Genomic DNA, 72,089 nt, shown 5'->3' on the forward strand with positions numbered 1-72,089 from the left:
CTGCAAGATTACACTAAAGCAGTCAAACTTATATATACCCAAAGGACTTAAAAATGGCATACTATAGTGATACAGCCACATAAATGTTTATAGCAGCTCAACTCATAAGAGTGGAACTATGGAACCGACCTACGTTCAATAGATGAATGGGTAAAGAAATATGGTATATATACACAATAGAATATTACTCAGCCTTAAAGAAGAATGAAATCATGGCATTTGCCAGTAAATGGATGGAACTAGAGACTATCATTCTAAGAGAAATAAGCCAATCTCCAAGATCCAAAGGTGGAATGTTCTCTCTGATATGTGGATGCTAACACACAGTAAAGGGAGATGGGGTAAGAAAACAAGCACATTGGATTAGAAAAAGTGTAATGAAGGGAAGGGATGCATTTGGGAATATAAAAGACAGTAGAATAAACTGGACATAACTTTCCTATGTTAATAAATGAATATATAATCAGTGTAACTCCACATCATGTTCAACCACAAGAATGGGATCAAATTAGAGTAAGTTATACTCCATGTATTATGTTAGATATACTGTCATGTATATCTAAAAAGAACAATTTTTTTAAAAAAAGGTAAAACAGAATGGCAATGGCTGGGAACAGCAGTGGGGAAAAGGGAAATTTTTATAGAATTTCAAGTTACAATTATACCAAGTGAATAAGTTCCACATTAATGCTATAAAACAGAGCCAATAGTTAACAATACATTTTTGTGTATTGAGAAATTTACTAAAAGGGATGATCTCATATTACATATTCTTCTAAGAAAGGCAGAGGAACAAATGGAAACTTTTGGAGGTGAAAGATGTATTTATTACATATTGTGATTATGTTTTATTATACATTGTACTTGTGCTATTGATATCACGGGTGTACATTTATACCTCAAATTATTAAATTACATGATTTAAATATATACAGCTTTACCAAATATACAAATAATAATACCTCAATAAAGCTATAAAATATCAGTGTATCTTAGGCAGAATTATTATCATAGACTATTTTAACTTTCTTGTAAAAAAATAAGATAAAAAAAGAAAAGACAGAAAAACAGGGTGTGTGTATGTATGAGCTTAAATTGATATGAGCAGAATGCAGAAGAGACATATTTAAACCTTTCTACCTCCCAATCACTCTCTCAAGTTTAAGGACCTAAAATTATTTTATGATGTGGATGGTTTTATAATTTAATATAAGGATTTGATACATGTGTTAAATTTATTGTTTCTCTCTGTTAATTTCATTTGTTAATGACAAATGTTAGAATTTGTGTTATATGTGTTTTTTCCCCATGGGTTTCAAACTTCCCTTTAAATAAATCATTTAATATTCCTATTTAAAAGCTATCAGAACTTTGTGTTTCTTGCTTTTTTAAACATTACCTTGTAAAAAAGCTAAACTATTATTTAAGAGACTAACAACAACATGAATAAGATGATGTGGCTGTTGATGAATTTGTAATTCAGTAATTAAATGTTGGCTTAATTGTCAAAATATAGAAAGTCTTAGATGTACAATACATTTTTAAAAACAGTTGGTGGTCAGAATAATTTAAAGCTGCCATATTTCTTTATTATCCAATTACATTGAAGTAAACCAATATTAATATTAAAATCTTCATATTTCCCTTTATAATAAGAATGTGATAGATGAAACAGACCAGGAGGAAGGAGGAAGGGAGGGAAAGAGAATAACTAGAGAATGACTTTGGCCAAATTTTACTGTTATATTTTTGTGTATGTACAAATATATAACAACAATTTTTCCATTATGCACCACTATAAATCACAATAAAAATATGAAAGAAATGTGAATGTGAAAGAAACCTAATGACATATAAGAATACTTCATTTTATGTTATTCTGGATCCATTGTTGCTGAAAGTATAGTCTAATTTTGGTATAAGGTATAGGCAAAGCAAGAAGTACTAGAAGAACAAAAGGAGAGTAGTTTATCCTCCAACTATAGCTATCAGTCCGGAAACAGAAATAGCACATTTCCGTATATTAAAGGTACAGAATGTTGCAGTAAGCCCCTTGCTGAGAGAGAGAGAGAGAGAGAGAGAGAGAGAGAGAGAGAGAGAGAGCACGCGCGCGCGAGAGATAGATTGATTCTAGTCACATGCATTGTAATATTAACTGCATTCTATATGAATGAGTTTCCTATTCTGAAACTTAACAGATCACAAAGACAATGACTTTTTTAAAGGGGAAAAAATAATTCTGATAATTCTGTATATTTTCTTGGTTATTTTCTTTTTCAATTAATGGAGCACTGCAAAAGATTTATAGGTTTTAAGGATAGTGGATTTGGTGTCAAATTAGCTTTTGTGATTTATTACAAATATGAGGAGGGACTTGAATCATGCAAGGCCATAATAGTTTATGTGCCACTACTCCACTCACTGACCTTTCTCTCTTAGGGATTTAAACCATTTTGTGGAATGCATGAGGGCACTGTGAACCCAAACCACTGCTGCAATCATCGACTTTAGCTTTTCTATTTTGTTGCCCTTTCCCTTAGTTATTCACACAAAACCATGATAGAAACAGTTGATGGAAGCATTCCTTAGATGGACTTCAATCAAACAAAACATTTTACAATAAAATATTGAGTCTCATTAGTATGACATACTTTATTAAATAATGGTTGTAGTTAACACACAACCTTTATTGCCAATTCTGCCAAGAGAAGGAGTGAAGGAATTAACTGGAAGACAGACTTGAAGAAGAAAGAAAACAGCTACTGTCTAGGGTCATTGCAAACAACAAAGTGAGTATTCATAGGGATAAACAATTCATTGAATTGAAAAGTAACAATCTGGAATTGTTAAACTAGTTGTTTAATATCATGTTGATGCAAAATATATTTCATTGAATTTTTTTTTTTCATGTATCAATAGCCAAAGATGACTGGGAACAGAACTGTAGTTGAAAACAACTGACTTATGCCAATTTGGGTGGAGAAAAATTTACAAGTGAACCACAGTGCATGCTAGTGGGATGACATTCAAGGGAACTTGCTGTAGGGTGAGTGTCTTGAGGTGATTTGGAGGAGGGTTTAAGGAAGCAAGTCTTTGATTTTGATTAAAAGTGGGACTATTACGATTAGATGTAGTAATAAATCATATCTGGAAAAGGGGAAACTAAACCCAGGCTAAAATGTTTGAGAATCAAATTAGTTAATGGATGCAAAGGGACTGGTTAGTACAAATCTTACACAAAATGATTTGTTTATAATAATAATATAATAATAATTACTATCACTATTTGCTTTATCAATCTGAGAATGTTTGACAGTTATGTTTCTATAACTTACTTTTGATATTATTTCTACCTGCCAGTAAATGGATAAAATGTACTAACTCTTAATAATTTTATATATCACCCTTGAGGACTATTTCATAGAAGGTGTTTCAGGTTTTCCTAGGAATGGCAGTGTGTGAATTGACAAAAATGATTGAAATTGGCCCTGCTTTCTCTCCATATTCTGTATAATGTGCAACATATCAAAAGCATATTTGTCATTCTAGGTGTGAAAAATAAATTTAGACTCTAAAATATATCTCAGAGGAGTTTTATGGAGATAACATATATTGTTCTTTATTAGTGAAAGAATGACTTTCAAGCCAGCAGTTCTGGAATTTTAGTTGTGCCATTACTAAGGTTGAGTCCTTGAATGAGTTTTTTCACTCACTAAGTTTCAATTTCTGGCCTATAAAATGACATTTGTAACTTCTACTTTTTAGCTATTTTTAAAGGAATATATGAAATGCAGTATGTATTTATTATACCTGACACACACTATTGATTTAATGAGAACTACTATTTTGTTAATTAATACTTTAAATCAGCTTTTCATAAAGGTAAAGTGGTGTAGGAAGAGGACTGAAGATAAGTTTGTGATTTTCTGTTTCCTGGTGTACAGGGATTTTTCTTTTGCATGATTACTCCATTCTGGAGAAGGAAGAAATGTGTCCTCAGACTTCCCCTCAAAGCCACACTATATAACCAAAGTTCCAGGATTTCAGGTTTAAGTTCTGTGATATTTCACCAGAACTGAAATCAGAAATAGAATCCTATAAAGAAAAGTAACACATGAGATCTCACCTTGAAGACTTCCAAACTAAGGACAGCATATACATACAAAAGTGCCACAATTTGTAAGTAAATCAGTCAGGGTCACTCCAGGTGAATTGGGCTGGTACTAAATAACCACACAGACATAGAAAGCACCTTTTTCTTGGGCTTCAGTGACAGCTCCTCTGCACCTGCTCCCACATGGGAGGCAAGAGAGGCAGGCAAAAGAGAGGGAGACCACTCCTGAAACTCTATTTATTGGGGGAAAGACCTAAGAAAGTTCCACTCAAATGAGGCAAGGGATTGGGTTTCAGGGGGGTGTAGTCCAGTCCTATTGGGTGACTATCAATCCCAGAGCAGTAATTCCTTGCACAGCGAAGGTGATGTCTACCTGCTTTCCTCATTGCTCAAGGCTAAGAGTATACGCTCAGCTCCTATGGGCTCAACTCCTTTTCATGGCGCCCCCTGACACAATGGCTTTGTAGAAGTAGCTCAATAATGTATCTTTAAGTATAGTATTGATTAATGAATTTCCCATCCTAATACTAAAGTGGCAGAAGAAGAACAAACAGCATAAAAATTCAGTATGTTATTTATCATTTGGACTTGGACTAAAATCTGGGATACATAATTTGAAATACTTTTATAAACAAAGCATGTCTTCCTTTCTCTATTTTAGTATTCCTTTATGATGTCTAAATATTAGGTATCCCCCCAAAGCTCATGTATGAAACAATGCAGGAAAGTTTTTAGGTGAAATGATTGGTTGTGAGAAGCTTAACCTAATCAGTGTATTACCTCCCCACCATACGGATTAATTGAATAGTGACTATAGGCAGAGAAGGTATGCCTGAAGGAGGCAGGTCATTTGGGGGCATGCCTTTGAGGAATGTATTTCATCTAGGTTGAGCAAGAGCTCTCTCTGCTTTCTGATCCTCTTGTCTTAAGCCACTTACCTCCTTCATACCCTTTTACATGATGTTAAGCCTCACCTTGAGCCCTGAAGAATGAACCCGGCTGTTTGTCTGTGGGCTAAGACCCACAGTGAGCACCAAAATAAACTTTTCCTCCTGTAATTGTTCTTGTCAGGTCTTTTACTCACAATAACAAAAAGGCTGACTAAAACGCTTCATTTATTTATGTATGCATTCGATAAATAGGTTTGAATATATATTATGTATTAGGAGCTAATCTAGGAGTTTTACTGAAACAAAAATTATGAAACTTGCATGGAGCTCTCATTTTATGGCCTATAACCTTAATCAGTAACACTGAGGAAAAAATATTTTATGATAAAGTGACTGACTTACTCATGATTGAAAAAAAATGGAATATAGAGAAAATAATTTAAAGACATTATAATATCATTTATGACTAAAAGAACAAATATGTATAATGTATGTATATCTCATATATACACATGTGCATACACATACATACATATGTGCATTTAAATTTAGCTGCACATAATTACTATTCTGGGCATTCCCTTTCTGTGTTGTCATAGACATGTATTGTACAGACTTGCAGATATAGAACAACAGCAGTTTTTTTCTATTTAAATTTATAACCATCATCCAAAACACTTACATGAAATATTACATAAAATTCTTTGAGCACACAATTTCACAGACCTCTGTCTTAGAGAACACCTTCCTCTTTTCTTATCTGTCATACTACAACAATCTTCAAGCCAGTGTCTCCATGCCATCTACTTGGTTCATCCCCTTCCAATCAATTATTTAATGAAAAAACTCAAGTCTGAACAATATCATAATTCGGTCAGCTCTTCCATAAAACTCTATATTGGCTATCTTGAATCTTCTGAAAGAATCAAACATTCCCACACTTGGCTTTTGTCTTGTCATTTTCCAGTAAGACTCAAATACTTAAGAGATTCCAGATCAAGTATTTCTCATTTATCCTTAGCTGACCCTCCACACTGAATATTTGTTCTCACTAAATCCATTAGTTTAGCAAACTTAGCCTCGGCATCCAGGATGCTTTCCCCACTTGCATGGGGACTAAGGCTAAGGTAAGGACTTTCTAACCCTCACATTGTTCCCTTCTATATAGTAGTTGCCATAGTTAAATGCTGTTCTGTTCATATGTATGTATGTGTATATAAAATATATATTCCCTTTAGCCTGGAAGTTGTTTGAGAGCTGTTTTTAGTGCCTAGATCATTTGTTAGAACACGGTCACAGTATATGTTTACTGAATTGTTGAATGAATAAGTGAGAAAACAATGTAAAATTCAACTAGTATGACATATGTTCATAATTCTTTGTCTAAGACATTTAGAACCAGAAGCATTTCCAATTACAGAACTATTTAGTTGGGCAATATATTCAGAAAGGTAAAATAGTATAAATACTACAGATTGCATAATAATCCAGTAGACTATAGAATAATAGTAGTAAAAACCAGTCAATATTTTTTGCAGCAGCAAAACACATGCTTGTTCCTGAAATTAACAACTGAAAACAAATAAAGGACAGAAATAAAAATATCTGGTTTATAGACCTTTCTGGATTTCCATATTGTGGGCAGAAATTATGGATTTTTGTATTTATAAAATTAGCCACAACCCAGTAATAGTAACTTTTACTGTTTTCAATATGTTTGTTTTCCAAGTATAAGGCATCTTATAGTTTCTCACTTAGTGTATAATCTAAAAAAAAGAAACATATTTCTCTTATAGTATCACCTGAATTTATTCTTTTGCGGGTTATGCAATAAAGAGTTTATGTTTTAATCACTTTTCATATAAAACATAACTGTTTTTAAGTGTTTCTTCTTTAATTTTATAGTTATTTTAACATTTAAAGTAAATCCTTTAATAAGAAGGATTTTTTTTCAGTACTGGGGATAGAAGCTAGGGCCTTGCATATGCTGGGCAAGTGCTTTACCAGTGAGCTACACACCTAGCTCTTTTTAAAAAATTTTATTTTGAGACAGGGTCTCATAAAATTGCCCAGGCTGGCCTCAAACTTGTGATCCTCCTGCCTCAGCCTCCCCAGTATCTGGGATTGTAGGTGGGATTATAGCCACCATGTCTTATATTTAAAACTGTCTTTTAAAGTTATTTGTGCCATAAATGTGTAGAAGAAGTTTATCTTTCTATTATTCTGAGGCCAATATTTCAAAATCAGCATCTTAAATTCTTTTTGGGATAGATCCTCAATTTTCTGTAAAATACATTACTTCTTAGTCTTCTTTCTTTCATTCACTTACTCAATGTATTAAATGTAATGTAATTTATTGGACACACTAATGCTTCTGACAGATTCCACTTGGTTGGAGCAGTTCTTCTTATATGTTATATTCTCTGTGCTATGATGGACCATTTTTCTATCTCCATTATTATTCAAGTTGAATTTGGCCACTAGAACCCAGGTAGTTGATTTACAGAGAGATCAGATTTTGTGGGTCTATGATTTTATAGTTTACCTCACTACTATCATCACATGATCTTTAAAACTTTTTACTATAAAGATATGAGAACTTGTCTTAATGTAAAAGAGATTACAGTCCATATAAAATCCCCCTCTATAAGAGATTAAAGGGAAAAACTTAAGAGGATGCTGCTTTCCCCCCAAAATGTGGTTGCAGACCACTAGTCTTGCAGCTTAGCTTTGTACATATTGCAATTTGATATAGTAGTTGAAAAGCAGCCAACTAGCAGGGAATTGCAGTAATCAAGTTGTTGAAAAAAAATCAATGTACTGAACAGACTTTCAATCTTATTATAAGACCAACACAAGTAAAGGCAAGCAATGGTTCTTCCCTGCCAGCTTCTATGTGGATAGGGAGGAGGGGAAAAAAAGAAAAAATGATTTCATAGTGCTAAAGAAAAAGTGTCATACAAAAGACCAGTAGGAGTCTAAATAAATCCTAAAATTATACAAATTGAAACTTATCCAAAGCCATTTCTATCAAATGTAAAGGAAATGACTGTTAATTATGAAACCACTTATATGAATTAATAGACATTTTTATTATTTGTGTGAGTTATAACAAATTTGACTGTAACCAGAGTTACAACATTTTATATAACACAGGAAAATTGGCATAGTATACTGATGTTTAAATATAAGTAGAATCTAATGACTTACCATAAATGTATTAGTTATAGAAACCTTTTTAATGTAAGTATTTAGAATAGTTTATATATTAAAATTAAACCAAGTCAGATTTGGGGACTTTCTTTTATTCAGTGGCATATTTTGTTTTTAGTAGTAAAAAGGAAGAAAAATTAGATGAGAGAGGATAATAAGAGAAAGAAAAATAGGAGAGGGAAAGGAAAAAAAATACACAAAACAGTGTGGACTAATCTCTTGGGGGCAGCTAAGGCCTGAGGTTGCTCTTGAAATGCAGGCGTACGTTTCCAAGCATTATATTAAAATTTCATGATCAATAACGCTGAAAGCTGCAGAACATACAAGCAAAATAAGTGCTGACAATTCACTAGCATATGAATTTAATAAAATGTCATCTTCTGGCCTCAGTGGCGGTGCCAGGAGGAGATGACCATCCTGATTAGAATCCGTCAAATGAATCTCCATTTGTCAGGTAATAATAAAGTCAGGCTAGTACCTTTTGTTCCAGGTTGTGTTTGCACTCCAAAATACAGAAGACTATTCATATTCTAGCATAATTCTACTGTTTTCAACACTGAGTCAACAAATCAAAGACTTTTTCAAAAACAGGGAGCAAATCAAATATTACTTGCCCACTTTACTTCTATGTATAGAAAACATCTTGGAGCAAGGTTTATTTCTCTCCTGGTAACAGAGTTTAATCCAGGGTCTCTGAGTATGTATTCATACACCACTCATCTATTGTTCAATATGGTTTACCACCTGGGAGTATTACTTGCTATTTGTTAAGGACATTGAAAATGTTTCCTTTCACACTTAATGAAAAAGTATATAGGATTTTATTTAAAATATTTTATGCATGGGAAGAGACACAAAGAGGTAAATATTTACAAAAGTAATCAATTTGGGCTTAAAGAACCACCTATCCCCTTGAAGAATCATTCATAATGCCAGGATAAAGCTGCAAAGACCATGATGATCGAGGAAAGAATGTACCTGGGTGAATGACTGGCCAGAAAAATGATTTAGTCTGTCTTTAATCTTATTGCATCAATGACTTAAGAAAAGACTAGAAAGAGCTTTTGGTGGACTTTTAAGAAAGCATTTTCTGGTGAGGAGATAGAGAGTAGCATAGGCATAGGATGAACAAGTCTAGAGATCTAATATTCAACATGAGAACTGCCAGTGATTGAATTGTGCTATGAATGCTCTTCATGTTAAATGAGTAGATTTCATGCACTTTTGTCACAATAACAACAAAACCAAAAATGGGTAACTGTGAGTAGATGGATATGATTTACTCCACTATAACATTTACTGTCTGTGTATCCCATAAACTATATCATATACCTTAAATGTGCATTATAAAATATTTTAAAGTATTTTCTTAACAGATATACTGTATCAGAATATTCTTTTTACTTATTCCTAAATAACACTGTAATTTTATAATGGCTATTAAAGCAGACACTGGATTAGGCTTGAGAGTTGTTTTTATTTGGTCTCCCAACAATTCAACATCTTGTCCCCAAAGTATCTTTCAATTCAAGGATTCTACTCAGGGACTGATTCAGTTACTCATTGGCTTATTTTGTTCATATTAATGTTTCAACTGTGCAATTTACTAGGTACAGGTTTTATATCTCATATCTGTATTTACTACTGGTGAAGATTGCTCTATCCCTATAGATTTAAATGACACTTTAACTTACACATTTTTGTTTTCTTATCTGTCCATTTTTTTTTCATTCACTATGGTTAAATTTATGTTGGGGAAATAAATTTCTGCATTTGAAAATTTATACAAGTGTTTATGGTGATCTAGAATAGATCACAGCAAGTGGTTGAATATTATAAAGAAAACATTCAACATTGAAAACTGGCTTTATCAAAGAGTTTTATTTAGTAATGAATGTATTTTTTAATTGGAATACAGGGTTAGAATTATTTGTTCTCAGACAATGGTGCATTATTTTTTAATGCTTGATTTAATCTCCATGACTAGAAGACGTGTTATAATTTTTTAAAAACAATTTCTAAAAAAAGTGAGACTTTCTGTGGAGCCATTATTGGAATTGTTTGACGTATGAGGCATTGGAAAATGCTGCTTGGAAAATTTACTAAGAATATACAAGTGAAAGGAAATGGAAGGATGTCATAAATAAAAAAATAGAGAAATAAAGTAGGAAAAAAGTCATTAAAATATAGTCAGAGTTAACTTATTTCTTTTATTTACCAAAATATTTTCCATTACATTAAAAAGTATTTCAAATATGGCATTTTGACTTTTCCTTCCATGGAGTATAACTAAGTCATAATTAAGGAAACATATTAGAAAATAAACTTCACTTTTATTTTATCAGAGCATTGTTGGAAGTTATGCTGATTAAGAAAGTTTTAATATGAATGAAAATCTATTTCTTCTTCATAGTCTTCTAAGCATGTTGAACTGTTATGATGGTATTAGGTTTTGAAACACGTGAAATATATAATAAACCCATTATGCACATATTTCCACATTTTTGCTTGTAATACAAATAGTAAACCACAAAGTATATGAATTGAAATGCTAACAATAAAAATACTCCTTGCTACCTATTACTTTTCATCACTTATCATCCCCACTCTTCACAAAATCTCATATGTACTGCTTCTTAGTCAGAATGACTGTAATTAATGACTAAAAGTATAGAATAATGATAAAACTCTTCATTAACTCCTACAATAAACGTCCCTCTACAAATTAATTGGCTACAAAGTAGAAGACTTGCTGCTAAAATGTACATTTCACTTTCCTGATTTCAAATAATTTACCAAGAATTTGAGTATTAGTATTCTAGAATCCTGGAATTTAAAAACATTAAGATTTTAGAAGGGGTTGGCTTTATAACTCGGTGGTAGAGTGACTGGGTTTGATCCTCAGCACTACATAAAAATAAATAAAGTAAAGATATTGTTTCCATCTTTAAAAAAAGATCTTTTAAAAAAGATTTTAGCAACTTAGCTTGTTTGTAATCAAAGGGAAGTCCACTTATATTTATATGGTGCTCACTTTCTATGTTTAGACAATGGAAATAAAATAGCATTGGCAGGTCATTTCTGTTTATAAAACAATTCTTTTTTTTCTGTTTCTGTTTCTTATTCTTATCTTCCACATCATTGTAAATTGGTATGGTTTAATTATACCGCACCTTTCTGTTTTTTTTCCTATCTGTAGCAATATTTATACAACATTGTCCGCCATTTTTAGTATTTCTTCAGAGAGCAGAACAGTTATATTAGCAATGTAGTCTGCAAATATAGGTGATAAAATTCATACAGTTTTGTTGAGTTCATTAACTTTTCAGTTATGACTCTGAGCCCAGATGTATGGGATATACTCTTCTGGATTTATATGAAAGTATTCTCCTTGTCCATATTCTATTTAATTAATAATTCTCCCACATCACTTGAATTTATCGATGTGAAAATCTGTTACTTGAGACTCTAGAGTCTAAATTTAATTTTTTTAGTATACTCTCCATTTAAAACCAAACTTATGTGTAGGCAGAAGTACAGAATGCCTTTCTAAAATGTGGAGTGCATTTTCATGTTGCCCAATGGAATTATCAGTTTCTAAAAGATACACAGATTGTCAAACCAAAATTTTATTTTCTTAACAAAAAATAGCTGTATATATGGGCATGTTTGTTGATCCCCAAACATCTAAAGTCAAAGCATAATTACTGACAGATATGCCAGAGATAGTGGAAAACATGGATATTAAAACAATCAACCTTTAGAAAGTACATGCTTTACTAAAAGAGTTTATAAAAGGACTCACAGAATGGTTAGGCTTCAGTAAAATACAAAATAATTAGAAGTGGAAATAGATTCATATCTTCAGCTTAAAAAAAATCCCTTAAACTCAAAACTGAAATGGAGAGTCATTTTAATTCTTTTTATGGTTTCCATCTGTGCATTTTGCTTCTCATAGTCTTAATTCATTTGTTAATTGTGTAATGGAATCATTTTGCTCAAAATATATGTCTCCTTTCCACTATTCCATTCATTTACAAATGTTCCAGGTTTTACCTTTAATCTTCAGTTTGCAGAGTTATTTTTTATGTATTATCTTTGTGAGGAGAAACACTCATTTGGAAAAACATTTTGTATGGCATAAATTTTAGCAATATGTTCCATGTATTGTTTCTGTGCTTTTCTCTTTTTTATTTCTTAATTAATTTTTTATTACTGTGTTATCTTTGCAACAATGTCAGGACATTTCCTGTAAATCTGACATGGGCAGCTCTCTCTGGGTCTCATTTTTTGCATAAGTATAGCATGTACATTTTTCTTTGACTTCCTTCCCTCTTAATGTTAGCCTTGCCTATATCTTACCTTTGTGACTTCAGTTTAAGCCTAGTAATGCACACCTTGTTTTTGATCTGCTTTTCTAGTGCCTTTGAGATAATAGAATATGAAGTTATAATTGAAAGGTTTTCTTTTTCTCTGTTCTCAAGTACTTTTGCAGAATATGCCTGGAGTGAATTTTTCATACTTAGGACTGTGTGGTTTCCCTAAAAGAATTTTCTCTCAGTTTTGTGAGTTACTTTTTTCTGAATCCATGCAGAAAAAAGTAAGTCCTAGTTGTAGAGATAGGATGGGGAGGGGCGATGACACTCATGGGGTGCAAATCATTTACAATCACAGTCATGAGAAGTTAAAATGGAGACTATTAGTCACTTCTTCCTTCCCTGATCATGACCTTGGGCATATTTGTCTTGTTTTTGTTTTCCTTTTTCTTCATCTTCTGAAATATCCACAAATGCTATTAGAACATTCACCTTTAGTATTTCTTCCTGTTTCAACCAGAGACAATTTAGAGAATGGGCTACTTATACAATTTGAATGTAGTACATTTGGGCTATTTATAGTTGTATTTTTTTTTTCAGTTTTAAGGGGGAGTAGCCTCTGTGTTCTTGATTTTAGTCTTTCTTCTTTCTCCAATATAGGTGATTTCAAAGCATACAACCAGCCATTGTTTTCCCTGGAAGCCTAAAGTGACTGATGACGTTAAGTGGCATTGTGGAGAATAACTAATGGCTGTGAAAGGGTGGTTAATGCCCTCTTGATATGTAATCAGGATTTGACATTGAGCTACTGCACATTTACCGTCATTGTCATATGGCTATTATTAAATTTGTCTGCTCAGACACCATATTATGTGACTGAATTCCAATCACTGGCTCAAGAAAGGTGACAAATATATTATTCCATGTCTTACAAACCATTGACTGCCTGTAAGTGTGAGTTGGCACTTCTGGTTTCTGGCCTGGCACATAAGGCATGTGGAAACCATCACTACACCTAGAACTCAGAACACTGCAGCACAAACTGAAAATCAACAGGCTATGAGATCTACTGAAGAAGTTCAGTGGAGGGAAATAAAAGCATGAGCTATGTGGGTATGAGTTTTATTTAAATAAACACCCATGTTAATGGAAATTCTGAGGGCAGAAACAGATGCACACTATGAAGGCTGATTTTGACTTGATTTTTAAAAAGCAAAATAAGTGAAAAGTTAAGAAAATGATACAGCTAATTATATGTGCCAATTTGATTCCACTATGGTGTCCAGAACTTTGATCAAACATTGTTTTAGGTATTTCTAGAAAAGATGCTTTTTAGATGCAATTAACATTTAAATCAGTATAATTTAAGTAGATTATATTCCATAATGTTGATGGGCCTCTTCTAAACAGTTGAAAACCTTTATAGAATAACACTGGTCTTCCTGAAGAAAAGAAGAAATTCTGTTGGCATACATCTTTGGATTTGAGGTGTACTTTTTACTTTACATGTCCAGTCAATCATTATACTTTGCTAATTTGGAATTGCCAAACCTCCAATCACCCTAAAATATCTTTCTTCCTCTTCTTTCTCTCCCTCTCTGTCTCTGAATACTTATATATACATACATAATTCTATGTATATATTCTTTCTGATATATGTAGATGGACATACATATATAGATATAGATATAAATATATATATATCCTCTTAGTCGTGTTTCTTTGGAGAATGTTAACTAATACATTAAGGAACCACCTTCGGTTAAATTTGCCATATCTGTCTACTTTCCTCTAGTGGATATATCCTTAGATTAAGGAAATCTGGGCTGGGGATGTGGCTCAAGCGGTAGCGCACTCGCCTGGCATGTGTGCGGCCCTGGTTCGATCCCTAGCACCACATACAAACAAAGATGTTGTGTTCACCGAAAACTAGAAAATAAATATTAAAAAATTCTCTCTCTCTCTGCAGGGCTGGGGTTGTAGCTCAGTGGCAGAGCACTTGCCTAGTATATGTGAGGCACTGGCTTTGATCCTCAGCACCACAAAAAATAAATAAATAAAAAAGCACCACATAAAATAAATAAATAAAATAAAGGTATTTAAAAAAAAGAAAATCTTTTAGAATAAAAATATCATAATTTGTTAATGAGCATATGCATAAAAGGAAAACAAATGTCAGGTTTTACCACCCTGTTTTCAACACATTTTTCTCTATTATTTTTGCAGAACCTTTTTCTTTTGCTCTTTAGATGCACACATTTTAATTATCTCAATTAACTGGTTCTAATAAAGATTCTTTAAAAATTTTTAAGACAAAAGTAAAATCAAGAACTCAGTTGTAAATTATACTGAAATTTACATCACCCTAATAATAATCAATATTTCCAGAAATAATAATCAGTATTTCCAGAAATGCCAACTATGTTTTTTTTGAATACTAACAGATATTTCTTATTTATTTAGTTACCTACTTAACTTTTATAGCTGAATTCAAGTAAAATATTATACTTTCTAATTTTTTCCATCATCAACTGAACACAAATTATTGCCTATATGTAATTATAGAATCCTGAATTTTATGAGATAATGTGGGCTAGAACAAATTAATTTAATGTGTTTATATATCTCATTATTAAATTTATTTATTAAAATGATCATTCATTTAACAAGTATTTATTTAACTAATATGCTCAGTGCCAGAAATCCAATTAAAAGTAAGAAAGGAACATTTCTGTCTTCTATTGGTTGTGGTATTATAGGAAAAAAAAGATATGGAAGCAATTGCAGAATAGATAATAAGCAATATGAAGGCCAAGCGCATCATTCTCTAGAGACTCTGAGGAGAGCCTGCCACAGTCTTGCACAGGAGTCAATGACCATCTACTTGGACTAATATGATTTGGATATGCTATAGATGAGGAATAGGAGACATAGGAGAAGAAAGCAGAGTAATAGTACTGTATGAAGAAGTAAAAATATTCAAATACCAAAAGATCTACTTAGATGGATAAACTAACATTTAGAAAATATAACAAATGATTGGAAGAGCCAGAATATTCATTTAGAACTGTTACGTTCTGCATAACAGTTTATTTAGGGGTAACTAAACTGGTTAATGAGGAGATGGAGAAAAGACAAACAGACACAAAAGTGGAGAAAAAGTCAGGAGTTAGTGGTTCAGTCTACTTCTGATGGAGGATGACCGACCATGAGCAAGCTGGGCATGTTTATTACATAGATTTCAACATCAAAAAGATTTATTGTGAGAAAGGTTCTTCAAGATAAACAGAGCTGAAGCTGAGGGTAAAAGCAGCCCAATTAGGGCTTATCAGCTTTTGCCTATAATTGTGTAACTCCAGGAAGCAGTTATATGAACCCAAGGCAATGAACTAATAAATTCCATGGCTGGCACAGAATCTCTCTTTGGACAGAGTATCACTGTTTCAAGTAGGCAAGCTTTGACCAGCACCTTTGCACCAAGGAATTCCCAACAGAGGTGTTGCCTCTGTCTTTGGACAGTTCAAAGACCTATAATTCATTTGCCACTCCCGACAGAGGACAATTTGAAAAGCTTTTGGGGGATTATGTAATAATAAAGCATATCAACTTCCAAAATATTTGGTTGTGCAGATATTGGTAATATTTTTAAAAATGGTCACATACAATTCCATCGTTATCTGACTTTTTATATGGTGCAATAGATTGCAATATTTTGTGTTTGTGGTTAAGACTAAATATTCTGAATCTTGTGGTTAAAAAGATAGGAGTTTAGTAGAATAATTAACACATAGAATCTAGTACCAAACTGAGTTACCACTTCCTTGATTGGAGAAATTTGTGTAAATGTTATGGGCTTCAGTATTACTTCAGTAAATAATAATGATAATGAAGATAGATCCTATTTCATGAGTTTATGGTGAAGATAAAGTTATTATTTATACCTGAGTTCAATTCATAATATTTATCATCCAAATGTTTAACTTGTGCTTTATTTGGGCAAAAATATATGATCATAGGCCTATAATACCTTTTCTTTTCACAGAGTATCTGTGTCTTAATTTATTAAGATATTAATCAACATTTTTAGGAGGATTGGATGGCAGGAGAGGAGATTACACAATACAGAAGGAACTCAGAGACCAAGGAAAAAACCCTCCCAAAACACTATGTGTTAGCTGAAGGTTTATAATTGTATGGGTTATTTGTGAAGCAAGAAAAAGAAAGAAACAGGAAAGAAAAGTCAAAACAATAGAACGCAGGTGTAAGTTAAACCTGAAGACCTATGAAGATGCCAGTTCCTTGAGAGTTTACCTGTCCATGTTGCTAAAATTGCTCATCATATATAATTTGATTATGCAAATTGTCCATGATTCTAAAAAAAATAGTACATGGTCTAACATGTACTCTAGTGCTATATAATGGAAGGTATTTACAGTTTCCTATTTTCATCTGACTTTTTTATGAAGTTCAAATAATATTAAATTTTAGTGAATAGAAAACTACTCACACACTTGTTTTCCACTGCCTTATCTATAACACAGAAGAAGTTGGGTAAAAACTAATTTGAGAAGGTAGAAATATGCATAGGAGGCAATGATACATTGAAAATTGAAATACATGTTTTTAAATTTTTACTTCTGCATTTTTTTTACACAGACTGGTATTCAAAGAGAAAAAAATAATTCAATATATCTGCCAAAACATAAAAGATTAAATTGGAAAAACCACTAGTGTCTTAAATAAGAAAGTTAACCATTTATAGTAAAAACATAGATAACAAATATTGTATGCAAATTCTATTTTACAAATTAAGGGTCAAATATACCAAAATTGAATAACAGATAATAAGTTTCTGGAGTTCTTTAAATTGTGAGGAAGCAGGTAAATCATAAAATATCTAAAATTAACATTAATTAATTTAGTGTTTGGAGAAGGAAGAAGGAAAGACATCTGAGAAAAAAATAAACCTGGAACTAGCAGAATGGATGGTATTATCTAGATACCTGTCCAGAGGTGTTGCTAAGACTGTTCTGAAGCAGGATAGATATATTCTAGTTACATTTATTTGAAACAGAAAAGTAAGCTAAGTGTGTATAGAATTACCACTTCTTGGCTGTGTAATACAGCAAAAGCATATGCTTTGCCAATGCAAAGGACAAGAACAATCTTTACCCTCTGAACATTCAATATATTAATATGGTTCAAAGTTGAATTAAAACATGTCTAAAGTATAGTTTTGTATTAGATGATACTTAATATCAAACAAAAAGATTGATCAATTACTCAATATCTAATAATTTACTGAAAATTGATAAAATAATTGAAGGAAATATTATGGAAATGAGAATTTGTGAATTTATTTGAGGGCAAATAAATAACCTTATCAGATAATATGACTACAGAAAAAATACCAGTGTTTTGTGAATTATTGATCTTCTCAGAGCGAAATTTGACATATATATGAATGAATAAAAGTAAATTTTATAACTATATCCAAATGAGCTTTAGTGGGACATTTAAAACTACTCTGAATATGGATAAAAACTTCATATTATAGCAGATTATAATGAGTCCTGGGATGATTCTTTTCTTTCAAGCTATCTAAGATATTTCAAAGTAGTTACTAGAAAATACTGCAGCCTCTCTGTCCTTCCAACTAAGGGAAATATTTGCCCAGGGCTATTGATAAAATCATTCAGTCTCTGCTTTTTTATTGAGGAAGGATATCATTATTTTCTCACAAGTAGTGTACAAGTAATACAGGACTACAACACTTCCAAGGTTTTTGCTCTCTCTTGTATTGGGGACTGAGTCAATGTTCAAGGAAATGGTCTAAGGTGGGCAGTGGAAGTTGTATGGACCATTACTGTGGCTTTAGCTGTCTAATAGGAATAATGGGTAGCTTGATATCAGTTATAGTTTTACAGTTGTAATTTATAAAAGCTATGGTTATCATTTAAATTTGTTGCTAATTTAGATTAGTTTTGGTGGTTTATATTCAAAGTTAAACAATAAAAAGAAACATTGTAGTACTTCTTAACAAATTTTCACTGTATCTATTATTAAATAGTATTTAATATGCCTCCTCCCTTTTTGTCCTGAATTTACATAATCAGATTAACTTGGAAATATATTTATTTCTTTCACTAACACTATGTTATAAACAACATTGCTTTTACCATTTGAGATTGCCAGCTATTATTTCCAACAAAAGCAGAGGGAATATTTTATATTATTCTGTAAATGAGGGCTACAAGTATTGCTCAGTGGTAGTGCTTTTACCTAGAATGCACCAGGCCCTGGGTTTGATCCTAATAATACAAAAGAAGCAAGCAACAGCACTATGTATGGGGAGCACTAAGTGATAGAGTAAATTTAAGTCTGACAGATAGGTCAAAATGAAAACAACCTGTGCTTTTCTAAAATAGAAAAATTAGATATAAAAATAAGGGGAAAATCAGGACCAGAATTGTTTTCACATTGCTCTGTGAAAAATTGTCCAAGGTTTTAAAACAAATATCTTAGAACCCTCAAGTCTTCTATTACTTCTATACATTTCTGTGTAGAAACTTGAGAAAGAACAATATTCTTAAGTTGCTTCATATAAAATGTATCCTCTCTAATCTAACTCTAAACATTTTCTATTAGAATGTAGGTACACTGAATAAAGCAGATTTAATATATTTACTTTTATAATATTGAATGAATTTGGCAAAAAAGAACAAAATATATCTCACAGCTCATATAGATGTTTATAAATAGAAATATGGGCAAAAGTCACACTAGAAATCTGGAGCCAGTTTGATTAGGCTCTAGTTATATCTCTATTACTTTTAGCTATGGGAACTTGGGCAAGGTATATAACCTTCAACAAGCCAATTTCCTCATTTGTAAAATGGGTAGGCTCCTGTGGAGTATCTTAGTTAACTTTCTGTTTCTAACAAAATACATGAAACCAAGTAATTTATAAAGTAAAAAAAAAAAAGTTTATTTACCTCTCTGTTTTCAAGAATGAAATGAAGAAGGAAAAGGGCAAACAGGCATGTGTAGAAGTAAATCATGTGGCACCATCTCACTTTTAGATAACTCGTTGTCATGATAAACAAGATTTCCATAAGAACAAATTCACTCCTATGTGAGTGTACTTACCCCTTATACACTCTTAAGTTTCTTATACCCCTGTACACTATTATACTGGGGAGCAAATATGTTTTGGAGGGTACTAACCCCATAGCAAAAATTCATGCTAATACTGCATGACTTAACAAATTTGCAAAAAACAATTTATTGAATATAGTAAGACCCCAGGTAAGTATTAGCTGTTATTTGCCAAAAAAGGAAGTAATATGTAAATTTTTAAATATAAAGGCACTTCAGTGATTTACACAATGCACAAATTAGCATTTTATCTTTGGTTGCAATATGAACATTTTGTATAGGTGAAACTTTCTACAAAGGTGATAAATAAAGTGACTGAAACTACATGGAAAAGTATGGACAATATTTGGCAGGTTTGTGTGTAAGTATAAAGATATTTATTTAGTCTAAGCTTCTTCTTTACTACACAGATACATTCAGATATCAATTTCTGAACTCAGTATTATGCACCAATAGAATCTGCTTGCCCTTTCAGAAGTACATCTATAACTATCATCACGCAAAAGGCACTTAACTACAATTTTACTTACTTTCTGGGAATGGTTTATAAAAAATAATCTTTATCCCTATAGTATGCTCTTTTAAGGTCCTCAGGGAATAGACCGAGAAGGGCGATAACTGGGTCAAATGGTGGTTCCATTCCCAGCTTTCCTAGGAATCTCCATACTGCTTTCCATATTGGCCGCACCAATTTGCAGTCCCACCAGCAATGTACGAGTGTACCTTTTTCCCCACATCCTCGCCAGCACTTATTGTTACTTGACTTCATAATGGCTGCCAATCTTACTGGAGTGAGATGGTATCTTAGGGTGGTTTTGATTTGCATTTCTCTGACTGCTAGAGATGGTGAGCATTTTTTCGTATACTTATTGATAGATTGTATGTCCTCCTCTGAGAAGTGTCTGTTCAGGTCCTTGGCCCATTTGTTGATAGGGTTGTTTGTTATCTTATTGTTTAATTTTTTGAGTTCTTTGTATATTCTGGATATTAGTGCTCTATCTGAAGTGTGAGGAGTAAAAATTTGTTCCCAGGATGTAGGTTCCCTGTTTACCTCTCTTATTGTTTCTCTTGCTTGGGCTATGGACGTCCTATTAAGGAATTTGGAGCCCGACCCCACAATCTGTAGATCGGAGCCAACTTTTTCTTCTATCAGGCGCAGAGTCTCTAATTTGATATCTAGCTCCTTGATCCATTTTGAATTAACTTTTGTGCATGGTGAGAGAAAGGGGTTCAGCTTCATCTTGTTGCATATGGATTTCCAGTTTTCCCAGCACCATTTGTTGAAGATGCTATCCTTTCTCCATTGCATGCTTTTAGCGCCTTTATCAAATATAAGAAAGTTGTAATTTTGTGGATTGGTCTCTGTGTCCTCTATTCTGTACCATTGGTCCACCTGCCTGTTTTGGTACCAGTACTATGCTGTTTTTGTTACTATTGCTCTGTAATATAGTTTGAAATCTGGTATCGCTATACCGCCTGATTCACACTTCCTGCTTAGAATTGCTTTTGCTATTCTGGGTCTTTTGTTTTTCCATATGAATTTCATGATAGCTTTGTCTATTTCTACAAGAAATGCCGTTTGGATTTTGATTGGCATTGCATTGAACTTGTAGAGAACTTTGGGTAATATTGCCATTTTGATGATGTTGGTTCTGCCTATCCATGAACAGGGTACATTGTTCCATCTTCTAAGATCTTCTTCTATCTCTCTCTTTAGGGTTCTGTAGTTTTCATTGTATAAATCTTTCACCTCTTTTGTTAGGTTGATTCCCAAGTATTTTAGCAGCACAATTCACAATAGCTAGACTTTGGAATCAACCTAGATGCCCTTCAATAGATGAATGGATTAAAAAACTGTGGCATTTATACACAATGGAATATTATGCAGCACTAAAAAATGACAAAACCATGGATTTTGCAGGGAAATGGATGGCATTAGAGCAGATAATGCTAAGTGAAGCTACCAATCCTTAAAAAAAAAACAATGCCAAATGTCTTCTTTGATATAAAGAGAGCAACTAAGATCAGAACATGGAAGAAGAGCATGAGGAAAAGACTAACATTAAACAGAGACGAGTGGGGTGGGAGAAAGGGAGAGAGAAGGGAAACTGTATGGAAATGAAGGGGACCCTAATTGTTACACAAAATTACATATAAGAGTTTGTGAGGGGAAAGGGGAAAAAAAAACAAGGGAGAGAATTAAACAACAGCAGATGGGGTAGAGAGGGAAAATGAGAGGGAAGGGGAGGGGGGATAGTAGGGGATAGGAAAGGTAGCAAAATACAACAGTCATTAATATGGTATTATGTAAAAATGTGGATGTGTAACCGATGTGATTCTGCAACTTGTATTTGGGGTAAAAAATGGGAGTTCATAACCCACTTGAATCAAATGTATGGAAGGTGATATGTCATGAGCTTTGTAATGTTTTGAAAAACCAATAAAAAAAATAGAAAAAAAATAATCTTTAGAAATGCTAGTATTCCCTCCATGCTGATTACTTGAAACAAAGAGTAAATAATAGTTTGAAATCTGGTATCTGATAGTGTACACAAATGCCACTGAATACTTACAAGGAGTGCTAAGAGCCAAATGATTGCTAATCAGATCTCAGAGGATCACTGAAAACTCTGAAGAAACACACATTAACTATGTCTTATATTTTGATACACAGTGGTTTCTTCTTACAGTAACCATTTCAGACAGAGGTGATTTGTGACCAATAATTATGCAATTGAATATAAATCAAGCTCTTTTTCCCAAAGGTAAAGGTTTAATTTCCAGATATTCAATAGTTGTTGACTGTTGTATTTATGATTTGAACTGACTGCTCACCAATAACTGTGCTATTTTTGTGGTGAAAAAAAAATAACTTGCACTAGAGAAAGAAATCAACCAATCACTGTCTCTCAAAAAAAATTGCAAAAACTTGAAGAGGTGAGAAAAGTAAACTCCTTAAAGTAGTTGATATTTGTAAATCATCACTTACCAAAAGCACTCATAAGAACTGTATCATTTTGTGTAGTCTAGGCTGAGGTAACTAATAAACATCAAAATCTCAGTGAAGCAAAATAATAGAGTAGCTGTGTAACTATGCAGTCATTAGGGTTTTTCTACTAGCTAAACCTTCTGGCATTCCATTTGCAAGACATTTTTTCCATCTTTGGTATTGATTTCAACACCAATCTGCTCTTAACTTTATAGACAAGTCCAGGGTGTCACCTCCAGTTTCCCACAAGAAGAAGAGAAAAAGAGTAAGGATGAGAGTGTGTGGGAATATTTATGTTCCCCTGTGGAAGTAGCCTCTATTGTTTCTTCTGAAACACATCACCCAGGATTCAATCACAAGGGTCCGTCTGCAATGGGGAATGATAAATTCTTATGACTGTGCAAGCTGCAAGAATAAGACATAGGTTTTGGTGATATTTTAGAAATCTCTGCTGGAGAATATATTTATACAAATATGTCCATGAAAGCAAGGGACTTATATAACATGTTTATGGAAATAGCCAAATAAATTCAAGTAAAAAATAAACCAGAACTAAATGTGATTACACAAAGACAAACTCACTCTCATCACTTGAATGTACTTCAACCTGGAAGGGTGTATGTGTATAAGTATCAACATACATCTTAAATGCCACTGCTTTTCTTCTATTTTGAAACTTCACTAAAATGATGAAAACTGGAAAAAGGAGAACAAATGTCTATATTAGTCTGCTTTTTTTGTAACTATAACAAAATATCTGAGGCAGTAAGTTTTATAAAGAAAAGAGTTTTATTTAGCAGTGCTAAATTTGCTATAAATGCAATCTCTGATTTTGAATTTATTCCTCTGTTGGGTATAAGTTCAACCTAGACCCTTACCTTTGTACTTTGGTTTATATTCTCTAAATTAAGAAATAATAAGTATTTAGTGAGTAACATGAATAACATAATTTGGGGAAATGTATTAATATGACCTCTCATGTAAAAATGAAGCCAGATCATGTATCTATGGAAGGGAGGCTCCAGAGGGGAAAATGACTTTTATTATTAGTTATCATAGGAAGATATTGATATATGTTTGGGAATTGAGAATTTGAATGCTTTCCTTAGAAAATCTGAGGTTAATAACAATGGTGAGAGAACAAGGAACTCAAATAAGAAGATACTACCAAAAACAGTGAGGCAGAGGAAGCCGAGGAGTAGCCATTAGCAAGTGGCACTGTCAGTGGACAGAGGAAATTATAGTGGAAGAAGTAAAGAATATGATTTTGGGAAAATACATGGAAAATTTGAGGAATGTAAACGTGCAGATAGAAGGAAAGAGATGTCTGGTAATGATGTCCAAGGGGAACTAGTGCTATGGCATTTATTCATAGGTAGAATTTCCTAAATATGATAGCAGATAATTTAGGAAAATTAATCAATAAGCAGAAAGTCATTCCCCAAATAGTATTTCAATTAGTAACATGATGTCCTAACATATATTTAAACAAATAGCAATATAAAAGTGATTTCTAAAAATATTTTGGAGTTCTTTTAACCTATTTAAAATGGATTGAGCATATGATGATTTGTTTCTGAAGTGGATATATTTATTATGTAAAAACTAATATAAAACAAGATATCTACATTTTAAGATGTACAGGAACTCTCAGAACTGTGAAGAAAATATATCATAAAACAATGTAATATTTTCAGTTGTATATAATACCTTAGATTTATACTTGTAGGTGTGAATGAACTGTATGCCTTAGTTTCATAATAAGTGACACTGCCTATGTATGATAATTATGAACATCTAATATTGGTAGAGAATACCATTGAGGTCTATTCTCATTAAATATGGGACTAGATCACCTAATTATCATAATATTGCTTTAATTTTGTTTAAGGACTTGCATTTTAGTTTTGTACAAGACTCTAGTAATTATTACATATATACGTGAGTGTGTGTGTGTGTGTGTGTGTGTGTATATATATATATATATATATATATATATATATATATATAACTTTGTTGATTTTTACAGTAACTTGTATAATTATCAAGTTGATATTACCACAAAAATAACAGTTTATATGTGAAGGAAACAGAAATTAGCTGATAATGTCACACACACACACACACACACGTAAACCCACACACACAAAACAAACACATAACAGCAAAAACCCAAACATGAGTAGCAGAACAAAGGATAACAAGAGTAATAAAACAAATGAGCAAGTGTTCTGATATACATGTCAGCTTTCTTTTCAGTGGATGTTGGAGAATCATAATCTAGTAAGTTAGTCCTACCCTGCTTGAACATTTTACAGGGTCGCAAAACTCAGTGATAGCTCATAATTGAGATCTTATTTAAGCTCTTTTTAAAAATATTTGTTTGTTTTAGTTGTCAATAGAGCTTTATTTTATTTATTTATATGTGGTGTGGTGCTGAGAATTGAACCCACAGCATCACACATGCTAGGCAAGTGCTCTACCACTGAGCCACAATCCCAGTCCTCCTTATTTAAACTCTTTAACTTTTGTCTCTACTTTACCTCTGATTCCATTCATTTATCCACCCAAAGCACTCATTTTGATCCAGACTTGTAAATCATTCTATCAATCAGCCATAAAACCATCTACTTCTACACATAAAGGGCTTCTCAAGAGGATATTTTTGCAATTTATTATAATAAATAAGAGCTAGTGAGTTGCAGTGATGGGATAAATGAGAATGGTGAAGTCAATACATATCACATTCTTTGCATCTCCAAGGAAAAGTAAAAGGGGAGAAAAATGCTTAAAGTGCACCAAATATGTAATATCCAAAATAAGGTGTAATTCCCAAAATAAGATAGGTCTAAGAATGAAATTATGGACTTGCACAGGTGTCCTCAATCTGCAAAAAAAAAATAAACAAATAAAATAAAAATGTTTCTACTGACTCATGCCAGGGGCTCATGGGAGGTAGGACATAGGCAGAACTTGAGATAAGTTTTCTATTCATCAGGTGTCTGTGTCTAAAATTTTCAATATTGGCATGGAATAGGGGTAGCAAGTCTTCAATTTAAGAGAAAGAAAAGTCAAGATGGAAACTGATGATTCACAATCACAAGCTGTAGTAGGTAGGAGTGAGTAGAAAGAAGAAACTAAAAAATGTGCTGAGTGTACAAACTAAAATTCTAAAATATGTGAAGAATGATAAGCAACAAAATTAAGAGCATTCTCAAGGACAAAAATAATGGCACAATTAGAAATTGGGTAAATGATAAGAATCAATTCAAAATTAGTTTCTTGCCACCATAATTTTTATTATTCCTATATTTTATAATTATAGATTTATGGACTAGACAACTTATGACTTTTGGGGAGTAGTTGATATATCCTTCCTTGGATACATTAACTGGTTTTTTTTTTCTTTGTCACTTTGAGTATTCTCTTTATTATATCAGAGAAAAAGTTAACCTGTTAACCTTTTTTTCCCCCCACTCTGACCCCCAATCCTAGATAACTTTCCTTTATATTGCTAAGAGTTGCTGCTCAGGATTCTTTTGCTCAGTTCAGATACACATCAATAATAGGCAAAGCACAGCTCTCTCAGTGTTAGCAACTTTGAAGGCCAGAGTCTCTTTAGCAATTAATGTCTCTGTCTTGAATGTCAGCAGGTCTCAATTCTCTGGTACTTTTCCAGCAGTTGAACCAACAGCTCCAGAGAGCTCTCTCTTGATTCCCATTGTTCTTTAACTGCTAGCTTCCCTCAATGTTACCAGGCCTGGCTGCTGGCCACTGTTAGTGAAAGCAGCCTTAGTGTTTCTAGCTTTTAGTTTGACTAGCTCAACCCGCTCTACTCAAGAGAGAAATTCTTAATAGGCTAAGTGTAACCATTCCAAATAGGATTTATTAGGACTTACATTGCAGTATAAGAGGAAGCAGCAGACATAGTGCTCCAAGGGGAAGAGGAAGGCAACTTATATTGAAAGAAAGGCAGGCTATAACATGTGTAGTATCATACCATATATCTTCAGACTTTCTGCTGGGTCATGAAAAGAAGAGGGGCTCTGTAACAACCTGATTGTGAATAGCTGAAGCAACTGCAGAGTGATGGAGACAACCAGAGAGGATGTGGGGTAGAGTCTTCTGGAATGGAAACTTGACTGAACCTTGGCAAAAGCAAAATGTCTGAGTAGCTATGGAACATAAGACATAGCAACAGATAATGTGAGGTGCAGTATCTGATGCACATGATATAGGAGAATAAATATACTTCTTGGGAAGGGTCTAGGCTCTTATATTTTGTACCAACTGTTACTACTCTAGAGGTAAGTATCATACGTAATATTAGAAAATTTACTATTGAATATGCAATTCATCATAGTTGTATTTCCTTTTTAATGACATTAAGTAAAAATTACAATCAGAGAATGAAACATGTTAAATGCCAATTGCTGTTTAGGTTTGCAGTGTTAATCTACATGTTTCATATATAGGATATTGAAAAGTAAAATATAGGATAATAGGATATTGAAAATAGGATATTGAAAATAGGATATTGAAAAGTAAATATGATAATAGGATATTGAAAAGTAAAATATGCATAAATTTGAACATTCAGCAAATCTGGCTTCCAATATTAGTTCTATCACTTAATCATGTGACTCCAAATAAATGATAAAACTTATTATGTATCAGTCAGGTTTTTGTCACTGTGACTGAAATACCTAAGTAGGACAACTTAGAGGATGTTATAAACTAGACAAGACGTGTCCCAAAAAAGCTCATGTGTGAGACAATGTAAGGAAGATTAAAATGTGAAATGATTGAGTTATGACAGTCCTAACATTATCAGTGAGTTAATTCCTTGAAGGCAAGCTGAAGAAGATAAGGGGGTGGGACATGCCTTTGGAGTATAAGATTTGACTCTGGTGAGTCAAGCTGAGTCTCTCTGCTTCCTAACTATCATGTCCTGAGCTGCCTTCCTCCTTCATACCCTTCTATCGTGATACTCTGCCTCCTCTTGGGCAAAGAGCAATGTAGTCAGTTTTCTATGGACTAAGACCTCTGAAACTATGAACGCCAAATAATTTTTTCCTCCTCGACGATTGTTCTTTCAGGTCATTTGGTAATAGCTGTGAAACAGCTGTCTAAAACAGAGGAGGGAGATTTTAATTTGGTTTCATATTTTCAGATATTCAATTCATGGTTGGCCAACTCCATTTCCCTGTGCTTGAGGGGAAGTGGAACATTATGGGAGAAGGACACGTTGGAGAAAAGCTGTTGACCTCATGGAAGCCAGGAAGCAGAGAGAGAGAGATGGAGGAACCAATGACAAGATATATAATCCTTAAGGGCACTTATTTACTGACTTATTTCCTCCAAATGCCTCACTTGCCTATAGTGCCACCAAGTAGTACACTGAAATTATTAATCCATTAAGTCGATTAATTACAGCTCTCATAATCTAACCTTTTTACCTCTGAACATTCCTGTATTAACTCAGGAACTTTGAGGGGACAGCTCATATGCAAATCATAGTAAACTCCATGCATCTCTCTTAAAAATGAGTTTCCCCATCTCATGAACAAATATGGAAATTGCATAAAATAATGCATATAAGGTGCTCAATATATTGCCTGACACTCCTTGGCTCTTTGAGAAATAGCACTTATTATGGCTATTTCATTAGATTTATGATAATTATCTTATCAACTCTGAAATATGCATATAATTTCACCCTTGGTTTATTTTCAACATTAAATATTTTGTCTTTAAAAATATTTTCAGTATCTGTATTATTGTGAACACTGTTGTAAAGTAAACAGGTGTACAATATAAAACTGTTTACTTCCTGCACTGACTCAGTGCAGTATTATTATTTGAAAAAGAAGTGTGAAGTGTGACTAAAGTGAGTGTACAAATTTTCTAAACAAAATCAAGCATTGGGCTTAAGATACAGTGCTTAAAATGCTTTATCCGCAGGGTAATTTAATACATGATATATTTCTTAAAAATGAACTAGTTTGTTATTATATGTAGGCATCCACATAATTATAAATTCATGCCCATAAAAAGCCTCTGTAGTGGTGATGTACTTAGTCAAAGAATATAGTACATCAGACACATAATCCTTGCTCTCCTGGAATTTACAGTCTAACAAAGACATGAGAACAAGTGCACTATGTTTCAAAGGAGAAGTTCAAAGCAGAGAGTATAAATCATATTTTGCAATATTTTATGATTTAAAATAGTACTGTTATGTCATATATCTTATTTTTCTTCTAATATGTTTTGATACAATTTATACTTCAGTTTATTACTCTCATGACATTCCTATTTTAGGGTAGCAAAAAGGAAAATAAAAGTTACTGTAGAAGGGCTGAGGATGTGGCTCAAGCGGTAGCGCGCTCGCCTGGCATGCGTGCGGCCCGGGTTCGATCCTCAGCACCACATACCAACAAAGATGTTGTGTCCGCCGAGAACTAAAAACTAAATATTAAAAATTCTCTCTCTCTCTCTCTCTCTCTCTCTCTCTCTCTCTCTCTCTCTCCTCTCTCTCTCTCCTCCCTCTCTCACTCTCAAAAAAAAAAAGTTTAAAAAAAAAAGTTACTGTAGAAGTTAATATAGCTGAAAATTATTGATAAATTTAGGGTATATTGATTACATGAATAGATAATATGTCATCAGTTTATACAATTTGTTGTATATTTGCTATTTCAGTTTGGCACAATGGATCTTTGGGATATGGGCACAGTATCTGAAATATCATAGTTTGTTTAGGTTATTTATAATTAGTCATAATTATAATTTAGGCTACTTATATTAGTTATTATAATTATTATTTTTTCTCATGTCAGCAAACTGAAAGCCACGTATCAAATCATTGTCTGAAATGACTGAAAAGAGTAAGGAAATGGTTTGATTCCATGTCTTTGAAATCAGATTAATAGAGTTCACCCTGAAATTCCAAGAGGAAATATTCTGCTCAAACTGTTAACCTGTGAAAGTAAACAAGGTACTGCTTAAAAATGCAATAGTAAGACTGCTCTAGAATAGACAGTTCCATAACCAAAGTAAAAAACCAGAAAAAAGAGAAGGGTGATGGGTCCTAAGTAAGTTCAAAACCTAGCAAGATAAATAACCACCATATCTCAACACTCATAAATAATCTCCTTTGGATCTATTTTCTCTTCCAGGGGAAACTACAGTGGTGGCCTCCCTGCCCTCCAGGCACTTGTACTCTGGGCCTGGGGTGGGAGTGACAGTCCTAATGGTACATAAATTGCCTTTAGTATTATTCCTATAGGTATTGAATAACATATTTTTGTATCCAAATAGTTCTATGGTCTGATCCTATAGTGTCTACACAGCCTGACCCTTTAGTCCAAATTGTTAAAATTCCTTATGATTAGGTGCTGAGAGCCATAGCTAAGTAGGAATGACGTATGGCAATTTCCTTGTCAGCCTACCCAATGTTGCTTACAGGGAGGACTCTCCATTGTGGAAATGGGCTTGCCTTGGACTCAGGTCATTTGCAGTGACATTGCATGAATGTTTGAGAGTTTTGATTTGAAAGGTGACCCTGCTCAGGGATTAGGGTGGCTCCGGGTTTAGGTTGGATCCTGCTGGATTAGGGTGGCTCCAGGTTTAGGGTGGATCCTGCTGGGAATAGGATATATCCTGCTGCCTCAGGCGCCTGCTCCTTGAGTTCCCGTGGAGTTCTCTCGGGGTTCTGAGAGTATTTGGTACGCAGAGCCCGGTGGAGTGTGTGTGACTTTCCCAGAAGGTGCGTGTAAAGTGCCTGTGAGAGTTCGGGAATAAAGAATTGCTGTTGGAATCTACAAGGCAGTGTGGTGGCTCGGTTATTTTGTGTCCAGCCAGACTGTGGCAATTAGGTCCATGCTGGACACCTGTAATGATTTCCTTATTCTTCTCAAAATGTTGTTTGGCCACATACTTGGTGTTTTCTACAATATGAATACCCCACATTTTAAAATTCAGTTTCCTTTTGGCTTAACCACTCATTTTTTCTTTCCTTGCATTTCCGCAGATGCAGTCAAGAGCAACCAAGACATTCCTTGAAGACTTTATGTAGAAATCCCCTCAGCTAAAGCTCCAAATTCATCACTTACACTTTCTACATCATTTGTGCTTCTAGTATTTCTACACAAAATACTAGAAGCACAAATAAAATTCATCCAAGCACTTTGTAACAATAACACATTCCTCATTTTTATTTAAGACCTTATCACAATAGCTTTTCTGTCTATATTTCTACCAAAATTCTGTTCATGATCATATATATATATATATATATATATATATATATATATATATATATATATATATATTCTCCAGGAAAATGGCATTCTCTGTACCTCTGATTGACTTAAAAACAATTTATCTTGCAGTCCTTATGCTAGAAAGTTCAAGATCAACGTGCCAGCCATTTCAATTTCTGGAGAGGGTCTTCTTTCTCAGATAATGTATAAAGAGATCATCTCTACTGAGTCTTTCATTATAAAGATATTAATTTCCTTCATCAAAGCTTCACTCTTGTGACTTAATTACTTTCAAAGTACCACCTCCAAACTCCAGCACATTGAGAATTTCTGGCACTTAAATCAGATCATTTGGGCTATCACATATGAAATTTAGTGGACTCAAACCTACAACACACAGTTCTTTTATAGCTTTGTATGAAGTTAGGAAACATAAGAAAATGTAGTGAGTATAGATGAGAATTTTCAGATATAAGGTTTTAGAATTGCCCTTAACACATAAATTTCCCTGAATGGATATTGTAAGTGATTCAAGGAAATCAAGTTAATTATTTTGCTAAAAAGAATCCAAAATGATGTTTCCACTTAGTACCCAGTTTCACTTTTTTTCATATTTCATCTGTTTTAAACTTTGTTTTTGTTTTTGAAAATAGAATTTTTATTTTTTTTCTTTGAAACCTCAGTGACTTCATGTTAGTAGAAATTTATTGAATTGAAATTTTACTAGATGTTTGTATATCTTTACAGTTTTAGCAGCATTAGTGATATAATCACCACCCAAATCATGTTTGATTAGTTTATATTTTAAAGGTATAGTCTAGGTAATTTTATCTAATTTCATGAGGATTTTAAAAAATGTATTTACTTGTTCTAATCAGTTATACATGACATCAGAATGCTCTTTGATTCATTATACCCAAATGGAGAAATTCTTTACTTTTCCAGTTGTACCCAAAATAGGGTCACACCATTCATGCAATCGCACATGTACCTAGGGTAATGATGTCCAACTCATTTTACCTCTTTTCTACCCTCATGCCCCCTTCTCCCCTCCCCTTCGCCCCATTCAGTTTCTCAACTCATCCCATGCCCCCACTCCCATTATGGATTACCATCTATTTATCAGAGAAAACATTCATCCTTTGGTTTGTTGGGATTGGCTCACTTCACTTAGCATGATATTCTCTAACTCTGTCTATTTACTTGTAAATGCCATAATTTTATTCACTTTTATTGTTGAGTAATACTTAATTGTGTATTTATACTACAGTTTCTTTACCCATTCATCTATTGAAGAATATCTAGGTTGGTTCCACAGTTTGGCTATTGTGATTTGTGCTGCTATTTACATTGATGTGGCTGAGTCACTCTAGTATGATGTTTTTAAGTCCTTTGGGTATAGACCGAGAAGGGGAATAGCTGGGTCAAATGGTGGTTCCATTCCAAGTTTTCTCAGAAATCTTCATACTGCTTTCCAGATTGGCTACGCTAATTTGCAGTCCTAACAGCAATCTTTGAGTGAACCTTTTCCTTCACATCCTCAGCAACACTTTTTATTGTTTGTATTCTTGATAACTGCCATTTGGACTAGAGTAAGATGAAATCTTAGAGTAGTTTTAATTTGCATTTCTCTAATCACTAGAGATGTTGAACATTTTTTATATATTTGCTGATCAATTGCATATCCTCTTCTGAGAATTGTCTGTTCAGCTCCTTACCCCATTTATTGACTTTGTGTGTGTGTGTATGTGTGTGTGTGTGTGTGTGTGTGTGAGTTTTTTTTTTTTTTTTTAATTCTGGAGTTCTTTATATATCGTGTGGCAAAATTTACTCCCAAAGTTTAGGCTCTCTTTTCACCTTTGATTGATTGTTTCTTTTGCTGAGAAGAAACTTTTTAGTTTGAATCCATCCCATTTATTGATTCTTGATTTTATTTCTTGCATTTTAAAAATCTTGTTGAGGAAGTTAGGGCCTAATTCAACATGATGAAGATATGGGCCTATTTTTACTTCTGTTAGGCAATATAGGTAGAATATCCCATCCATCAACAAGAGAATACACTTTTTTTTTTTTTCTCATCAGCACATGGAACCCTCTCCAAAATAGACCAAAATACAGCACAAAGCAAGTCTTAGCAAATACACTCTATCTGATCATAACAGAATAATGATAAAATAAAAAATCAAAGGTACTCCAACACCTGGAAACTAAATAATGTGCTATTGAAAGGCACATGGATAACAGAAGACATCATGGAGGAGATAAAAAAAAAAATTCTTCGAGGTAAATGACATCACCTATACAACATATCAAAATCTCTGGGACATTATGAAGGCAGTGCTAATAAGAAAGTTCACTGCATTAAGCTCATTTATTAAAAGAAAAAAGTCAATAAATAAAGAACCTGACATTATATCTCAAATCCCTAGAAAAAGAACAAACCAACACCAAAAGCAGTAGAAAAGAGGAAATAATTAAAGTCAGGGCAAAAATCAATGAAATTGAAACTAAAGAAACAATTAAAAAAATAACAAAACAAAAAGCTGGTTCTTTGAAATAATAAATAAAATTGACAAACTCTTAGCCACCCTAATGAAAAGAAGGAGAGAGAAAACTCCAATTGCTAAAATTTTTGATGGAAAAGAAATATCACAGCAAACTCTATTGAAATACAGAAGACAATTAGAAACTATTTTGAAAATTTATACTTCAGTAAAATAGAAAACCTTGAAGACATCAACAAATTTCTAGAGATCAACCCAAACTGAGTCAAGAGAAATACACAGTTTAAACTGATCAATTTCAAGCAAGGAAATAGAAGATACCATCAAAATCCTACACCCAAGAAAAGTCTGGGACCAGACAGAATCACAGCTGAGTTCTATAAGCTCTATGAAGAAGAACTAATAGCAATACTCCTCAAATTATTCCATGAAATAGAAAATGAAGGAACCCTCTGAATTCATTCTGCGAAGCTAGTATCATCCTGACATCAAAACCAATGGAGACACATCAAGGAAAGAAAATTTCAGACAAATATCCCTGATAAACCTAGATGCAAAAATTCTCAATAAAATTCTGGAAATCACATGCAAAAATTATTTATCAAAATATTAAACTTTTTTATTTTTTTCTAAAAAATCAAGCAAATAAAAACACAAAAAAAACCCAGAAAACTGAATCAAGTAATTTTTATGTCTTTGTTCTCCTCCTCTTGCCTCATAATCTGTTTAAAGCAAGCACTGAAAAGAGTTTCCATGGTTTGAATATATAAATTGATTAGGTTAAGTTATATTTGGCCTGGATTGGAGAGTTAGAAAAAATGATGGTTGAAAATATATTTTTGAAATTAATTTAGCCACCTTCATTTGGACTTAAAATCTAAGTACATTTTATTCAAAGTCAAATAAAAATGGAAAAAAAAAGAAAAGCATTTTATTTACATTTGGAGATTTTCTGTATATAGCATTTGCAGGACTAATACAGCATATAAAATTGCTTAAATTCCTGATCATTTAATATGCATCCTTTTATACTGTCTCTATTTACTTGTGTTTTACTTAAAATTAAATCCACATTAAGTGACTCAAGATAAATGGGATTCCTATATATAAATATAGGAATGACATATGAAAATACATTTAATAGGGACAATGTAAAATTTAATTTTTTTCTCTACCAATTCTAAGTAGGAAGATAAAAATACTTGAAGTACCAACTGGATAGATTTCCGAAACTCTATTCCTATTCTTAACATGTCCATTTCCTATCACAATAAATCCATTCTTGGTTGACTCCTTATTCTTTTAGCAATTAACACAATTTATCAGGTCATGAATATGCAACAAAAATAACCCTTGACAGATTTTTCTCCATCCTGGTTATGAAACCAGGTTTCAGTTTTCCATATGGCATTCCAACTGCTGGCACAATAATTTTATTTCACTTGGCACTGACTTTCCTATTACTGTCTCTCGGATGCCTTTTCTTATCAGTGTGTGTCCAAATTAACCATTTCTGCCACTTAAAGCAGAACTATTCAATCATTACATTTTAAACATGACAGGAACTTTTGAGCAATTGGGTGAATTTTAAGCAAAGAGCTGAAATTAGATGTGGGCTGCATGACAATCCAATTATATAAACATAATATAAAAGCATCATTCTGGGGTTTAAGGCACAAGATGCATAAACCTTGTTTCCTGTACATCCCCCACCTTGTGTCATTAACATAAATAGGAAAGTTGAGTGAAAAGAACAGAATTTCAAAAGGCTTGAATTTGATTTCAGTGCTGTTGAAGGTCTGCCCTCCAACCTTTGGAAAGGCACAGGGCCCTTTTGCATCTCGGTTCATAGAGTGCACCAAGACCATGTTATGCCTCCTATTTACGTACTTGCATTGTAGGAATGAGAACAAACTGACTGAAACAGGTGAAATATTCTTGGACATTTCAAATAGTATAAGCCAGAAATGCTGGCATTAGTTGTTTGTTATTATTAAATAAAAATATATATCTTTGGTGCTATTTCTTTTTGCATATTTTACAATTTGAACAAAAAATACTGTAACTTCAAGATAAATGTAAATTTGATCAACATTTTAATCTAAATAGAATCACACATGTTCTACTTTTCAGAAGGGGCTTTGAGTTATTTTAGGGCTGTCTGCTATCTTCAAGTGGACAGATGTTTTTAAAATATTTTATTATTTTTAGGATATTTTAATAGTTCTGTTAAAAGCAGTAAAGAATATGATGCAAATAATGTTTTTAAAAATTAGACCAAAAATTAATGGTGTCTAAAATCTCCATATTTATGACAAAAATATAGGCACAATGGAAAACAAAGACAAGGAATATTATGAATAAAGACAACATAATCTTAAAACTGAAAATCACTATCTTTGGTAATAAATCCTTGAAATTACTGTTAAACATACCCACATTTGTATGCAAAAGCTGTGGTACACATAGATGGAATCTGCTTAATGAACTTATCAGCCAGCAAGGAAGTATTAGCAGTATGCCAGAAGTTGCATGCACCTACAGCAGAACTGAAGTAATATTAAGTCCTAATGACAAACTACCTCCACAAGTCACTTCCCTTCTGCAGCAATGGGGAATTCCAAGTCACTTACTTGTTTGACTTGCTAGGTGCTAAAAATTCATGTTATCATAGGATGCTGTGAAGCATGTAATATTCAACACTTGGCATCTGACTGGTTTCATGGGACACAGAGACTTCCTAAGTACTTTAAAATACCAGATTTCCTTTATGCTTAATGTGGGTCTTTATTTCATTCTTGATGCCCAGGAGTGCACACATTGACTTTGAAAAAGAGAAAAAAGAACAGCATGTACTTGAAAAGAACAACTTAAAAACTTCATCTCCTTAAAAATATACCCATCCTGAATGTTCTTTTCCTCTTTTCATTGGTGTCTTTAATCCTGGATTAAAAAAAAAATGTCTAGAAAGCAGGTAAGAATGGGAAAGATTTACAATATGTGCTTATTCTATGGTTATTTATGTCCAGTGATCATCTCTGAATTCTTAGAATCTAAACTGGAGATGTTGTATGTTCATCTAATTTCAATGCTTCCTCCACACTTTTAAACCTAAGATTTTTATTAGCTGATTCCCAGATTTTCTCATTTGCTATATTGATTTACACTCCTAATAGTGATATAAAAATAAGCTAAAAGATGAATAAGGAAATTTTTGACAAGTTAATGAACTGACCCAAGATATATTGCTTGAGTAGATTCATAGGGCCTTTGATTACTCATCTGAAATTTCAACTATTATTAAGTGACTTCCACTTAAGAATTAGTCTTCTGAGAATGGGAATGTAGCTGGGTGGTCTACTCTGGATTTGACTACCAGCACTGCTAAAAAAAATAGAAAAAAAGTTATCTTTTTTATTTTAAAAAGTAATTTATCTTAATAGAGTTTAGCTATTAATTATTCAAAAAATTTTAGAGAAAAAAACAGAAAGAAAGAAAAGAAGGAGGGAGGGTCAGCAAGCCTGTAATGTTCTTGTAAAGCAGGAGAATGAAAATCACAATGTGGTTACAGTCAAAGAGCAATATATTTCACATTGAACACCGTGTCTAGTTGAGGATTGTAAGAACAAGGTCTCCTGGTGTATATGTGGCAGAAGGTGGTTGAGAGTTAATTGAAGTGAACTATAAGCTTGTCCATGTTTTATCCTAACTCATAACTCTAATATGAAATTTAAGCTTAGTTCCAAGAAAGAGAGAAAAGCCCCTATTATCTCACAAAAACATGGATTGCATTACAACACATTTCCTACTAGAAGGAGAAAATTTTTCATTACTTAACACTAAAGTGCTGAAACCATTAGTATACCCTTTTAGATTTAAAATAAACATGTGTATTATGTGGCTGCTTCTCCCAATGGAGATCACAAATGGTGTCACATTGCACTATGGATCCATTAGTAACATAATGGTATCCAACCACAGGTCTTGCTAATGGTTTAAATTCAAAAGCATGTATTTCTTTCTTTCTTTCTTTCTTTCTTTCTTTCTTTCTTTCTTTCTTTCTTTCTTTCTTTCTTCTTTCTTTCTTTCTTTCTTTCCTCTTCCTCCTCCTCCATTTTTTTGTTGCTGTTCAAAGAGAGAGAGAGAGAGAGAGAGAGAGAGAGAGAGAGAGAGAGAGAGAGAGAGATTAAAAGGAAAACAAGGAAGAAAAAGAGAAAAAATAACTTATTCTTTTCAAGTACACAGTCATCTTAAAACTTTGTTTCCATTGAGTAATTTAAGATACAATACTTTAAGGAGAAAGGAGCAAATCATAATATTCTGTACTTCAAAACGTTGTCCAGCATATAGGAATTAATTAATAAAGGGAAAAGCTAATGGGAACTCATTCAGTAACATGCTATTCTGATTAGACATGGGGTAACTGTAACATTTTAAAATTGGGGCATGTGATCTAATTTGGATTACATATTTCAGGACATGCTAAAGCCTGTTTGTATAAATCATGTGCAGAAAAAGCTAATTGGCTTATCAGTGTGAGTTACAATATCCTCCTTACAGTAAAATGCTGTGATTATTTTTTTTTTTTAAAAGGAGGTGGAAATGTGATAGTGACGAAAGATAGGAACAACTTCATTTCTGGAAAAAATAGGAAAAAATTATGGAGTATCATTTTTAAGTATTGAAATATCTTAGGTCATATGTTCTCTCTCTCTCTCTCTCTCTCTCTCTCTTTTTTTACTATGCTTTAAGAGTTTTAAAAAAATAAGAGATGGGACACTTGGATTAAAATGTATCACATTGTAAGTACAGCATGGCTTTCTCTGATTGCTACTAAGATAGTACACTTAGAAGGAATTTTGTTGGGGAAATTTCAGGCTTACATGTATCATGTAATGTAGTGCAGAAGCTAGGATATTTCCAAGAAACCTGCTGCACTCTTAGTTATGGAATAGTGTCCTAAGGCCACCAAGCTACATTAAATTTCTCCCTCTCCCTTGTTCTCTCTCTCTAAGAGCATGCTGAGAGTAGTGATTCTGATCATTATTTTCTTAGGAAAATATAGGCATATGTTCACTCATTCTGCCATGTTGCACTTAAGTGATTAAAAATTCATGTTCCAAGTAAGAAGCTGTTAAGTAGCTAATTATTTATTCTGTTTACAAGCTATGCCCCAACTGGTTAGGGAAAATGGATGCTGGGAGCTGAAGAAAGCATTAAATATATTTAGGGTGATAAGGCCAACCTGCCTCCTGGTGGGTATATTACAAAGTGGTACAAATTGAAAGACTGCCTTAAGCAAGCAAACTACCCATTAAATAAATGGAGTATTCATTTTAGGAGGACATGAAATATCATTTACCTCTTAATAATCCCACACACAAAATCTATTTGAAATTCATTGTCAAAAAAATATCAATTAATTATGTACTCCAAACTAGCTGATTGAATGGAAAACATTTTAAAACAAGAATACATATCACAATAATGAGACTTCTTTCAAAGAATGATTTGGGAATTAAAGAAGCAGGTTAAAATAGAACATATATTTTTAAAATCCCAAACAAAAAGTATGCACACAAAACTGCTAATATATTTAGAATGAAATTTTTAATGGTCACTGAAAAGCACTAATGATAGACATTTTTATAAAGCCCTCAAAATTATTATGATGGATATTAATGGGACACTCAAACACAAGCAATATGAAGAAACAAATTTATATTCTTCAAATTAATTCAGTAACACTGTCAATTGTCATGATGTTCTTAGAATTTGCATAAAGGACATGCAAGCTGTAGAGATGATGATGATAAAGTGTGCTGTGGAGTATACATGAATATTTTGCGTGAAGCCTGTCACTGGGTTTTCAGAAGTCTGTTCTAAAGAAGAAAAGCTCTGAATAGCAATGTGAGCTGAAAAAATGGCCTTAGAACCCAGAAACATCTAAATGACCACTTTACGAGCTTTCAGTCTTTTTCCAACTTCTGTTACAGCATTGAATGTCACGAAGTTAAGATTTGTAGCTAGATGTTAGATATTTCTGAATGAAACTATGATTGAATCTTTACTGAGTGTGTCTAGAGAATAGCCCATTGTTATTAATTAAATAAATCCAGTGAATAACAATGACGTAATTACCAAGTTTTATAAAGTTTGTTTAATAAAAAAATGACATAAGCCATCCTTATGTAAATTCAATCTTTATTATGATTTGATGATTCACTTCAGATTATAATTATGGAACTTTATTAAAATTATATATCATTATTTTTCCTAATGAAAGAAATAATACAGAAAAAATTAATCACTTTTTATTGATCCTATGATTAAAGGTGGCTTCCTTTTGTTATTTCTTATAACAACACATAGACATAGTGATGATTGAAATGTGCTGATCCAGATCTTGTAAGAACTATGTTAACATTTCAGTTATTGTGTCATTTATAAGTTTTCATATGACGTTTATTTCCTAACAATGACTACACTAATGCAACATAGATTGCAAATGTATTAGCTAGCATCATAATGGCAAATCAATTCTCTATGTATACCTTTCTTGCATTCTGATTAACACTGTTCATTTAGGTTTTAGTTTAGTAGCTCCACAGAAATAATATTTTTATTCTTTGTGCTTACATGTCTAGAACTTGCAAAGCATTTGTTACAACACTGATGGAATGCTGACTTCCACTAATGTACATTTTATCCTGTCATTAATTAGTGTGGACCATTTGTAACACAAATGCCTTTGCTGAAGTAATTAAATGAGATGTATAATGAATAAAAATATCAAAGTAATGTTTTCAATTTTATGGAGCTGAATAATGTAAGGGTTTTTTTTCTTAATCGCTTAGAACAGTAGCTGTCAAAATATAGCCTCAAGGCCAGATAGTTGACCTGTTGTTGTAAATAAAATTTTATTGGAATATTATTATACACAGGCCTAAAACAATATTAATAAAAAAAGAACTTACAGGTGTAATACCTAGGAATGTGCAACAATCAACTTGGAAGTGGAGTTTGGGTTATCCATGGCTAGGTATGGTATTTGCTATTGTTACTTGATCTTTTCTTCCTATATTTCTTGGGTTATTTTCTTAGTAGTTGCTGTAAAGGTCATGATAAATATCATAACGGCTTAATATTTATAGTAATTTAATTCTGGTGTAACAGAAAATGTGTACCTTATGTTATTATTCATATACATATTTATGAATATATATAAAATTATATGTATGCTTACATTCATATCTACATCTATTCTATAATGTCTATGTAAGTATGTATCAAACAACTAGCACTGAAATATGTAGGTAGTGAAAATTAAGCAAACTTTGAAGTGCAGAACCTCAAGCTAGTCTCTGAAAAATTTTCCAATACACAAATATTCAAAATTTTGAATGAAGAATTTGGTTCTCCTAATTGACTAGTCGCAATGGAAGTGCTCTCATATCTGAAATGTACTAGAATATGTAGCAGAACACAGCAGAACACATCAGACACTAGTATGGCAATATGTAAAAAAGTGGATGTGTAACCGATGTGATTCTGCAATCTGCATACGGGGTAAAAATGGGAGTTCATAACCCACTTGAATCAAATGTGTGAAATATGATATGTCAAGAACTATGTAATGTTTTGAACAACCAATAATAAAAATTAAAAAAAAATTACAATTGCCTGAGACACCATTTCTAGTAATCAAAATACCAAAATAATGCTAAAGATTGATTTAGCTTTCTCACATTGTAAAACTTTCAGATTGTAATTTAAAATAGTCTATTGTATGATGCAAAATTTAGAATTTACACTTACAAAGGTATTGTCAAGTGAAGCAGACAAAGAAGAAAAATTCAAAATATAGGAGGAAAGTGTTATACAAATGTGTCAGAGAGTTAAATGCATTGATATATTTCTGGATTTTAAGATGTTAAGTGCATTGTCAGATATTTTGAAAGATAAAGAAGTCAATTCTGTGGGACTAGCAGAATAAAGAAATACTTGTGTGACAATAATAATTATTGCAATGTACTATTATGCAAACAGTATTTTTCTAACTTGGATACTCCTTTCAAAATCAAGCAATTGTATGTTGTTAACTCTTGCTTCATCCATTTCCTATAGCTTCATTTAAATAGCAAATTTCCCTAGACGGTGGGGAATTGTTATCCACATCTTGGTATAACTTATTTTATCACATCCTTTGTTTTATTTATTCATTTATTTATATTTGTCCCAGGAAAAATCAGATAATGTAAAATTAGTTTGAAAGAATGAATGGTTAGGAGACAGCAAAGAAACAAAGAATGTTTAGAGTAAAGGTGTGAACAAAGAAATTTTAGGTTATAATACCTATTTTGTCTAAGTTGACCTTTCAGCTTTAAAAAGCTAAAACATCTTAACAACATTTTGAATTTGCAGCCTGGTAAATAAAGGATATTTCTATAATCTTTGCTAAGATAGTCAATTAGATTAGCATCAGTCCTATAAGTTAATTCAGTTGTCACATTAATAATTTGAGGAATTTGAGGAAAATTAAATATTTTATTCAGGTTATAGTAGACTGGGGTTTGAGAATATGAACTGATATTGTTCACTTCTGATGCTTGGTCTGCAACATTTGGGCCTGCAAGAAGGATCCTGAACTACTAAATTTCCCTTAGGCTTAACTTCAGTAATATCATCCTTTGCCATTTACTTTATTTACTAAACTTGCACAAATCTTCCTCTAAAAATTCCTTGCACCAATTTTTCCTTAATGATAATAGTATAAAAAATTTCAGATTCTTTGTTTCAGAATTATTTTTAACTTTACAAATGTAGAAACAGACATAGAGATGAAAAGTTGATGAAGGTTATTACTTTGGACATGAACAGTTTTTAGGGTAAAAACTGCCATGTTTAAGCTCTCTGGAGGCAGAGTAAAAACAGATTAAGTTATACTTTAGTATTTTTCCAGACTTTCCAAATCTTCTTGGTGGAACACCTTTGAAAGCTTGTGTTTATACAGCACTGTCTCCAATTATTAAAAGAGAAACTCTGCTTATTAGGTAAATCCAGAACATAGAGAATGTCAAAGTAAAAGGTGCAATTTAGTTGACAAGTGATTAAATACACACACACACACAAATACACACGCACTACACACACACACACGCATACACACACACACACACTACCACCACCACAATTTATGTTTCTTATGTATTATATATATTTTTGGTACTGAGAATTAAACCTAGGGATGCTTTGTTACTTAGCTACATTCCTAGCACTTTTTATATTTAATTTTAAGACAAAATCTTGCTAAATTGCTGAGACTAACCTCAAACTTGTAATCCCCCTGCTCAAGACACTGGGATTAAAGGCATATACCACTGTACCTAGTCTTATACATGCTTCTATATAGCATGTTATCAAAATGTTAAATACATAAATGTGACACAAAAACAGGACACTAATCACATTGTTTTATGGAGTGCAACTTGACTATAAAATGGAATAAAAACAAATGAAACTAATTATTTACCATACCTTACAAAGTAAAACTCTTTAAAATCTTCATAGTTTTCAATTCTTCTTGGGAGAATATATACTTATTCCAAGCAATTTTGTCCCATTAAAAAAAAGTGTTTGAAGTTTCTATGATGCCTTTACTTTTTCATGTTGGAAATTATGACATATTCTTTTGACCATCTTTAGTGATGAAAATCTACATTCATTGAAAAGGTAAAAATAAGGTAGTTTTGGAAACCATTAAAAGTTCTTTACAGTCAAGTTTGATAAATTTCTGGTTATTGAACAGTGCTATATTACTTTGGCACTGGAACATAGCATATTTATTTAAACAATGCTGCAAGTAATTTATTAGACAACCCTCTCCAAATTCCAAAATAAAGTACATTAAGTAAGAGCACCATTACTAAAATGAGTCTGTAACATTGAAAATTTCTACTTTGAAGAAAGATTCTAATGTAATGTAAACTTTGGCTTGGCAATCAAAGGCACATTTATGTAAAAATGTCCAAGGCTCTAATTGGTCTAGGCAGTTGATTCTGTTTATAGTGTTTACTGTATGTGTCTTAGTCATAATGAATCCTTAATGCATTTACTTTTCACTCTAGCACTTATTAATGTATAAGAGAAATAAAAATTCCCATGAATCTGAACACATTTATGATACACTTACAAAATTTAACTAAAGTTAATAAATATTACTATTTTATATAATAAATTGCTGGGCATTAAATATATGGATTTCTGTTACACATGAATTTTTAAATTGTTTTATAGTAAATTTCCTTTTTAGGGTAAATAACTTTAAATAACCAATTTCAATATATCAGTGATATACACAAGAAATTTATGTTATTTTCATATGATTGATCTTGCAGTCCATTCTCATTTTTCTTCACACATTAATTTAGTTGGAGGCCCCTGTGAGTGTTTGCAATAACTTTTGGCTACAGAAGTTTGCCACTTTTGATAACTCATGATTTCCATCCAGATACAGGATATTCTTCCTTGCAGTGGTCAATTTCCACAGTAAGGTGATTTAGTGAAAAGGAATTGTAATAATGGAAAATTTTGGATATTTTAACAATTTATGAAAATCATAAGAAACTAATAATTGGACTGCATTGACTTAAATTTCTCTCCTGTAGGAAGACTCTCTGATTACATGGAAGAGGATCTGTGTATGTGCCTATGTGTATTCACATATGACTGAGTACATTTTGTTTCCTCTTATAAAGGAAAAAGAGATGACTTAAGCAGTACTATATTTGCACTTATCATGCTTGCTCTATAAATGTCACTGTAAATGAGAGGTGAATGACTTATTCCAGTTAAATCTCATAGATTATGACATAGCAAAGAAAACTTTGCAGTTAAAAGTAAATAGTCCCAAGAAAGAGGGCTGATTAGGAGTTTTCTACAATCATTCATTTGCAGAAGCATTGATTTTGACAATTCACCATGAATAGTGGACATTTGTGGAAGACTTGGAGGTTATCAAAGAAGCTCTAGCACATCACTGGGATTGGTATAGGCTACTAATTAGTAACATAAAACATGAAAGCATCAAACTCACTAGTAAAGATAAGCATTTATAGTCATTTGTCTCAGAACAGGGATGCACTGTGAGAAATGCATCACTGGGTAGTTTTGTCATTGTGCAACACCATGAAGTGCACTTATACAAATCTAGATAGCACAAACTACACCTCTAGGCTATAGGGAGGGGATAACTTATTATTCCTAGAGTATAAACTTTCATAGCATGTCAATGTACTGAATACTATAGGTAGTTAAAACACATTTATGTTTTTAAACATATGTAAACAGAAAACACAAAGAACATATAAAAGAAAAAAATGTATACCTGGATAGTGCATTTAAGGTGAATGAAGCTTGCAAGACTGGAATTTGCTCTATGCGAGTAGGTGAGAAAATGGTAGATGTATACATAGATCTAGAACACTACACTATTTAGATTTTATAAATAGTGTCCACTCAGGGCATACTAAATTAATTAAATGTATTTTTTCTTTCATATTAATTTACGCTTACCTTACTCTAAACTTTTCTACTTTATAGTTTAACATCTTCAATATTTTTACTTTTTTGCAGTAACTCATAGCTTAAAATACAAGCATATTTTATAAGTGTACAAAAATATTTTGTATATACATATTCTACAAGCTTTTTCCTAATTAATTTTTTAAACTTAAAAAAAACTGAGACATTGTAAGGGTCCGGCGAAACGTCGGAGAAGGAAAGACCACACGAGACTAGCTTCATGCAATGGCAAGGGGGATTTTTATTAGGGATCCGTTCCAACGCGTTGGGACTCTGTGCTCACTCAAGAAGGGAGAGCAGCCCAGAGCCCAGAGCAGAGGTCAAGCAGAGCTTAAGTACACTTTTTAGAGAGGGTGGGGGGCTTTGCATACATCAGAACAAATCATCATGAGGCGCGGGGAAATTGAACAACAATTCTGATACATGATTAGTCCATTCATTGGCGGGAACAGTTTGGGCAGGGGTGATTGGTCACTTCTAAGTAGGGTACACATTCAAACTGATTGGTTCTGGGACCTGGATGCCTACGTGCCATGTTACCTGGAGCCCTTAGCTATTAAACAACCAGGGAATCAATGGAGATATTTACTGAGCAGCTCCCGCATTGTCCTAACAACTTTACAGACATTACAGGTTCCGGGGATAGCAGGGGAATTGTTAACTTTTTAGCCCAGGCCTTGCAATCTAGAAGCTTTATAATGCCCTAGTCTTTTACACTTTAACTCAGACTTTTGCAGCTTAGAATCAGCTTAGAAATTTTACCTTTACAACATAAGCACATACATTAGCCTAGGCATGATTATAAGCTCATGCAAGTTTAGAGATGTAGTCATAGATACTGCAATCCTTCCTGACTTCCATTTTGTTTTTCTTATTGTCATCCTTAGTTGAAGCAATAGCTTGGGTAAAGGTCTTCCTTGGTTAAAAACTTTTATAAATCTTTAATTCTTTGGGTGGGTCACAAAAATCATATTTGAAGAGAGAAACATATCTATATATTGGAATAAAGACAGCAAAAATCCTTAAATTGTATGTTATTCTTCAAAACATGCCTCTCCATTTTGCTGGCATAATAATTTATGAAAGTATCTTGAGAGAGCATCTTGGCCATCTAGGACTTTTTATTGTTCCTTTAGCACAGTTCTTTTAACTGTGTAATTATTGATATGCTAGAAGGCCCTGGAGTTCTCATTGTGCCAAATCAAAAATGATTTCAATTTGTAGTCTGCAATATTGCCACCAAAGAAGATTGATATTCATCCGTAAAAGTCTTGAAATCTGGCACTGACTTGGATTCTTTATGGATAAAAGTACATTTGGGTATCTGTTCCAGAATATTGATGTTTCATGCATATTGAATTGTGTTCTGTCAATTAATTTTATTCCCTAATCGGCTTATGTAGGGTTTCCAAATGTTCTCCAAACCTCTTCACATCAGCCCTCCCAAACTCACGATTCACTTTCATATTGTGTAACTAATATTCATTCTTGGATCTTTAAACTATCTAAACTTAGAAGTCAATGGAACACCATAGTCAAGTCTAGTCTTTCTTTCAACATTGCAAACAAAATTTTTGCATTGGTTGTGATCAAGATGCTAAAAGAATATACTTCTGCCTTCTACCTGGTCTTTTGTTGAGTCTTTAGACATTTATTGATAAAAGACAAATGGCATTCTCAATTTATTTATTTATTTTCTTACAAAAGAGCAGGTCCTGAATAACATCTGTAACTTGCTTACTGTTCTTCAAGATCATAGTTATGGTAAAATGGAATATGCCTAACTGGGAGAATAACCAGCACTGAATTTACACTTTCATAGCCTTAATTACTTTTAATATTGATTCCAGGTCATTCATTTGATCTCCTCTTAATGTCAGCATTAGCAATGGATTTTGAACAGTTAGGGACCATGAAAAAACAACATGAGATTAAGTCAAGCACAAGAGATGATGCCAAAAAGGTGTGGTAAGCATGAGATATATGAGGCTTCTGCTGGTGAAACGTGGCATACAGTTTTACAGTGACTTTTTTTTAATTGCAAGAGTACTCTCTAGGCTTGGCTCCCGGACGCTTTCCTGCTCAAAACCGCGGGCGCTTTGCGCCCATCTGCTTCCTCTTTCACTTCGCTCCCGGCAGAGAAGCTGAATGGGTAATCAGCAGTGGATTGTAAGTACCTGAGGCAAAGAAAGCTCAGTAACCCCGCCCTTTTTTTTTTTTTTGAATATTGTCTATACAGGGAGAGTTAGTGGACTGGAATTGTTGGCGGGGCTGTAGTTTCGGGGCCGAAAATCCACTCCGCGGGAGCCGCCATTTGCTTTCTGCATGCTGTCTTGATGGCCCTGTCTACACGGTCCAGCTGCCGCATCTAGAGACTGGAACTGGGCTGCATGCCGAGCCCTGTCCTCCGAAGGCTGGACCACGGCCTCAAGTGCCTCGGTCGCCTGTTCCCTGCTGCACCTTGGGGCATAGCCTGCTCTGGGGTCATTCGGCATCCCTCTGTGAGGGGACAGGCGCGGCGGCAGCCGCTTGGGCCCCCCGCAGCGCCAGCCGCTTGGGCGCTCCGCGGCGGCGCTGCTAAGGTCGCAGACAAGCGCGGCGCCCAAGAGCGCGGACAAGAGGTGGAGACGACGGCAGCAGGATTTCAGTTCTAGAAAACTGGACTGGAAACAGAAGCAGCAGTTTGTATAACCCCAAGATCTTGCTTATGCCAGGAAACTGTAAGGGTAACATAAATATCATTGAGGAGGTCTAACATGACGGCAGACGCGGAGAGATCAAGTCTCTGACCTCTTCAACTGCGCGGGAATAGGGAGCTATAAATTATCTAAAGCCTATTTGCTCAGGATTACTAGGCAATGCTGAGCTGATGTGGAGCTAGGGCATACACTTTGGGCCCATCAGAAAACACACACTTAGGACGAATTTGCTGCATTTAAGCCCCGGATCTCCTGCTTCTCGTGACTCAGCACTAACGATCCTGCTGAAATAACTAGTCGGCCCACCTGATCTCACAGAGGTAAAAGCCAACTGAGCACCATAGCCAGACCCAGGGAATCAGGAGTGACGTTGGACTAGCGGTGCAGAACACCCGGCTATCGCTCCCACCAGGGCTGACAACAGAGGTCCCTTGCACCAGCTACCAGGGGAGTTGCTACCTAAGGGCAAACAAATTTGCTGGGGGTCCTCAGCCCCAAGCCCTACAAACTTAGGGTCCGAGGGAGGCAAACAGAAAGGGTTTGCCCAGACATCTGTGAAAACAGGGCTCCCAGGAGCAGCAGACCCGGCGTGTAGCCAGTAATGTGGTAAGCGTCACAGGCGAGTGGGGCCTGGATTGAGGAACCACAAGAGAAGGACTTAGGAACTCATGACTGGAGACTCGCACAGTCTGGGAAGAAGAGCTGAGGCACAGTGATTGGTTCCCACCTATCACGAGGAGAAGCCTGGCCCAGTGGGCATAGCTCCACCTACTGGAAGAGAAGTTAATCGAGCTCTATGACTGCATTTATTATTATTACTATTTTTTTAATGATTATTATTAGTATTTTTTTTATTCTCACTTTTTGTAGTTGATGTTGTTGTTGTTCTTTAACTTTCTTATTAATGGTTTCAATTTTTTTAATTCTTTTTATTCTATTATTATTATTATTTTTTAAACTTCAATTTCCATTTTTCTATTATCATTATAATTTTTTTGTTTGTTTTAAAATTTTTATTTTTTCGTTTTTTCTTTCTTTCTTTTCACTTTCTTTTCTTTTGTTTTTTCATTTCTTTTCAATTTTCTTATTCCCCCTCTCTTGAATTCCACCTGCCTACACTCACTCTATCTAGTCACTTCTTCCCTTCCCTTCTAATACCTCTCCTCCCAAGCATCAAATAAATTTATAAGAGTAAACAGTAACTCAGCAGTCAAACAGAACAAGAAGTATCATGATCATAAAAAAGCAAGGAAGAAAAGGAGTACAAACAATGAAAGACAGCCTAAATATTCAGGAGGACCTGGAGTCATCAGAAAAATGGCCATATAAAGAACTCAAGGAACACCTTAGACAGATGGAAAGGAACCTTAAAGAGCACATTGTAAATGAATTACATAAACAGATAAAAGAAGAAGTTAAGCATCTTTATCAGGAGATAGAGATTATAAAAAAATCAAACAATAATTCTAGAAATGAAGGAAACGATAAACCAACTTAAAAACTCAATCGAGAGTATCACTAACAGAGTGGAGCAAGTAGAAGCCAGAACGTCAGATAATGAAGACAAAATATATCATCTTGAAAAGAGTCTAGCCAACTCAGATAGACTGGTAAAAAATCACGAGAAAAACATCCAAGAGATTTGGGATAATTTAAAAAAATCAAACTTACGAGTAATCGGGATAGAGGAAGGCACAGAGATTCATGCCAAGGGAATGAGTAACTTGCTGAAGGAAATAATTACAGAAAACTTCCCAGAAATAAAAAAGGAAACAGATATACAAATTGTAGATGCATACAGGACACCGAGCACACAAAACCACAGTAGACCAACGCCAAGACACATTGTTATGAAGCTATCCAATATACAGAACAAAGAGATAATATTAAAAGCTACAAGAGAAAAGAGGCAGATTACATTTAGGGGTAAACCAATAAGGTTGACAACGGATTTTTCATCACAGACGCTGAAAGTGAGAAGATCCTGGAACAACGTATTTCAAACACTGAAAGACAATGGATGCCAACCAAGAATTCTGTATCCAGCAAAATTAAGCTTCAGATACGACAACAAAATAAAAATCTTTCATGACAAACAAAAGCTAAAAGAATTTGTAGCCAGAAAACCAGCATTGCAAGGCGTCTTGAGCAAAACTCTACACGAGGAAGAAATGGAAAACGATAACCAAAACCATCAGCGGGAAGTGCCTCGGTAAAGACAGAGGACGGGGGGAAAGCTAATCATGGAGAAACAATCTAAATAAGGGGAAAAAAAAGAGATAAATAATCAAACATGGCAGGAAGTACAAACCATATATCAATAGTAACTCTAAACGTTAATGGCTTAAACTCTCCAATAAAGTGACATAGGCTGGTAACATGGATTAAAAAAACAAATCCAACAATATGCTGCCTCCAGGAGACACATCTGATTGGAAAAGACATACACAGGCTCAAGGTAAAAGGTTGGGAAAAAATATACCACGCACACGCTCCTCGTAAGCAAGCAGGGGTGGCCATTCTCATATCGAATAAAATCGACTTCAAGACTAAGTTAATCAAAAGGGATAAGGAAGGACATTATATACTGTTAAAAGGAACCATTGACCAACAAGACATAACAATTATCAATATTTATGCACCAAATAATGGCGCTGCGACGTTCATAAAACAAACTCTCCTCAAGTTCAAGAATCAAATAGACCACAACACAATAATCATGGGTGACTTCAACACACCTCTCTCACCATTGGACAGATCCTCCAAACAAAAGTTGAATAAAGAAACTATTGACCTCAATATCACAATCAATAACCTAGACTTAACTGACATATATAGAATATATCAACCATCATCAAGTGGATATACTTTTTTCTCAGCAGCACATGGAACCTTCTCAAAAATAGATCATATATTATGCCATAGGGAAACCCTCAGTAAATATAAAGGGGTTGAGATAATACCATGCACTTTATCAGATCATAATGGAATGAAACTGGAAATCAATGATAAAAGAAGGAAGGAAAAATCCTACATCACATGGACAATGAACAATACGTTACTGAATGATCAATGGGTTACAGAAGACATAAAGGAGAAAATCAAAAAATTTAGAGATAAATGAAAATACAGACACAACATATCGGAATCTATGGGACACAATGAAAGCAGTTTTGAGAGGGAAATTCATCGCCTGGAGGTCATTCCTCAAAAAAAGGAAAAACCAACAAATAAATGAGGCCACACTTCATCTCAAAGCCCTAGAAAAGGAAGAGCAAAACAATAGCAAATGTAGCAGAAGGCAAGAATTAATTAAAATCAGAGCAGAAATCAATGAAATTGAAACAAAAGAAACTATTGAAAAAATTAACAAAACAAAAAGTTGGTTCTTTGAAAAAATAAATAAGATCGACAGACCCCTAGCCATACTAACGAAGAGAAGAAGAGAGAGAACACAAAAGGCAACATTACAACAGACGCTTCAGAAATACAGAAAACAATTAGAAATTATTTTGAAAACCTATATTCTAATAAAATAGAAGAAAGTGAAGACATCGATAAATTCCTTAAGTCATATGATTTGCCCAGACTGAGTCAGGAGGAAACTCACAACTTAAACAGACCAATATCAATAGATGAAATAGAAGAAGCAATCAAAAGACTTCCAACCAAGAAAAGCCCAGGACCGGATGGGTATACAGCGGAGTTCTACAAAACCTTTAAAGAAGAATTAATACCAATACTTTTCAAGTTATTTCAGGAAATAGAAAAAGAGGGAGCTCTTCCAAATTCATTCTATGAGGCCAACATTACCCTGATTCTGAAACCAGACAAAGACACCTCAAAGAAAGAAAACTACAGACCAATATCTCTAATGAACCTAGATGCAAAAATCCTCAATAAAATTCTGGTGAATTGGATACAAAGGCACATCAAAAAAATTGTGCACCATGATCAAGTAGGATTCATCCCTGGGATGCAAGGATGGTTCAATATACGAAAATCAATTAATGTTATTCACCACATCAATAGACTTAAAGATAAGAACCATATGATCATCTCGATAGATGAAGAAAAAGCATTTGACAAAGTACAGCATCCCTTTATGTTCAAAACATTAGAAAAACTAGGGATAACAGGAACTTACCTCGACATTGTAAAAGCTATCTATGCTAAGCCTCAGGCTAGCATCATTCTGAATGGAGAAAAATTGAAGGCATTCCCTCTAAAATCTGGAACAAGACAGGGATGCCCCCTATCACCACTTCTATTCAATATAGTTCTCGAAACACTGGCCAGAGCAATTAGACAGACGAAAGAAATTAAAGGCATAAAAATAGGAAAAGAAGAAATTAAATTATCACTATTTGCAGATGACATGATTCTATACCTAGAAGACCCAAAAGGGTCTACAAAAAAACTACTAGAACTAATAAATGAATTCAGCAAAGTGGCAGGATATAAAATCAACACACATAAATCAAAGGCATTTCTGTATATCAGCGACAAAACTTCTGAAACGGAAATGAGGAAAAACACTCCATTCACAATAACCTCAAGAAAAATAAAATACTTGGGAATCAACCTAACAAAAGAGGTGAAAGACCTATACAATGAAAACTACAGAACCCTAAAGAAAGAAATAGAAGAGGATCTTAGAAGATGGAAAAATATACCCTGTTCATGGATAGGCAGAACTAACATCATCAAAATGGCGATTTTACCGAAAGTTCTCTATAGGTTCAATGCAATGCCAATCAAAATCCCAATGGCATTTCTTGTAGAAATAGATAAAGCAATCATGAAATTCATATGGAAAAATAAAAGACCCAGAATAGCAAAAACAATTCTAAGCAGGAAGTGTGAATCAGGTGGTATAGCGATACCAGATTTCAAACTTTATTACAGAGCAATAGTAATAAAAACAGCATGGTACTGGTACCAGAACAGGCGGGTGGACCAATGGTACAGAATAGAGGACACAGAGACTAACCCACAAAGCTACAACTATCTTATACTTGATAAAGGAGCTAAAAACATGCAATGGAGAAAGGATAGCATCTTCAACAAATGGTGTTGGGAAAACTGGAAATCCATATGCAACAAAATGAAACTGAATCCCCTCCTCTCGCCATGCACAAAAGTCAACTCAAAGTGGATAAAGGAGCTAGATATCAAATCAGAGACTCTCCGTCTGATAGAAGAAAAAGTTGGCTCCGATCTACAGATTGTGGGGACGGGCTCAAAATTCCTTAATAGGACACCCATAGCACAAGAGTTAATAACAAGAATCAACAAATGGGACTTTCTTAAACTGAAAAGTTTTTTCTCAGCAAGAGAAACAATAAGAGAGGTAAATAGGGAGCCCACATCATGGGAACAAATTTTTACTCCTCACACTTCAGATAGAGCCCTAATATCCAGAGTATACAAAGAACACAAAAAATTAGACAATAAGAAAACAAACAACCCAATCAACAAATGGGCCAAGGAACTGAACAGACACTTCTCAGAGGAGGACATACAATCAATCAACAAGTACATGAAAAAATGCTCACCATCTCTAGCAGTCAAGGAAATGCAAATCAAAACCACCCTAAGATACCACCTCACCCCAGTAAGATTGGCAGCCATGACGAAGTCAAACAACAACAAGTGCTGGCGAGGATGTGGGGAAAAGGGTACTCTTGTACACTGCTGGTGGGACTGCAAATGGGTGCGGCCAATTTGGAAAGCAGTATGGAGATTCCTGGGAAAGCTGGAAATGGAACCACCATTTGACCCAGCTATTGCCCTTCTCGGACTATTTCCTGAAAACCTTAAAAGAGCACACTACAGGGATACTGCCACATCTATGTTCATAGCAGCACAATTCACAATTGCTAGACTGTGGAATCAACCCAGATGCCCTTCAATAGATGAATGGATTAAAAAAATGTGGCATTTATACACCATGGAGTATTACGCAGCACTAAAAAATGACAAAATCATAGAATTTTCAGGGAAATGGATGGCACTAGAGCAGATTATGCTTAGTGAAGCTAGCCAATCCCTAAAAAACAAATACCAAATGTCTTCTTTGATATAATGGGAGCAACTAACAACAGAACAGGGAGGAAGAGCAGGAAGAAAAGTTTAACATTAAACAGAGACATGAGGCGGGAGGGAAAGGGAGAAAAAAAGGGAAATCACATGGAAATGGAGGGAGACCCTCATTGTTATACAAAATTATATATAAGAGGTTATGAGGGGAATGGGATAACAAACATGGAGGGAAATGAATTACAGTAGATGGGGTAGAGAGAGAAGATGGGAGGGGAGGGGAGGGGGGATAGTAGAGAATAGGAAAGGTAGCAGAATACAACAGTCACTAATATGGCAGTATGTAAAAATGTGATGTGTAACCGATGTGATTCTGCAATCTATATTTGGGGTAAAAATGGGAGTTCATAACCCACTTGATTCTAATGTATGAAATATGATTTGTCAAGAGCTTTGTAATGTTGTGAACAACCAATTAAAAAAAAAGAATTAAACTATAAAAAAGAGTACTCTCTAAAATAACCTTAAAGCATTCTGTAGTAAATATATAAACAAGTAACAAATTTTACGTATTTTCATAATGTAGTGCTATGTATCATGTATAGTCATATTGATATGTTTTTATGCCACTGGCAGTGAATTATATTGTTTTACACCAGCATCACCCCTAAATATGTGAGTATATTTTTGTGCTATGACATCAAAACAGCAATAGATATTTTTCAGCTCTATCATAATACATATGGGACCAACACTATACATATGATCCATTGTTGACTGAAATGTCATTATGTGGTACACGAATATAGTTGAATTTCAGAATACACTACTAGTGTAAAGACAATGTATAAATCACATGTGACCAGGAAACTCAAGTATGAAGATTAAAAGTGTTAAAAATATTATACTATAGTAAATTATTAATGGAAAATTTCTTCATTAGCATTAGGAAATTTTGGAGGACCTCATAATATTCAAATCATAACATGGGTTCACTAGGATTAAGAGGGAGAATACCAACTTGCTGTTGTAAAATAAATAAGGTAGATTAGTGTACTATTGTGCATACTAGAAATAATGATGCTTACTTAAGATGAATAAATTTCAACAAGCAAAAGAATCTATCTCAATCTTTTGTAATTCTCGTGGGTCATATCACAAAACAATATTAAAGGAAAAGTGAAAGACAATTCACTCAGTCTTGTAAGGCTCACTAAAGGAATGAATTATAAGTTTTGAGAAAGGTTATTTCATGTTGCTAATGCACAGTGGTCTCGCTAATTTATCATCAGACTTTGCCTAGTTGCTCCAACCTTAAAGAAGATTGCAATAGTATATACAGAATGAGCATGGGAGAATAGCTCAGGAAACAGAAGAGTCAAGTGTATGTGCTCTTTTGCTTTGTTGTTTATCATAGCTAATGATTTCAGGACTGCAACCACATGTTGAGATATGTTACACGTCTTCTGTTCCTGAGAAATATCACCTTGGTAAACATTAAATTGAATTTTTTTAGTACATGCACTCATTTGTCCCTTTTATTTGTCTTTAAGATGTTATTTTAAATATACCTGTGTGTGTGTGTGTCTGCCAGAAAGTGAAAGAGAGAGAGAGAGAGAGAGAGAGAGAGAGAGAGAGAGAGAGAGAGAGAGAGAGAGAAGGAGGAGGAGGAGGAGGAGGAGGAGGAGGAGGAGGAGGAGGAGGAGGAGGAGGAGGAGGAGGAGGAGGAGGAGGAGGGGAGAGGAGAGGAGAGGAGAGGAGAGGAGAGAGGAGGGGGAGAAGGGTAGATACACAGAGAAACCAAGTTGTTCTTTTCCTTTGTTACTTAATTAAGCATTCATCCTAATGATGTGACTTCAGAATGATGTATAGTACTTTCTCTTTAGCAATCCACTTGCATTCTCTAGTCTTCCATCATTTTTGTGAGGAGCCCTGACACCCTCACAGGTACACTTGTAGGGAAAGGCCACCTCCAGATGAAACCTTCTTTGTTAAAATTAAATGATAAATTAAACTCTTTAGCCTAGCTTGATTGCCAGTAGGGGTTAACCAAATTTCAGTGGAATTAATTACCTAATGAATTTTAGAGTAGAAAGACATTTATAATCAATCCCTTTTCCTTTTTTTCCTGGATTTTATTCCTCTGTTTTTATATTGAAGAATGTGGAAAGAATAGAAAGGTAAACAAAAATCACTTTGAAGGAAAATTACAATACTGAATTGTTACTAAGAAATTATTTCACATATTTTATGTTAAAAAATAAGAATCAAAATGTATATGGAAAGAGGGTGTTCTGAACTAGTACACTAATTAGATAGTTTAGTAAAAGTATTTATTCTTTCTCAAATATATATTGTTTAACCTTTCTGAGCAACACAGTACAGTTCATGTACAACATGAATAGAATTAATTCAATATTTTCTTCTCCTAAATGTTTTACAATCTAAGAAACAATGTATATGTTCCTCATAATGTTTGATGAACTGGGTTATATGTAATGAGGGACAACACACCCAAGAAGAGAATGAGGTAACTCTGGAGTACATGTGGTTCACTGAACTGTCAATAATCTCCTGGAGACCACTAACCATGTCAGTATCATTCTTTAGGTCATTCTTCAGTGTCTTTCATATAGATGACAAATAAACAGTAAAAAGTTCAATTAAAAATCTTATAATGCATTCAATAAACATATGCTAAATTAGGTGATTATTGAAATGATTATAGAATCATTTATACTTATTTTCTACCTTTTGAACTCATTTTTTTATTTCAGTAAAGGCACAGAAATTACAGACATAAAAATACAAAATGAGTTACCAAAAGATCACCATAGAGGATCTGCAAAATGGTATTTACTCAAATATTGTTTTTATAATATATGAAATTTGTCACTCAAGCTGAGGTTACAGATTTAAAAGAAATATTTACTTATTGGTGTTTGTAGTTATTCATGCATTTTTTTCAAGAGTCCTTCAGTGTTTATTATTTGCTAAGGGTAGTTTCTACAGATGATTCTTGTTATTGAGAATTGGTGCTATTTAGCCATCATTCATCACAAATAAAAAATTTGGAGCTGAGGGGTAACTCAGGAGCAAAGCACTTGGCCAGCATTTTCCAGACCCTAGGTTTAATCCTCAGTGCACATATGAGCATGCACACATGTATGTGTGTACACGCACAAAAACTGGAGCTGAAATGGGAACCCATTTGAGTTGTTAACAGAATGCATTTCTTTGCAACTGTGGGAGTAAGCGACTCAGCTCTTGCTAACTGTATTCTTAGTCCTTAGAGGAAACTTTTGTTTTTAGATCCATTCTTCCTCAAAATTACTGGAGGCTATCCATAGGTTTTTGTTATGTACTTCTCTCCAATATGGACACTTATTTCATTTAGCAGTAAGGAGAGTCTCTAGAAAAATGGGTTAGAAGGAGAGTCTTCCATAGTATAATGTAATAACAGGAGTGATGTCTCATCTCTGCCCTGTCAAATTCCATTGGTTAGATTCAAGGCATAGATTGTACTATTCAAGAGGAGAAGATTATACAAGAGTTTAAAGAAGGGAGAATAAAATAATTTCTGGCCACCTTAGAGTTTGTCTGCTATTTCATGATTCATCAGTAGAAACTACACTTGTTATGATCATAAAGAATTTTGTTACATCCATAAGAAATCATTAAGGAATATAAATCATAACTTTAAGGATGGGAATAACTTCTGAACCTCCACTAATTTAAATATTCTAACCTTTTCACCAAAATTTATGTTAGAATTACTAAGTCATTAAATTTCGGTTTTTATTATAGTAATAGTAATTTTCCTTAAATATAGAATTCAGTTGTATTAATTGCATTCATAATCTTGTGCAATTGTCACCACTGTTGACTTCCAAATGTTTCAGCACCTCAAACCTAAACTCTGTAGCAATGACTTCTCAGTCTTCCTTCCCCCATCACCTGATAACCCATAATCTTCTGGATTTATTAATTTGCCTGTTCTAGACACTTCATATAAGTGGAATTATGAAATATGTGTCAGGCTTATTTCACTTAACATCGTGTTTTCCTGATTCATCCATGTTGTAGCACATTTCAGTCATTTTTTTTTCCCTCATATGATGGAATGACACTACATAGTGCGTAATCACCATATTTTGTTTATATATTAATCTGTTGATAATGCTTTTATAGTTTCTACTGATTGACTATTGTAAATAATGCTTACCTTCTTTTTTTAAAATACTGAATGTGAAATTACTTGCATGTATGGCAATTCTGTTTAATGTTTTGAGTAACCTTCACACTCTTCTACAGTGGGTGTTCCATTTTACACTCCCACTAGCAATGTACAAGAATTTTAATTTCTCCAGATGCTCATCAATAATTGAGATTTTTGTTCTCACTCTAAGCAGACATTCTGGATTGTGTATTATATTGAAATATTTACTTGCATTTTACTAATGTCTAATGATTTTCAAAATCTATTATGTGGTTATGGCTATTTATATATCTTTGAATAATTCTATTCAAGTATTTTTTCCATTTTTAAATATTGGAGGTGCAGATATATTATGCATATATATATGTTTATATACATATATACACATATATAGTATGTATAATTAACTTTATCAGATATATTATCAGATATATTTCTTCCATTCAATAGTTTATCTTTCCCTTTCATTGACACTGTCCTTTTTATGAACATTTTTAATGTTGCTGAATTTCAATTTATCCTTTTAAAAAATATATTGCTCTTTATGTTTTAGTCATAGCTAAGAATTTATTGACAAACATAGGTATACATTTTCATAAATTTTTTTTATGAGAATTTTATGGGTTAAGTTCTTATGGTTTGGATCCATATTGAGATAATGTCCACATATGATGTGAGGTAAAGTTTTAACTTCATTCTTCTGCATGTGGAAATCCAGTTATATCAGCACGATTGATTAATCAATTAACAATATTCTTTTCCTTGTTGATTGACCTTGGCATTATTATCAAGAATTACTGCCCACATGTGTGGGTGTGTATCTGGACTTTCAATTTTATTTCATTGGCCTATATGTCTATTCTGATGCCAGTACTTCATGGTTTTGATTACTATAGGTTGGCCATACTTTCAAAAGAGGGAAGTGTGCCAGGTGTGGTGGTGCCTGCCTGTAATCCCAGTGGCTTGGAAGGTGGAGGAAGGAGGATCAGAAATTCAAAGCCAACTTCAGCAATTTAGTGAGTCCCTAAGCAACTTAGGGAGACTCTGTCTCAAAAAAAAAAAAAAAAAAAAAAAAGGCCAGCAATGTGACTCAGTGGTTACCCTGGGTTAAATCCCTGGTATCAAATATAAATAAATAAATAAATAAATAAATAAATAAATAAATAAATAGGGAAGTGTGAATCCTCTAACTTTGTTATGTTTTAACTCTGATTTTCTATTTAGCAATTTGCAAATCCAAATAAATTTGAAGATGGGAACTTCAGTTTCTATATAAAGACATCTGGAGATTTCATAGAGTTTGCATTGAATCTGAAGATTACTATGAGAGGTTTTTATTAAGTCTATTCATGAATTCTGGGATCTTTCCATTTATGCAGATCTTTGAGTTCTTTCAACAATGTGTTTTTAGCGTATAAGTGTTTCATCTTCTTGGATTAATTTATTCCAATGTGCTTTACTCTTTTAGATTTGATTTATAATGCAATGGCTTTCTTAATTTTCTTCTTTAACATTGTTTATTGCTAATATATTGAAACATAGTCGATTTTTGTACATTGACCTTGTACTTAACAACTTGCTAAATTAGTTTCTTAGTTTTAGTTGCTTTTCTGTGAATTTTTTTTTCTTGGAATTTTCTACATATAGGATCATAACAACTGTAAATAGAAATAGATTTACTTCTTTTCCTGTTTGGACATTTTTATTTTTATTGTCTAATTGGCCTGGCTAGAACTTTCAGTAAATGTTGAATAGCAGTGGTAAAATGGAAATTCTGGTCTTGTTCCTTACTTATTTTAAATTTCAATTTACTTATTTCATGTAAGGAATTCCTGTCAACCTTCATACAAATTTCTGTGTTTTGAAATCTCTTCCCCACAAATGCTATTTTAAAATCACACAAATTATTGAGAACATTGGTATGTGACTTCCAGTCTTTCTTTTATCTCAACCTCAGATATCATGAGTAAGAAGGCCCATTAACCAGAGCATAGACACTTAGCAAATAGTGAACAGTGATATTTGCTAACTGACTCTAAATATTGCCTTAATATTATGTGATGTTCTTAATTTTAATAATCTTTATTATACTTCTGCCAACTCATTATCATCCTCATAATTTGTTCTTTATTACCTCGAATAATTCCATCTTGAAATCTTAAACACTAATGTTACAAATTCTTATCACAACCTCCTAGCTCTGCAGCTGCCTTGTTGGTTTACACATATTGTGTTTGCACATCAACTTATTTGAGACCTTAAGTCTTGAATATGTCTATCCCTTAAAGGCCAGCTTCATATTGTTGCACTTTAACCACAATCTTCCTTAACACCCAATAACATAACATCCTTCAATGTTCTCTGAAAAAAGATTTGTCTTTATTTCATCTCTTATCTGCATGTTCAAATTAATGCTTTCTAAGCTTTCTACTTACTGGCTGTTCTACAAGCTACACACGTTATTGTCTCCTCTAAATAAAAACAAAAACAATATTGAACTACTCCTTCCCTTTCATTTTTCAGACTTATTCCAGAGGAAAATCTATACTCATAATTGCCATTGCATAACTTCCTTTCATTCCCCCACACATTACTGTGTCCTGGTAACTAAAACTGTTTTGCCAAAGATCACCCATGTCTTTGTAATTTATTGGCTCAGATTTCTCCTTTGGACCTTTATTTTACTTTAATCTTTCTGAAACCTTTAGAATCTGGCTTATATCCTTTCTAATACATTTGTGTATGGAGCAAGATATAAATGGAAAATGAAATAGAAAGAAAAATAAATGAGTTAAATAAAGATACTATTTCAAAATAGATAAAATAGCAGCATATTAGCCTAGTTAAATTCTAGGTTAAAAATACTTTTTTTTTCAAAGGATGTCAGCATATTCTTCACTGGTAATTTTGCCAATCCTCCTGTCTCAGTCTCCTAAACTGCTGGGATTACTGGTGTGCACCACCGTGCCTGGCTCTAGTTTGGTTATTTTCTTTCTTTGGTTGTATGTGTGTATACATTATGAAAGAATTATATTTTATTTCATACATATCACTTAAGTAGAAATTTTCATATTACCTTGATAGTAAATGGCATTTTCAACATATGTTTTCAACTAATGGGAATGCCAAATTCTTACAGAGGATAGTTGACAACAATGAATCAAAAGTTTCTTATTTCTCTAAAGTTATCTTCTCCTTTTATCAGCTGACTTTCCAGGTGATTGCAACTTATAAATTTTAAGCAATTGTTAGAAGAAGAAGGTTCACCACTTCCATTGTGACTCAAAACCACATTGCTCATCCAAATGACAGAAGCACTCTTATCACTGTGCAAACTTTTTGCTGACTTATCTGCTGACCATGAGTATCATAGGCCCACATGTGTCCACACGTACAGGATGTGTCTTGCACCTCTCCATATTTAGGAGCAGAAACACTTAATACATTTATATCTTTATCAAGAATAGTTGAATGAAAAAAAGCCTGAGGAGAGTGAGGCAATATATCCTTTAAATTTAGTTTATACTAAGTAAAATAGTCATAAGGGTTTTATGGAACTAAGTTCAGGTAAATTTGCTTAAAATGATAAAGTCTTCAAATTCACTAATTTTAAGTTCCCTCTTTTATGATATAACTAACTGCTTACACATTTTTATTTAGTAAAACAAAGATAAATTTACTAAAATCAAAGCACTACATAATAAAATATTAATTTACCTTCAGAAGACATAAAATTATCAGGGTTATTTTAACTCTTTTACTACGATGAAAAGAGATTTAGAAAAATTAAGTGCTATCCTCAATGTTATTATAATTATATCGTAAATGATGTATGTATTTAATTCATATCTTTTACCATCAAAATACAGAATTTAAAAAAAGTTATTTAATTTTATTTCAATAAATAACATATATGTGAACTATACAACACAAAAAGTACAAAAATTAAAGTCCTCTTTACTCTTATCATTGTAACCAATTAATTTCTCAACTCTATGACTGCACTTCTGCTAGCTCTTTGTGTATCATTCAAAATATAATTTAGGCTCATGCAGCCATGTAAAATTTTAAATTATTTTTATAATAATAGTACTGAATATACTCAATTTTTCACCTATCTTCTTTCTAATTATAGATAGATAGATATAAACACTTAAGGAAAGACTTATTCAGGAAAGCACTGAGGTATTCTGATGATAAAGAGATTTAGTAAAGAGAAGTATTTTATGTATGTGTGCAAGTGTGGATACATATGCATCTTTATTTGTTTGAGTATACATACATCCATGTATGTGTGTATATACACTTTCTGAGGGTGGTACCTCTTCATGAAATTAGGCTCTATACACATCATATAACAATTTTTAAAAATTTGTAGTGTGTAAGATTGGTTTTAGAAGAAAATTAACTAGAAAAAAAGAGAATATTATGCACATGAGTTTAACAAAAGCCTGGCTTCTAACATTTTATAAAGTTTTAGGTTCTTAGGCCTTTGTTTTCACATAACAATTATATCATTCTACTTATTGATTTTTAATTTTATTTCTTGCACTTTAGGAGTCTTTTAAGGAAGTTGGTCCCTGTGCCAACATGTTGTAGTGTTGAGCCTACATTTTATTTTAGGTGTTACAGGGTTTCAGGTCTAAGTTCTAGGTCATTGATCCACTTTGAGTTGACTTTTATGCAGGAAAGAGGTGTTAAATTTCATTCTTCTGCATATGATTTCTAGAACTTATATATCTCTCTCTCTTTCTCACGCACACACATACACATACACACACAATTCAATAAATGACAAAATAATGAAACAGATACTTCTCAAAAGAATAAATACAAATGGTCAACAAACATTTGAAAAAAAATGCTTAGCATCTCTAGGAATTAGGGAAATGCATATTTAAACTACAGACATTTCATAGCATCCCAGTCAGAATGAAAATTGTTAAGAATACAAGTAAATATAAATGTTGGGAGACATGTGAGGAAAAAGGTACACTCATATATTTCTGGTACTGTAAATTAGTGCAACTACTCTAGAAAAGAGTATGGAGATTCATCAAAAAACTAGGAATGGAACCACCATATGACCCAGCTCTCCCATTCTTTGTATATATCCAAATGGTTTAAAATCAAGATATTACAGTGATGCTGTCACATCAATGTTTATAGCAACATAATTCACAATAGTCAAGCTATGGAACCCACTTAAATGCACTTCAATATATAATTAAGAAAGTGTGGTACATTTACACAATAAAGTATCACTCTACCATAACAAAGAATGGCATTGTGGTATTTGCTAATAAGTGAATGGAATTGGAGACTATTAGGCTAAGTGAAAAAAAAAAAAACTTCTCAAAAGTCAAAGGTCAAATCTTTTTACTGATTTGTGAAGGCTAATCCAAAGTAAGGTGGGATGGTTAAAAAACACAAAAAAGTTCAATAGAGTAGACTGTCAGGATTGAAGGGAAGGGAGGAGAGATGGAATAAGGAAAGAACACTAGAATAAATCTGACCTAAGTTTCCTATGTATATATAAACATCCCACAGTGAATGTCATTATCATGTATATCCACAAGACACTAATTAAAATAAACTATAAGTAAATAGCAGAAAGAGCAGTAAAGTAGAGGGGATGGAACAAGAGGAAAGAGAAGGGGAGAGAAAGGGGAAGTACTGGGGACTTAATTTAGAACAAATTATATTTCGTGCTATTATAACTCTGTTAAAATTAATCCTAATGTTATATATAACTAAAAAGAAACTATAAAAAGAAAAAAGATGAAAAAAGTAACACTTTTATTGTTTGCTACTTAGAAAACAGTTTATAATTATAATATACTAATAAAAACAAATAACATATACATTAATTAATTTATTTTTATTGTTAGATACATTTAGTAAAGTGCTAACAAAATTATGATTTTGCTCTTATACTATGGTGATGCTTCAAAAAAATGTTCAATTTGTGTCCTTGTAATCTACTACTCAAATTTGAAGTTTTTCACATTGTTAATTGCAAAGGAAAATGGACAGTAAAAAAAAAAGAAAGAAAGAAAAAGAATAATTGCTGGGTACCTTTTTCTATCTCAGGTTAGTTTAGTAAAATTTGGGGTTGAGTCATAAGGCTTAGGTTTCAACCTATTTTGCTCCTACTTAATCTAATTATTGATGGGTTACCAATGTCACCCAATGGTGTGGGAGAAATGAATAAACCGTGGGGACTACTAGAACTCAAGAGAGTGGTAATAATACTTTCTTGCATTTAAGTGAGAGAATAAGAGAATCAGAGAGAAGATGTAAATTTCTGCCTTCACCTTTTATGGAATAGTAGTATAACCTCTACTATCTCTAAGAAAATCAATATCTGACACATTAAAAAAGTCAGACTGTTATATTTGTGGGAAAGAAAGGAAAAAAATTTTCCCACATAATCAAGTGGCAAATAAATTAGCTAATAGTTCATTCATAATGCAAACCTATAACATTTGTGGCTTTGAGGAAGTATGAAGCATGCTTTTTATATTCAACACTAGAACACTCTGAAACTAATCTGATATTCTCTGAGGAATGTGGTAACATCTACAGAAAATCTTCCTTTTGGTTAATAGTCTTCAAAGAATATATTGTGTATCTAGTAGTGCTCTTCTTTCTCCCCTGTATCTTGGTCTTTCAGTTTAGGATTTATGTAAAATTGCCAGGTTTTCTCATAACCCACTTTTCTGTTTACTCAAACACCCAACTGTTTTACCCTTACCAAAATAAGATCAGGTCTTTCTTTAGTTTGCTTCATGAGATTAAAATTGCATTGAAGTAAATAACTGTAACACAGAGTTAGGCATTCGGGTTCTTTGCCTCTTGAGTTTGAGGAATGAAATCCACAGACACAGGGTGAAAGTAAAGTAACAGGATTAATCAGAGTACTAGAAAGAAAGCAGAGCTCACAAAGGGGAGGGATCCCAAGAGTGGGATGCCAACTGGTATCTTTTGTCTAGGAGTTTTAATGGCATATCTGATGGACCAGTGAAGGTGATAGGTGGGATGAGGGATACCAGCATGAGCCAATCGAGCCCTTCAAGCTCCCAGTTTAATAAGCCAATTGGAGTGCATAATTTCAATCCTCTGCATCTGGTGGTTTTTGACATATATATTAAAAACAGGAAGCACTTCTGGTAGGAGTCTGCTTAGGCATAAGGGCATGCATCACAAAGAATGAAAAAGAAGTATTTTAATACTGAAGAAGTCACGTGGTGAACACTGGCAGGGGGGAGACAAGTCACAGGATTTCTTTAAGACCTAATGTTTCCTTTCAGGTTGACATGATGTCCCTCTCCCCTCCTGTTCTTCCTCAAGTCCCTTATCCTGACTGCCTATGGGAGATCTATCTTGCTGTCTCAATACTGTTCTTAGACATCCCTTGCATTTTTCTAAGGGTATTTTCTTTAAATTAAGAGACAATGCTATAAAATAAAAATATAAGCTGCCAAGTCTCAAACTATATGTTTAGTCCACAGTAAACTTCATATTTCTCCAAATTGTTTAATTATTTTAAAACTAATGGTCCTTCACATTGCCCGTTGACATCAAAATATTCACTGAAACATTATTTAGGTTAGCAAAATCAGTGAGAAAAAATGAAGGTCATAGAAATGCACAACTATAGATTATTGATTTGGTGATGTAGTTTGTTGTGACTTGTTCATAAATAGAATCAGAGAAACTTTTTGAAATGTGTACAAAAATATTAGAAGTATTACAAATGTTCATGCTGGGAACAGTGGCGCATGCCTGTAATACCAGCAGGTCAGGAGGCTGAGATGGGAAGATCGTAAGTTCAAAGCCAGCCTCAGCAATACTGAAGCATTAAGCAACTCAGTAAGACCCTGTCTCTAAAAACATACAAAATATGGCTGGGGATATGGCTCATTGGTCCAGTGCCCCTGAGTTCAATCCCCAGTACCCCCGTAAAAAAGTTACAATCTTATACTTAGAGAAAAATGAAGATATCAAATTACATATGCACAGTACTCTGACACATGTAAAATTGTGTACAAAAAGAGGGAAATTCATTAAAAGCCACTTAGCTGTGGTCACTGAATATAGCTTATTGGGTGTATTTAATTCTTAAATATACTTTTATGAATTTTATAATGTGAATATTTTACTAATATAATCAACTTTTTCAAAATTGCTATTTTAAGCCCATTTTAAAAAGCAATTTAACTATAAGATTTTCATAAAAATTTACAAGTTAAATGATTAACCACTTAAAATTTAAAGAAGGTTGTACTTTTTTTGATAAAATTTTGATAATTTTATCAAATTAAACTTCCTATTAGCAAAAAAAGAGTGAAAGTACAAAAACTTTATCAAGGGCAATTTAAATTTTAACTATGTTCAGACATACTGCATCCCAGTCTTCCATTTTGATGAAGAGCCCTATTGCTTTTGGCTTTTCATCTAATCTAAAAGAAATCATGAGAAACACTAAAGGCTTATTTTTTTTAAAATCATACACGATGTATAGATTTGTCAGGGTAGAACTGTGTGATTTAACTCTTTCATCTTAGCCCTTCTGAAAGCCACTGTCTCTAGGAAAAGTTTTTAGTTCATAATATGCTGACATATAAATTAAAATTCACAGTCATTGTATATGCATGTCAAAATCTATACAAGTGAACAAAAAGCTTAACCTACAAAGCTTAATTAAACACAGATTTTTACCTAACTTATTTTAAAGGCATGAGTCTATCTAAATGGTGATAGAAGAGTTTTTTATGTTTTCTTCAATTTATTTTATATTGGAGAATTATCTGTGATCAGCAGATAAACAATTACATTTACACATATGAAAATATTCTATAATTTTTCTATTATACTCAACATATATTTGGGCCTAAATTCATGGTAAATTAAAACTACAGGTACTTAAACAAATACATATAAACACATAAATGAGCTGTGACATTGATCATATTTGACTTGGAAAAGTAGTTTGGGCAATTTAATCCACTGATGTTTTATAGTAACTATGGTGAATGTTCAGCATAATCAAGTTTCTGTTTCTCTGAAGAATCAGGAACAAGCAAAGAAAAATTGAAGTTAATCAGATATTCAGTGCTTACTATCATGAGATAACTCATTATTCAACCTGAGCTTAATGATTATGAATTGCGTGCATGCTATTTACCATGGTAGATTCTGGGGATGAACACATATCTGATGGTCCTACTTTCTTAGTATTCACCAATGAATGGTAAATACTGCCAAGTAGGTGTAGTCTTATTTGCACATAAACTGCACATTAAAATAATCCCCAGATTACCTATAATACCTAATACAATGTAAATGCCATATAAGGTAGTTGTTATACTATATCATTTTGGGAATAATGACAGGAAAATACTAGACTATATTGAGATTAGTATAAATTACTTTCCCCAAATATTTTTTTAATCTGTGGTAGATAGTCTACAAATGCAGCACCCATGGATATGAATGGCAAACTGTAATTTTCAGATACTGAACTAAATTTAATAACAAAAAATTAAAATTACAAGCTTCTATATCAGCATAAAATAGATCTTAACTGTGGTGAAGATGGAAATGTATACTTAATGATGCAGTGCCTATTTTTATACATAGAAAATATGTAGTTTTGGCCAATAATCAGAAATGGAACAATTAAGCAAAATGTCAAAATATTCCTGTCAGAGGAAAAATTATATATAATACACATATATGTGTTATATATACAAATACACACACACACACACACACACACACACACACACAGAGTGAGAGAGAAAGAGAGAGGCAGTTTGAGTGCTGAAACAGAGTACCATAAACTGAGTGGTTCAAACAACATTTACTTCTTTCATTTATGGAGACTGGGGAGTTCAACAAAAACTACAGAAATTCTGGTTCTGAAAAGGACCTCTACCAGGTTTGCAGATGGTCTCTTTCTCCTAGTATCTTCATACGTTCAAGAGCAGAGAGGGAGTAGGCTTCCTTTGTTTCTTTTCATAAAGACATCATTCCATTGATGAATTGATGAAGGCTGTACCCTCAGGATCTAATTAATTATGCCTAGTAAGCATTTAAACCAGAATTTAAAACTAGATCATCAGACTAAACTACTGTTTCATTAAAATATTCTATTCTTCCTAAAAATTAAAATTGAAAAAAAAATCAAATACACAAAGAACTGCAAACTTGGCATCTTTACTTTAGGTTTAAATTGCCTGCCTTCATAACACTACACGTTATTTCTATAACTGATTTCAACTTGACTCTCAAGCCTTCAATTCCTTATGAAATTACTGTACTCATTTTTGCCAAATTCAAAGTTCTTAGTCACTTATAGTTTAAATCATAGTGTTTCTTGGTAGATATTGAAATAGAATCTTCACAAACTTATCTTATTCTTTACTTTTTCCAGGATGAAGCTAAGGCTTATAGAGAGCTTATATATAACCTTGACATCAATGGAAATATTTTTAGAATTGTCCTCAATATTGACTTGGTGGCCAGTACTACCAGGTAGTTTGGTGTTGGGTTATGAGACTTGGCCTGACCTCGATTCCATAGTTGATGACCACATTTCCACCATCAGCTATAGTATCCCTTATCAAGGCTGGGATTCCTTTGGTGTATGGCATCTCAACTACTTCTTATAGAATTTTCAAAATGTCTTTCATGTTTCTTGAACAGTGGGCTGGAAAACTTCTCTGAATCCTGTATGTGTAAGCAAATGACTCACCCTTGATCCCTGTGGTGTTCCAAAAGACATGAAATGATTTTCTGTCTATTTCTTCCACCACGTGTGAACGGAGTTACATTCACCCTGTTCTTTTCTGTGAATTTTATTCTTTGAAAGTCACTTTTGGAATAAAATATGAGAAACTATAAGGAATAGAAGTCACTATTAGTCAATATTTTTTTCCTTTTGCTTTTCTTAAGTGTTACCTCAAAATGTGTTCACATTTCCTGTCTTGTGGACTTTAAAATATTTTTAAAAATTCTCTTATACATTCATAAGCACATCCTCAATCTATACATCAACTGTATTCTAGATCTCCCAGGATTTGTGTGTGCTCTTATTACACCAAATCAAACATCATTTTCTTCTTCTTGCACCTATTTCTTGAAATTGAAATACTTGACTTTAGGGAATGAATTAAAGCAAATTATATTCCATGTCTTTATAATTATGTCAAAATGATTCCAGATGTTAACAAAAAAGAAAAAAAAATGCTAGGCTTTCTTGAATATTGTTGAATATGTCTCTGAGAGGCATTTTAACACATCCAGTTTATATCCAAGTGATTTTGTTCAAGGTTTTATCTGCAAAGTTTCACAAAAACAATGACTAGCATTTAATTGTGAAGTGCAAAAGTGAGGGTAAATGAAAAATTACCAGAATGAGAAAATGTTGGGCTGAATGTTGCTGAGTGGTAGAGCATCAATCAACACTCATGAGGCCCAGTGTTCAGTCCTCAGTATTGAAAAAAAAAAGATCATTAGCCAAAAATATTCTTTACACACATTTCTTCATAACTGTTAATATCTAAAATTAACATATCATTAGAGAATGTATGTGCTAAGTTATAACACTTAGAAAATGTAGGTAATCAGTTATTTGTAGTAAGGCTAGTCAAGGATATAGGAAGAACATATAAAAATACACATGTATATGTCTTATAAAGATAAGACTATAAATGAGACTTTTTACATAAGAAGTCACACAATTTAAAAAACCTGACAGTTTTCATATGCCAAAATCAGTCTAATATATAATATTAGAATATATACATTTTTTTAAAAAATGCATAAAATAACTCAAATTATTGAAAAGTAGGCCTAAATATGTCCTAGAGAAAAGATTATAAATACTAAATGTGGATAAGCAATTTAGGTTAGACTAAATATGTAATGAAATCTACATTAGTTGTCAAAAGTACTAGAAAGAGACTATACTTGACTCTGGTTCTTGTGCTGATAAATTTCTTTGTTTATATTCTTTTTCTTTCTAATATCACTATATCAACTAAGAATCGCTAAGAATTCTAGGAAGAGAAGGAAAATTCCATAGGTCTACATTTAACTGTTCTTTAAATACGGAGCCCATTTATTTTTTGCTCTATACCATTCAACCATTCAAGGTGTGTTTTAATATAGTATTGTATGAGCTAGTATTATATTGGGTTATAAGTGATAAAAACCTAGGAGGTCTGAGGCAGGCCATTACTGGTAGATATGGGCAACAGCAATGGAGACAGCTGTCTATGGACTGAGACATCTTGAAACCATGAACTCCAAATAAAATTTTTCTACTCTAAGTTGCTCTTCTCAGGTATTTTTGTGACAGTGACACACAAACAAACAAACAAACAAACCCAAAACCAGTTGTCAGGCTAAACCCAATTTCATTATAATCTGTAGTTTTGACCTAGAAATTTTGATCAGAATTCTGATAAACAAAAAATAGGCAGAGTGGATATCAAGCCAAAAATAGTTTCTGTCATAAATCATCATAAGGTTCCGACTAAAAATCAGAATAAAATCTGCTGATTATGTAAATTGGTGTGCTATATTCTATTTAATATGTTAAAAATACAACAAAAAGTCACATACTTTCTTTGAAATATTATATTCAATGCTTTAGTGTCACTGACTCAATCCAAAAGACACTTTGTTACCTTTAATATGAATATTTAGAAAACTGGAAGTCTGTTTAATCAGTCATTGGGGTACCAATTGCCAAGAAATTTTCCATTGGCATTAAAAATAATATTACCATCTAAAACAAGTATTTGATAGTCTAAAGACAATGTTTACCACAAGAAGCATCATAGTTTCCTATGGCTTGTTTGTTAAAGCAGCAAATCCTTCCATGGTGAATGTGGTCTGTATGTTGTGGTAGAAGAATATGCAGTATTCTAAGTGTTACTATCCACCAATCACACACCAAAACAAAAACTGCCTGTGTAGTTGGCAGCCCTGAAATCGAATACAAGAGGAACAAAAGTAATTACCTCACACTTATAAAACTGTTTATATTTCAAGACTATGTTGTTTTTGAAGAGAAAATTGCAGTAAATGATCAGACATCCAGAAACAAATTCTCAGTGTACGGGATTCTGTACTTTAAATGAGCAAACTAGTGGATTCTTATGCATTCTGCAATCAGAAAACCATACATTTAAGGTATGCTGGATTAAATTGTGCACAGCCTATGGAAGATTTGTGCAGTCAGACCAAGAATGTAACATTTGGAGGAGTAAGAGTCTGGGAAGATGCCATTAAATCAAAGATACAGAGATGAGATATCCTGGATTAAGTTGTGCTCTAAATCAAATGATCAGTGCTATTTATAAGTAACAGAAAAAGAAAAAAAAAACAGAAACAGAAAAGAAAGACATATCATAGATTGGGGGTAACAGAGATTGGATAAGAAAGTCTGTAAGCCAAGGAATGCCAAGAATTGTCAGCGGCTGCTAAAAGTTAGAAAAGAGAGTGATGGAAAATATTCTGGGAGAATAATTTTCTACTTTTTTAGAGACACCGAATTTATGGCAGTTTGTTATGGCAGTCCTAGGACATTGATCATATGGCAATATGTGCTCTCTAAGTTACTGGCTTTTTATAACTGAGCAATGGTATAAAATGCATGTAATAACTGATAAATATCTAAATTAGGGACATCCATGAAGGTCTTCTTCATGGGATTGCCTGAAACATTTATTGTAATTGCATCACAGTTCAACATCCCCCTTTTCCCAGTCTTATTATACTTTTAGGTTTTTTTCTGAGAACAGTCCCAAATATACTCTGTGTATCTACATCTTAGAATTTGTTCTTCAGAGATCCTGAAATTTTAGAGTTGATAGTATTTTTCTAAATTAATTCTAGGAAGTAGACTGGAAAAATGACATCCTGGATCTGGATCGCCTGCAGGTGAACTCGAACTGAAGCCCTCATCACTGGTAAAATATAGAGTACCATATCTATTGATGGACTTGTCGATTACCACTATTAAAATGTTTAACAGTGTAGACCAGGATAGAATGGGTTACTGTGAAAGGTATCACCGGAG

This window comes from Spermophilus citellus, assembly GCF_964194105.1.
Source record: "Spermophilus citellus genome assembly, chromosome: 8".
NCBI lineage: Eukaryota > Metazoa > Chordata > Mammalia > Rodentia > Sciuridae > Spermophilus > Spermophilus citellus.